This window comes from Nicotiana sylvestris, chromosome 11 (assembly GCF_000393655.2).
Source record: "Nicotiana sylvestris chromosome 11, ASM39365v2, whole genome shotgun sequence".
In the NCBI taxonomy this organism is placed as follows: Eukaryota; Viridiplantae; Streptophyta; class Magnoliopsida; order Solanales; family Solanaceae; genus Nicotiana; species Nicotiana sylvestris.
In genome coordinates this window covers 14279427-14351515 of record NC_091067.1, presented here as the reverse complement: position 1 = coordinate 14351515, position 72089 = coordinate 14279427, and the positions used below count along the sequence as shown (strand labels likewise).

General features: G+C 39.5%; 2 protein-coding genes across 2 annotated transcripts; one reads left to right on the top strand and one right to left on the bottom strand.

Annotated features, from left to right (window-relative positions):
• Window positions 1-42757: 42757 nt before the first annotated feature.
• Window positions 42758-47106, top strand: LOC104242210 (probable protein phosphatase 2C 27). The gene is made up of 4 exons (XM_009797238.2): window positions 42758-43182; window positions 44507-44707; window positions 45634-45845; window positions 46232-47106. Exons 1-4 carry the CDS (start codon window positions 43003-43005, stop codon window positions 46788-46790), a joined length of 1152 nt encoding a protein of 383 aa, XP_009795540.1. The 5' UTR covers window positions 42758-43002; the 3' UTR covers window positions 46791-47106.
• A 1258-nt stretch (window positions 47107-48364) lies between these two features.
• LOC104242211 (110 kDa U5 small nuclear ribonucleoprotein component CLO) lies at window positions 48365-54621 on the bottom strand. The gene is made up of 11 exons (XM_009797239.2): window positions 54433-54621; window positions 52479-53232; window positions 52063-52131; window positions 50771-51964; window positions 50526-50624; window positions 50288-50446; window positions 50080-50165; window positions 49815-50013; window positions 49514-49624; window positions 49208-49414; window positions 48365-48883 (listed from the first exon to the last, which is right to left on the bottom strand). The coding sequence occupies exons 2-11, from the start codon at window positions 53217-53219 to the stop codon at window positions 48785-48787; spliced, it is 2964 nt and encodes a 987-aa protein (XP_009795541.1). The 5' UTR covers window positions 53220-53232; window positions 54433-54621; the 3' UTR covers window positions 48365-48784.
• Window positions 54622-72089: the final 17468 nt, after the last annotated feature.

Here is a 72089-nt window from a genome sequence, read left to right as displayed (position 1 = left end):
TATCCGTCCAAATACCAACCCTTACTCCCATATTCAAATTCAGATCTCCAAGAAGTCAGGCCATGAAAAGATCAAAAATACGAGCCGTAAAAGTCTTTTGTCAACCAAACGTCTTCATTAATAGCCCTACCTCCGTATATTTCATCTCCAGATGTCATGCTGAGAGAACTAGAAACACACTAAGAGAAAAATATTAAATATTTCTAAAAATAAAAATATATACAAAAAAGAGAGGATAAAATTAAAATTCTAATCTAGAAACATAGCTAATTTCTAAGTCCCCTGCAACGACACCAAAAACTTGTTGCGGCCAAATGCACACACACGTATACACGATCGTCAAGTAATAAAGTGACTAAAAGTCGGATGTCGAACCCACAAGGACTTATAATTAACTATTAACTAAATTAGACTATCTTAATTATCTAAACAAGAATTAAACCTGAAAATATTTTATTCTAAACTAATTAAATAAAGAAATATAAATAATGAACTTTGAACAGAGAAAGAGAAGATTTTTATGATATCAATGTAATGAAAACGATAGGGTTATGGGCTATCTAACAATCCTATTGTATTCTTCAATTGAATTGACTGACTAATTTATCTAGCTTATTGGTAGACAGGGTTAATATTTCTCATAAGAATCTGTCAAGTTCTTACTCGCCTATTCAAGCTAACCTAACACCTATATATCTATGGAGTTAGAATCAACAAGAACGCATTTATAATTTCACTAAATCAACCAAGCAAGGCAATTAGGTATATGTCTATTCCAACCACGAATCTATTTTCCGATGCCCGGATTCAAGAAATTGCTCTACTCAATCTTATATGCAATCTAAAATTTCCACTTTCGAGTTCAACTCTAGATTCATAGATAGTATTTAATTGGTGATCAAACAATCAATAATTAGGCGCAAGATTGAATAAATAAACAAATGTGATAAATCAAGAAGGCAAAATAAATATCCGAATAACAATAGTCATGAAAGAACCACAACCCTAGAATGTTAAGTTTAGCTCTACCTAGACATGGTAGCCAAATAACAAATCATACAAAGAAACATAAAAATTACAAAGTTTGGTGGAAGAAAAGATGAAACCCGGCCTCCACATCGGCTCCTTGCTCTCCCTAGGTCAAAAGTTACTTTCAAAAACGTCCACTTCCTCCAAAATTATACGAGTTGGGATCGTGTAGGACTGAAATAACTTTGTCCCGAACGAAGTAGGAAAACCTCCACACCCAGCGTCCAGGCCAGCGCCTAGCGCTGGACCTGGTGCAGAAAATAATAACATTTTTTTTCAATTCATTCTTGCTGCATTTTGATTTGCATTCTATATCTCATTTTTTTGCCTTCCATTTGGGGGGACAAAACCTAATGGGTGTCCCCCCTTTTTTTATTCTTTTAATTTATTATTTTTCTTCCACGTTTTATTCAATTTTGCCCCAAATCTCTTCATCTTCATACCGCTTTAATCCTACAAAGTTAATATATAATATTAAGCATAAAGAAATATAATTAATACTCAAAAGACAATTAAAAGTACTAGACTATGAGGCAATAATGGTTAAATATATGCATTTTTAGCTGACCATCACCTGACTTTGGGCCAATGATGGGAGGAAGGACAGGCTTGATTCTATTGACAATTATTTTGGTAATCAGTTTGTACATTGTGTTGCATAGCCCAATAGGTCTAAAATTCTTAAGGATTGTGGCATTGGGACACTTACGAATCAGGCATGGGTAGATTGTGTGAGCGCGTGATTTTTGCTTCACGGAAACTACTCCAAAAGAAATCGAAAAATAAATAAAACAAGTTACCTTCGGGTACAATTTTGAGAATTTGCGTGACATTTTGATAATTGTTCTGTTCGTAAATGTTCGCCTTACTATAGTTAAAAATACAAAGATACATGTTGCATGCATTTAGGAATAAATGGTACAGTCAGGGATTAATTAACCATAATTTGGTTTTAAAAGCGAAAATCACAAAATATGCATTTTTGTTGTCATGGTAATTTTATTAAATGTTTTAATTCGTGTGATAATTGTTGTTAGGTGTTAATTAATATTTGTGTAGTTTAAATTCTGGTTTTTAGGAATTTTTATTTAATTATAAGGAAAGAAAATACCGGATTTGGGCCAAAAATTCAATTGAAAATCAGGCCCAATCCATTGCATTGATTCAGTCCAATCGCCTGACCCCTCAGATGCACCAAGCGACGCCGTATTAGCATCCCCGTTCTAAGCTATTGATTGTTTCAAATGAACGGCCCAGATCAAGCCATTCACTTACCCAAACGACGCCATATAGGGCCATCTGATCTCAACCGTTAACCCATTTAACCCCGGACCAGCCCGACCTCCTTTTAAGTGGAACGACACCGTTCCCTTTAAGTGAAGGGATCCTGGCCCTCGATTTCACCTGATCCAACGGCCAGGATCCATTTTTCCCCTCCGTATATAAGCCCCTCATCTCACCCCACGCCCCCTATCCAAACCTCACCCCCCTCACCTCCTGTTCATCATCGTCTCTCAGAGACGAACCCGTTCCAAACCCTACCCGCCCCCATACACTCTCACCATAAACCCGGTGGCAACAATGCCAGTGACCACCAAAGTAACACCCCTGATGCACTTAACCACCCTGAACACGGATCCGTTACCCCTTGCCTCGAATCATCCCCCATCGTCTCGAATCTTAGTTTGAAGATTCGAGCCCAACTCTAATCTACACCAACCCACCCCAGTTTCACACCAGTCACTACCCTGGCCTCACTCGTGACCAAACCAAGCTTGGTTTGGTCCGAATCTACCCACAAATCCTCAAGCCCCAAGAACTTTTGGAATCCGGCTAGTTTTAACAGAGGGTTGGGGTCTAATAGACCTTAATCGAAGAGTTCTCGGTTGAGAACACCTCGATTAAAGTCTGTTCGACCTCAAAATGGGCAAATCCAGTCAAAGCTGGGGTCGTTTGTTGTCTTCCACAGTGAGTTTTCCTTTTTCTTTTCTGTTTTTGTTTGAGTGTTGTTTGGATTTGATAACATGTTTAGTCAGTTTGTTTGGTATTTCTGATATTTTCTTTCAATTGTTCTCCATCTTCGTAAGACCTTTTTATTTGGTCGATTGTTCTTCTGTTCATGGTTGAATACGTATGGTGATTATACATGCTTGGTTTGATCAATGTCGTCAAGTTTTCCATTTATGTTGTTCCTCTGTTTTGTGCAAAGTTGTCTGAAGCCATTTGGGACCCAGTTCGTATTGTTTATTTAATCGACTTATCGTTCTATGTTATAATTAGTATAGTCGATTAGATAAACGTCGTCGATTAGTTTTGTAGGATTGAATGTTCAAATATGCTGATTCTGATAACTTCACATGATTGATCGAATCATTGTCATTTAGCTGGTTGATTGACATTATCTGTGAATGGTTTGTAGCTGTAATGCAATAGCTAGAACTCAGTTTAGGGCAGCTTGAATTTGAACTTTTAGAAGTTCGAAATTTCCTGTTGTTGTAGTATGGTAAAGCAGTAATAATGAGGGGTTAACAGGGGTAGTTTGGGGGTTTAGAAAAGACCAGAAATGTTTAGTTTAAGTTGGGCTGAAAGTAGGGTACTAAAATAGGATTAAACTAATACAATAGTGGGGAACAAAACTTGATAGCATGGGGGGTAATTGTATATTATAGACTGCCCATACCTTTGGACAGAAAACACATGCTAGGGGGCTGTCAGGAGGATGGGCATTGGAGATTAGTTTAAGGAGGTATGAGCAAAATTTGAAGAGGCAGCCTGGTGCTTGCCCTTTTGGCTGATAAATAGGCTCATTTAGAACAAAGTAGGGGGTGGAGGACTAAGACTTCGGAATTTAAAAAGAAAAGAACAAGAGTGTTAAGGTTTTTGGATCCTCATTCTAGGTTAAGCTTTACATTAAAGAGCTTCAACTTGTCTTTGCCTTTGAGTGTGTAACAAAAATCAGAAATCACTGCTTCTTGCACCTGTCTGTGTGCTGTTTGTACTGCTGGATTTTCAGCTTGGTAGTATCCAGTTTTCTATCGGCTGAATACTGTTCCATCAGGCTACTCATGGGATTCTGCTTTGGTTTTAAGAATCTGTTGCTACTGGTTATTCTTATTGGTTTCTTTGGGCTGTTGCTGTTTGGGTTTTTCTGAAATTGCTGTTGGGTTTTCTTTTAAGTTGTTGTTGAGTCTTGGTCTGTCTTTGGGCTTTCTCTTTGGCTGTTACTGGTTTGGGGCTGTTCGACTGATTGTGTTGCTGTTTGCTGCTGTTGCGTGTGTGTGCTACTACTGCACTGATCATTCCTCTTCTTCTTTTGCTTTCCCAAATACCAGGTACATCACTGATACACTGATAATTGTAGGCTGAAATTTGAAGCATGAATACAAAGAAGTGAAGAAGTTGAAGTTATTTTGGAATTCGCTTTAGAAATATACTGAACATTAGTTGTATGTATGATAGTTCACTTTCTTTAATAGAATCATGTAATTAACTATGATGTAACTGAACCTTTTATACAGCTCATTTAGTTGAAGAACTCTATGTTTTGCTTACAATTAAAAGGACTACTGTTGCAGTAGCCATGTTCTGTTAGTTCATCGTTGTTGTCAATAAGCATGTTAGGTATCCAATAGTTACTTCCTTAAACAAATGGCAGATTTTTTTTAGTTGGTAAGAATATGGTTTGATTAAGGTAGGTTGTACATTGCATGTTAGCCTTCCCCCTTATGAATGTTAAGCACATACCAAATAAGTTGAATAGGCCCAATTGGAATAAGGGTGGCCCAGGCTGAGTATCATGTTATGCGCATTGGGCCTGGGCCCGTAATATCTAAATGACTGCCCATATACGCGTTCATGTTCAGATTTTGCAAATCATATTCGGAACCCGACTAATAACTAACTTGTAAGCATGTAAATAAAGTTGGACCGTTCTTCTTCTTTTATTATTAGAGACAAACTCAATAGAAAACATAGCCACTATAGGACGACCCCTTAAATAAAACGAGACAAGCCTCGCCAAATAAAAATGCAAGTGGTGGGGCCCTCAATAATTGGTCATAATAAATACTTAGAATTTGGGATTGGCTGTTTAGTGAATTTCACTGCCTTCCCCAAAGATAATAACGCGTTAGACTTTTTAGGCACGATTTAATTAATCTTACCTTCTTAAACCCGGGTGCGCATTTCATGCGACCCAAATCCAAATCCCAAAACATTGAATAAAAATATGTTCCGGATTACGGGTGCATTTCATGTGACGTGATCCAAAGACATGTTTTTAAACGATGTTCACATTCTTTTAAAATATAATAACAAAAGCGATAAAGAGTTAAAACTGACACATAAGCGCATAATTGTATAAAATCAGGTAAACAAGCTGAATATGACAATTGAGCGACCATGCTAGAACCACGGAACTCGGGAATGCCTAATACCTTCTCCCGGGTTAACAAAATTCCTTATCCGGATTTCTGGTTCGCAGACTATAATACAGAGTCATTCTTTTCCTCGATTCGGGATTTAAATTGGTGACTTGGGACACCCTAAATCTCCCAAGTGGCGACTCTGAAATAAATAAACAAATCCCGTTTCAGTTTTTAATTGGAAAAACTCCTTCACCCCTCGTGAGGGCGGAAAAAGGAGGTGTGACAGCTCTGGCGACTCTGCTGGGGATATTTAGCCCAGAACCACTGGTTCAGGGTTAGAAATTCGAGCTTAGATAAATTATTATATTTGGTTTTATCTGATTTTGTTACATGATCTGTGCATAATGTGCTAACTAACTGCTTTTACCGCTTTGATATTTTGTGAACTGTATATAAACTGTGCCGAAACCCATCTCCTCTCTGAGTCTTCTAAATCATGAAGAAGGGTGTACTTCGTACGACTTCTTTTCTGTATAGTGTCAAATCCCAATTTAGAACGAGGTTCGGACAAGTTGCTAAGCCGGTGAAGCTTCTGTATTCCCGGTACGCTGCCCCCCCTCGGCTCGAGCTGTCCGCTCGGGTAAGCCAGGTCTAGAACAAACACCCAGGTTCTGAACCTAGAATAACTCAACTTCATGCCGGATCCCTAGTAGGAACGCTTATCTGCATCATGTGCATTTTTGACTTAGGGGACTCAACACAGGAGTTTGGTCCGTCTAGGAATAGCAACCTGAAACAGAAAAGACCATCCTGATGCATCCTACTCACCGCTTGTGCATTTATTTGCTTTGGACATGCATGATGACCAGTTTTGAATATTGAAAAAATAATATAGCAGTGTATAGGGTTAATCTTCTGTTTTTTTTTAAAAATAAAAAATAAAAAAAAATAACAATGTCTAAATAGTGTCAAAACTCTGACGAAATTTTGAGAAAAATATTTTATTTTTAATATAGTTGTTTTATTCAGAAAAAAAAGAGTCTATCATTTTTAGTTCGTCTGGTTTGCAAAAATAGAAAATGAAAAACAGTTTGTTCTTTTTGTGGGAAAAAGTCTTGATTGTTGTTTCAAAATAGTCTATTTGCCCACGGAAGCGAAACTAGGCTGTGTTTAAAAAAGTAGTTTTTTTATTTTATTTTATTTTTCACTTATTTTGCTTGGAATGTTTCAAGATAGTTTGTTTAATTGGGCGAACTACGCCGGTTTGATTCTCGCCGGATGTGGGATACGTAGGCAGCCCTAATCGGGTCCAACCTCTCCTTTTTCTAAAAATAACCAAAATATGTCAAATGTTAATTTCATCAGGAAATAAATCAAGTCAGGCGGTTTTGCCATAAATAGCCAAGTACTCCCGAAAGGGACGCCGAAAGGCTGAACTTGCACAAACGGCCATTTTTGTGATTTTTGACCGATATACCCACACAGCCTTAAAGTCTTCGTCCCTGAAGTACTGAGAGGCCGTATCTGAAAACCGAGTCCTTCATCTTCAAAATTCAAAAAAAAATCGAATATAGATAGTTCTGTTTTGAGTCTAATAAAAGTTTTCCTTCTTTAATTACCTTAATAAATGTGCAAGATGAGCACAAATTGAAATGAACCATTCTCAGTCTTTAGCGAGCTTCCTCTACAACTGCACATGTGGTGGAATGATCTGGAAGCCGATAGTAAAAAGATAGTGGGAAGAGTTTTGGGAGGTTTTGTCAATCTGCTGAATATCAAGCCAAAGACAGATATCCTCGAGGCTCTAATACCGTTCTGGGACCCAACCCGCAATGTATTCCATTTTATTGACTTTGAACTTTCACCTACACTAGAGGAAGTCGCCGGATATGCGGGATTGAATGGGAAATTAAGAGGACAGTATTTACTTTCACCAAGACCAGTATCTCCGCACGCATTTTTGGATTTGCTAAGCATTAGCCGGAAGGTGCAAAATGATGATTTGTCGAGAGGATGTTGTGCTCTCCAATTCTTATATCAACGGTATGGTACACCTCAGGGTTTTGAAGAACCAAACCTCGGACTAATTCATGCCGGGAACAGAAACAAATGGGAAGCGAGACGTACTTTGGCATTCATAACAGCATTCCTGGGAATCGTGGTCTGTCCCCGCAAAGATAAGAAAATAGAGATAGGCCTTGTAGGGATGACTGATGTTGCAATCAAAAGAACTAACAGTACTGTGGTTCCTTTGATTTTGTCAGAAATCTACCGAGCTTTAACTATATGCCGAGAGGGAGGCAGGTTCTTCCAGGGATGCAATCTGTTACTCCAGTTGTGGATGCAAGAACACCTCTATCACCGAGCAGGATACATGAACCATGGGTTAACCGACAGAAACTATATCAACGGTTTTGAGAAATGAATGACAGGCGTCATATTCCCCGAAGGAGTCGAAGTATGGCTTACACGATTGAGGTCAACAACAGGCGACCAAATTGAATGGGCATTTGGGTGGTTGACTGATACTGAGGTAATATACATGGCGGCCGAGGAATGTCATATTCTTTTGATGGGACTTCGCAACATCCAACCATACGCTCCTCATCGGGTATTGCGCCAGCTAGGAAGATTTCAAGTAATTCCCACTGATGAGGATCTAAGCAAGCACGCCATTGAGCTGAGCCCAGGAGTTGTATTTCCCGAAGGAAAAATTAGAAAATTGTGGCACGAATGTAGATTCTTGGGGCCCAAGACTATGGTTCGAGAACTGGCTAAGGGTGAGGTAGACCCAAAGTACGATGTTTGGTTCGGGAGAAGATTCCAGATTTGTCAGAGACCTGCTAAAAGAGCTCACATCCAACAATTTACGGATAATTCGCAGGAACAGTGGGGCTGGTTAATGAGAGAGGAAGGCTACCGGGCTGAAATCGGGAAGCTGAAGCAACAAGTTGAAAGGCTTATATTTGAGAACAACGTGCAAGTCGCCTCTGAGCAGGGTGAAAAGAACAAATTAGCCAAAGAAAACCAGGCACTGAAAACCCGAATTCGCCAAGTCAGTAAGAGTAACAGCGACCGATAGAAACGTCGCTCCGATGAAAGATTTATAGCAGAGTTGAGAAATCAAGTCAGCAAAAGCCGAGAAGACTTGGAGAGATCCGAGGCGTGCATAGTAAGAATGCGGGTCAGATGGGCAAAAGGAATGATGGCACGGAGAAAGCGCCTACAAAAAGTCATAAGGGATTCTGAAATAAGCATCGGACTGTTGAGAAAAACAAACTCCACTCTTCAGGAGCGAGTCCTTAAACAAGCCCAGGATGCTCGAACAGACAGAAGGCGCTGTTATGATTTAATGGCCAGAATGGAAGAACGAATGGAGAGGTTTCAGGATCGACTCGCCGACAATGCTCGAATACTGGGACTAAAGAACCATCAAAGAGAACAGCTGTTCGTCGAAAGGGACAACATCCGAGGAAGGATTGATGAGATTGGGCACTACATCTGCATGAGATGCCTAGCATGTGAGCAAATACCTCGTGATACCCTTTTTGCCTCCATCATGGGCTACGACCACCAGATCATGAATGAGTTGAAGAGCTTGCAGAGAGGTCTTACACCAAAAACCGCGGAAAGGCCGAACGAGGCCTCGCGAGTACCTAAGTTGAAATCTTTAATGTATCCTTAGTTCGAGTCTTGCTTGTTGGCTTTATGGGGCCATTGTCTTCCCATATGTTGTGTTTCCAAGTCAGGTAAAGAATTTTGGAACCTGTATTTTTGCTATTTTCGTCAGTTGAAATCAGTAGTTTGAAATAGCAAATTTTGGTAATGAATTGAATGATTCCAAAAGAGTTTTGTGTCTTTACTTTGTGGCAGAACTACGCCCGGTCTGATTCACGCGGGGACGTGATACGTAGGCAATCCACATAAGATTTGACCGCCACTAAAAGAAAATAAAAAAAAAAAGAAAAAAAAAGAGAAGGAAGAAAGAAGGAATAATAGAGAGGAAAATGGGGGCTCCCAAAACACTTTAAAGGCACAAAGAAGGCAAACCGGGATGACGCATGCGTTTGAAGCAAAACATGTTAGAAATGGTTAACTGCCTAGGAGCATTGCATCCCCAATGTGCTATTATCAAATCTGTTAAACTTTAACGCTAACAAGTTTGTTGTTTTCCACAAATACCAGACAGTTAGTTGTTAAAGCGTTCTGGCAACACATCCTTATCAAACCAGATCCAAGGGACTTGTACCAATAATCATGACTACTTCAGAAAACAGTGCTGAGGAAGAAAGTCCAGTAAGCCAGTTGCTGAAAGAGGCAATGGAGAAGATAGAAAGGATGGAATTGGAGATGAATGCGATGCAGTTAGCCTTGGCTAAAGTACAAAAGAGCCCTGAACCACCAGGGCATATGCCGGAATACCCTCACTCTGGACTTTCAACAAGCCTCCCGAATCACCGCTATTATCAGGAGAGAAGCCCCCATGATTCCCAAGATCTACCACCCCATCAACCTTTCCCACCACCAAATGTTCCTACCTTTATGGGACCCACACCAGCCACCCTGCAAAGATCAACTAGTGAGTCGTTGTTTCAGGCTCACGATGCTCAGTACTATCCCCCTGAACCCACATTCAATGCACCAGAACCCCATACCTATAATCCACACTTGGAGGTCCCGGCGGAGATTGAAAAGTCGGCTAAGGTGCCAGAGCAGGATGAGGTAATGAGGAAGTTCAAAAGCCTGGAGCAATCCTTCAGGAGCCTGCATGGATTGGGCAACCAGGTCAGCGTGGCCTACAAGGATCTATGCCCTTTCCCGGACGTCCAACTCCCGGCTGGGTTCAAGATGCCTAAGTTTGACTTATATGAAGGGCATGGCGATCCTATGGCACATTTACGAGGTTTTTTTCAGCAAAATGAGAGGCGCAGGCGGCAAAGATGAGCTACTGATAGCTTATTTTGGTCAAAGTTTGAGTGGATCGGCATTGGAATGGTATACTAGGCAAGATCCCCGCAGATGGTACACTTGTGATGATCTAGCGCAAGCTTTCGCGGGTCACTTTCAATACAATCTCGAGATAGTCCCTGACCATCTCACATTATTGAGGACCAGAAAGAAGCCTGGGGAAAGTTTTCGTGAGTTTGTTTCCGCTGGAGAGAACAGGCAGCCAGGGTTGACCCTCCCATGAGAGAGGGAGAAATGATGGACTACTTCCTGCAAACACTGGATCCAACTTACTTTGGTCACTTGGTGACGACGGTTGGAAAATCCTTCAATGAAGTAGTAAAGATAGGGGTCATGACAGAGGATGGGCTGAGGTCTGATAAAATCCTGAATTACTCAGCGCTCAAGGCAACAACCCAGGTTATTCAGAGTGGCACGGGAGGTGCGCTGGGAAGGAAGAAGAAAGAAGAAGTCGCCACGGTTGAGGCAGGCAGTTGGTCCAGGTCCGGCAAACCATACTACAACCAACCCAGACCCCACAGGCCAAATTATCCATACAGCCCGCCACAACACTACTATCCACCTCAGGAACCACACTTCTCCGTACACCAAGCCCAAACATACACTCAGCCTCCGGTTCGCCCGCAATGGCATGCGCCGACTCCCCAAAACACATATGCACCACCACAAAACACATACCCTCCACCACAAAATGCCTATCCTCCACCAAGAGCATACACGAACCCTCCAGGGGCGGGCTTTCGAGGAAATCACGCTGCTAGGAATGACAGGCTACAGAGACAGAGAGCTTTTACTGAGTTGGGAGAGACCTATACCGCCATGTTCCACAAATTGAGGTGGCTAGGTTTGGTGAGTCCTGTCGAGCCTAGAGAGCCAAACCTCCCACCCCAAAATTTGGACTGATCGATAAGCTGCGAGTACTGCTCAGGAATGCTAGGGCATGATACTGAAAAATGTTGGAGGTTGAGGCAGGCCATACAAGATCTTATTGATACCAACAAGATCGAGGTCCAGGCACCGGAGGCACCCAACATCAACCAGAACCCATTGCCAGCGCACCACGAAGCTCACATGATCGAGTTGGTATACAAGGGAGGAGAGCCGATGAAACCCTCACAGACAGTGATGATGATCCAGGCGGCTCCGAAAGAAGAATCGACCGGTGGGGAAGCAGGGGTGCAGTTGAAGAGGGAAGATGTCAAGCCAGTGGTGATACTAGGGAAGAATCCATCCACCACAACAAAGAAACCAGAGCCAGCCAAATTGGTGATATCAGGAACATCATCCACACCCATAGTCGTTGTGAAAGGAGTCTGTAGGGAACTGGTCACCATAAAGCCGGTAGTCCAATTGCCAGTGATTGATAGCAAGGTCGTGCCTTGGAAGTACGAAAAAGCTGTGGTGATGTACAAAGGAAAGCAAGTAGAGGAGGATAGTTGTGAGGCGTAGCGACTGACTCGATCGGGACGGTGTTTTGCTCCAGTGGAGTTGAGAAGGTCCAACCCAGCAGTAGCAAAGAAACCCGTGTCGGAAGAAGAGGCGGAGGAATTCTTGAAAAAGATGAAAGTGCAGGATTATTCTGTTGTTGAACAGTTGAAGAAAACACCGGCCCAGATCTCGTTGTTATCACTATTGATCCATTCGGATGAGCATCGCCGAGCCTTGATGAAGATACTGAATGAAGTTCATGTGCCCAATGAAATTTTAGTAAACCACCTTGAAACAATTGCCAACAAAATTTTCGAGGTAAACAGGGTAACGTTCTCGGATGACGATCTGCCAGTGGAAGGCACGAAACATAATAAAGCTCTCTACTTGACAGTCAAATGTGAAGATTCGGCAGTTACTCGGGCGTTGGTGGATAACGGCTCGAGTGCCAATATTTGTCCATAATCCACCCTGAAGTAGTTAAAGATTGACCATGGTAGAATCCACAAGAACAACATTTGCGTCTGAGGATTTGACGGAAGTGGAACAGACACTGTGGGGGATATTATGCTTGAGTTGACCATCGGCCCGGTCCAGTTTACCATAGAGTTCCAGGTATTGGATGTCGTGGTATCTTATAACCTTCTGTTGGGACGACCGTGGATCCACGCGGCCAAAATGGTTCCATCCACCTTGCATCAAATGGTCAAGTTCGAATGGGACAGACAAGATGTCGTGCTGCATGGGGAAGACACTGCGTGCACCATGAGAGGCGCCATTATGCCCTTCATAGAAACCAATGATGACAAAGGTCTATGGGTTTACCAGATTTACGATGCAGCGTCAGCAAACAAGATTCCCGAGGGTGAAAGCATTCCACACCCCAGAGTAGCTTCCGCAACTGTCATGATGGTTTCAGAGATGCTGGGTAATGGGTTTGTGACAGAAAAAGGCCTGGGGGCTGAGCTTCAGGGGATTGTTCAACCTGTCTCCTTGCCCAAGAATTTAGAGACCTTTGGATTGGGGTTCAAACCTACTGCGGCAGATGTAAAGCAAGCGCGGAAAATGAAGAAGAGAGTTTGGTTTCTTCCCAAACCAGTTCTGCATCTCTCCAGATCCTTTATTAGAGCAAGTTCCAAGGGGTCACCGGTCCCGAAAATTCTCGGACCGTTGATTGGGATGGACGGGGATTTGAATCAGAGCTTCGAAAGGCTGTTCGCTGATGTCCATATGATAGAAGTTGGAGAGGGTTCCAGCAGAGCAGACATACAGTTTGTGGGGCCTGAGGCCAAAACCAACAATTGGACGGTTACTCCTCTTCCTATCCGGGGGGAGTCCTGGTAGTAGGCTTTGATTTTTGCTTTCTTGTTTTCAGATTATTCCGGGGTGTAATCCAAATCTCATTTTATTTTGTAAAAGTGTGAACCCTGTTATCCCGCATTTTTAATAAAATTCTCTTCTCTTGTCTCATTTTAATTTTGTTTTGTTCTTTTTTTTTTCTGAACAGTTCTCTTTTTACTGGTTCTAATGACATGGCATACACAACGGATCTTCGACCTAGTCTAATAAATCAATCTAACTCCAACTTAATTATACAAGAGATCGATTATGATGATGAGTCTGAATATGACGAGGGTGAAGCCTTCGAAGTAATAAACCGAGAACTGTGCCAATTTGAAGAGAAACCCAAGCCTAATCTGAATGATACCGAGGCTGTAAATCTAGGGATGCAGATGATGTCAGAGAAACCAAAATCAGCATCCACATTGAGCCAAACGTCAGGGAGGAATTAATCAAAACCCTCATTGAGTTCAGAGATATTTTTGCATGGTCATATGATGATATGTCGGGATTAAGCACCGATCTAGTGGTTCACAAATTGCCCACTGACCCGGCATACCCTCCGGTCAAACAAAAACTGAGGAAGTTTAAAACAGAGATGAGTGTGAAGATCAAAGAAGAGGTGACTAAGCAGCTGCAGGCGAAGGTTATTCGGGTCACTCGATATCCCGATTGGTTGGCCAATGTGGTACCAGTGCCGAAGAAGGATGGAAAAATCAGGGTATGTGTCGACTACCGCAATCTCAACAAAGCAAGTCCTAAGGATAATTTTCCATTGCCCAACATCCATATCCTGATCGATAATTGCGTTGGGCGCGAGATCGGATCCTTTGTGGACTGTTATGCAGGATATCATCAGATCTTAATGGACGAAGAAGATGCGGAAAAGACGACTTTCATTACACCATTGGGGAACTTACTGCTACCAGGTAATGCCATTCGGATTGAAGAATGCTGGGGCAACGTACATGCGAGCAATGACTATTGTGATTCACAATATGATACACAAAGAAATTGAAGTGTACGTAGATGATGTGATCATAAAGTCTTGGCGTCAGGAAGACCATGTAGCGGACTTAAGGAAGTTTCTTTCAAAGACTTCGAAGGTATGATATTAAGCTCAACCCAGCCAAATGCGCCTTCGGGGTTCCATCAGGAAAGCTGTTAGGATTCATCGTCAGTCGACGGGGTATTTAGTTGGACCCATCCAAGATCAAATCCATCCAAGATTTGCCACCGCCAAAGAACAAAACAGAGGTAATGAGTCTATTGGGAAGACTAAATTATATCAGCAGGCTCATCGCTCAACTCACGGCGACTTGTGAACCCATATTTCGGCTGTTGAAGAAAGATGATGCAGTAGACTGGACGGCGGAATGTCAAGAGGCTTTCGACCAGATCAAAGGGTATCTGTCCAATCCACCTGTGTTGGTTCCACCTGAGCCGTGGAGACCATTAATTCTTTATCTGACGGTCCTGGAGAATTCGTTTAGCTGTGTGTTGGGGCAACACGACATTACATGAAGGAAGGAGCAGGCCATTTATTATCTTAGCAAGAAGCTTACAGTATATGAGGTCAAGTACACTCAGCTCGAGAGGATATGTTGCGCCCTAACTTGGGTGGCTCAGAAGTTGAAACACTACCTGTCCTCGTATACTACTTATCTCATATCCCGTTTGGATCCATTAAAGTACATTTTCCAAAAACCTATGCCTACAGGGAGGTTAGCAAAATGGCAAATTTTGCTCACAGAGTTTGATATCGTCTATGTGACGAGGACGGCCATGAAAGCCCAAGCGCTAGCCGATCACTTGGATGAGAATCCCGTTGATGAAGAATACGAGCCTTTGAGGACGTATTTCCCAGACGAGGAAGTAATGCATACAGGTGAGCTGGAATTACCCGAGGAACCAAGCTGGAAGCTTTTCTTTGATGGAGCCGCAAACGCTAAAGGGGTTGGAATAGGAGCAGTACTTATTTCTGAAACAGGACGTCACTATCCTGTTATAGCTCAGCTACGCTTCTATTGTACCAACTATGAGCACGTGATTTTTTCTTCACGGAAACTACTCCAAAAGAAATCGGAAAAGAAATAAAACAAGTTACCTTCGGGTACAATTTTGAGGATTTGTGTGACGTTTTGATAATTGTTTTGTCCGTAAATGCTCGCCTTGCTATAGTTAAAAAATACAAAAAAAACATATGTTGCATGCATTTAGGAAAAAATGGTACATTTAGGAATTAATTAACCATTATTTGGTTTTAAAAGCGAAAATCACAAAAATACGCATTTCTATTCTATCTGTTGTCATGGTAATTTTATTAAAAGTTTTAATTCGTGGATAATTGTTGTTAGGTGTTAATTAATATTTGTGTAGTTTAATTTTGGGTTATAGGAATATTTGGGTTAATTATAAGAAGGAAAGACCAGATTTGGGCCAAAATTTAACTAAAAAATCAGGCCCAAACCAGTTTGCAACGACCCAGTCCAAACCAGGCCTTCCAGGCACACCCCAAACGACGCCGTATTAGCATCCCCATTCTGAGCCATTGATTGATTCAAATGAACGGCCCAGATCAAGCCATTCACTTACCCAAACGACGCTGTATAGGGCCATCTAATCTCAACCGTTAACCCAATCCCATCCAACAGCCTCAGGCCATCCCCATATGCCCGACCCATTTAACCCCGGACCAGCCCGACCTCCTTTTAAGTGGAAGGACACCGTTCCCTTTAAGTGAAGGGATCCTGGCCCTCGATTTCACCTGATCCAACGGCCAGGATCCATTTTCCCCCTCCGTATATAAGCCCTTAATCACACCCCACGCCCTCTATACAAACCACACCCCCACCTCCTGTTCATCATCGTCTCTCAAGAGACGAACCCGTTCCAAACCCTAGCCGCCCCCATACACTCTCACCGTAAACCCGGTGGCAACAATGCCGGTGACCACCAAAGTAACACCCCTGATGCACCTAACCACCCTGAACACGTATCTGTTACCCCCTTGCCTCAAATCATCCCCCATCGTCTCGAATCTTAATTTGAAGATTCGAGCCCAACCCTGACCTACACCAACCCACCCCAGTTTCACACCAATCACCACCCTGGCCTCACTCGTGACCAATCCAAGCTTGGTTTGGTCCGAATCTACCCACAAATCCTCAAGCCCCAAATCGGACTGTTCAAACCCTAGAACACAAGAACTTTTGGGAATCCGGCTAGTTTTAACGGAGGGTTGGGGTCTAATAGACCTTAATCGAAGTGTTCTCGATTGAGAACACCTCGATTAAATTCTGTTCGACCTCAAATGGGCAAATCCAGTTCAGGCCTGGGTCGTTTGTTGTTGAGCCTCCACAGTGAGTTTTCCTTTTTCTTTTCTGTCTTTGTTTGAGTGTTGTTTGGATTTGATAACATGTTTAGTCAGTTTATTTGGTATTTCTGATATTTTCTTTCAATTGTTCTCCATCTTCGTAAGACCTTTTTATTTGGTCGATTGTTCTTCTGTTCATGGTTGAATACGGATGGTGATTATACATGCTTGGTTTGATCAATGTCGTCAAGTGTTCCATTTATGTTGTTCCTCTGTTTTGTGCAAAGTTGTCTGAAGCCATTTGGGACCCTGTTCGTATTTTTTGTTTAATCGACTGATCATTCTATGTTAAAATTAGTATAGTCGATTAGATAAACGTCGTCGATTAGTTTTATAGGATTGAATGTTCAAATATTCTGATTCTGATAACTTCATATGATTGATCGAATCATTGTCGTTTAGCTGGTTGATTGACATTATCCGTGACTGGTTTGTAGCTGCAATGCAATAGCTAGAACTCAGTTTAGGGCAGCTTGAATTTGAACTTTCAGAAATTCGAAATTTCCTGTTGTTGCAATAGGGTAATACAGTAATAATCAGGGGCTAACAGGGGTAGTTTAGGGGTGGGAAAAGATCAGAAATGGTTAGTTTAAGTTGGGCTGACATAGGGTACTGAAATAGGATTAAACTAATACAATAGTGGGAAACAAAACTTGATAGCATGGGGGGTAATTGAATATTGTCAGCTGCCCATACCATTGGGGCACAAAACACATGATAATGGGGAATAAAGAGGTATGGGCAGAGTTGAGGGCTGGGGGGGAAACGAGGAAGCCTGGGGGTTTGCTTGTATTTTGCCTATAAATAGGCTCATTTAAGGTAGAGTAAGGGGTTACACATCAGAGTTTAAGGGGAGAAAAATCAGAAATTAGAGGTTGGACAATTTTAAGTGTTGAGAGTTAAAAGAGTGCTGGATTTCTGAACATAACAAGCAGAAGTCACTGTGTTTCTGCACCTGCTTTCTTTCTCTGTTTGGTCTGGTTTGGTTGGGCACACTGCTGGGTTTCAGTCTAGCTCTCCTGGGTTCTCTACTTGCTAAAAACTGTTTCAGTTGAGCGTCTTGGTTTTCTGTTTGGACTGAAAGTCCACTGGTCCTTCGTTTGGTTTTTCTGAAATTTCTGCTGGGCATTCTCTTAAGTTGCTGTTGAGTTTTGGTTTATTATTGGGCTGTCCCTGTTGCTGCTGTTGCTGTGTTGTTGCATACTGCTCTGCTGATCATTCCCCTTCTTCTTTTGCTTTCCTATACCAGGTACACGACTGATACACTGTCAATGTAAGCTGAAATTTGAAGCATGAATACAAAGAAAATTGGAAGAGTTGAAGTTATTTCGAATTAGCTTTAGAAATGTATTGAAAATAGGTTGTCTGTATGATAGTGTACTTTCTTTACTAGAACCATGAAACTAGCTGTGGTGTAATTGAACTCTTATACATGTCTTTTAATTGGAAAACTCTGTGTGTATGCTTATAATTGAAAGGGATTAATGTTGTAGTAACCATGCTCTATTAATTCATTATTGTTTTTTCAATAAGCATGTTAGGTATCCAATAGTTACTTCCTTAAACAAATAGTTTTTTTATTGGTAGGGATATTGCTTAATCAAACAAGCAGTACTTTACATTTCAGCTCCCTTATAAATGTTAAACATGTACAAAATGGGTTAACTAGGCCAAATTGGAATAAGGATGGCTCAGGTCGAGTTTCACGTTACGCACATTGGGCCTGGGCCAGTAATATCTAAACAACTGCCCACATGCGCGTTCATGTTTCGGATTTTGCAAATCATATTCGGAACCTGACTATTACTAACCTATAAGCATGTAAATAAAGTTGGATTGTTCTTTTTCTTTCATTATTAGAGACAAACTCAATAGAAAACATAGCCACTATAGGACGACCTTTTAAATAAAACGAGACGAGCCTCGCCAAATAAACATGCAAGTTGCGGGGCCCTCAATAATTGGTCATAATAAATACTTAGAAATTGGAATGGACTGTTTAGCGAATTCCGCTATCTTCCCAAAAGATAATAACGCGTCAGACTCTTTAGGCGCGATTTAATTAACCTTACCTTCTTAAACTCGGGTGCGCATTTCATGCGACCCAAATCCAAATCCCAAAACATTGAATAAAAAATGTGTTTCGGATTGCGGATGCATTTCATGTGACGCAATCCAAAGATATGTTTTTAAACGATGTTCACATTCTTTTAAAAATATAATAATAAAAGCGGTAAAGAGTTAAAACTTGCACATGAGCGCATAATTGTATAAAAATCAGATAAACAAGCCGAATATGACAGTTGAGTGACTGTGCTAGAACCACAGAACTCGGGAATGCCTAACACCTTCTCCTGGGTTAACAGAATTCCTTATCCGGATTTCTGATACGTAGACTGTAATATAGAGTCATTCTTTTCCTCGATTCGGGATTAAATTGGTGACTTGGGACACCCTAAATCTCCCAAGTGGCGACTCTGAAATAAATAAACAAATCTCGTTTCGATTGTCCTTTAATTGGAAAAACTCCTTCACCCCTCGCGGGAGCGGAAAAAGGAGGCTTGACACCAACAACATGGCAGAGTATGAAGCATGCATTTTGGGTCTATGACTAGTTGCAGACATGGATGTCCAGGATGTTTTGGTCTTAGGAGACTCAGACCTCCTAGTGCATCAGATTCAGGGTGATTGGGAAACATGGGATTTGAAACTCATACCATATCGACAATGTTTGCACGATCTGAGCAAGCGATTTCGATCAGTGGAATTCAGACATATCCCGAGAGTTCATAATGAGGTTGCCGATGCATTGGCTACCTTAGCATTAATGTTACACCACCCCGACAAAATGTATTTTGACCCCTTGCACATCCAGATTCGTGATCAGCATGCTTATTGCAGCATGGTAGAAGAGGAAGTGGATGACGAGCCATGGTTTTATGACATAAAGGAGTACCTCAAGATGGGGATATATCCGGAGCAGGCCACTGGAGACCAAAAAAGAGCCCTTCGGCGTTTGTCAAATGGTTTCTTCCTCAGTGGAGGAGTGTTGTACAGAAGAACCCCAGACTTGGGATTGCTAAGATGTATAGACGCCAGTCAAGCCACGACAGTTATGGCAGAGGTGCATGCTGGAGTTTGTGGGCCACATATGAGCGGATATGTATTGACAAAGAAGATTCTTCGAGCAGGGTACTATTGGCTCATTATGGAGCATGATTGTATCAATTTCGTGAGGAAATGCTATCAATGTCAGATACACGGAGATCTGATTCATTCTCCGCTGGCAGAATTGCATACAATGTCAGCGCCATGGCCATTTGTTGCATGGGGCATGGATGTCATTGGGCCTATTGAGCCGGTAGCGACCAACGGCCACAGGTTCATTCTGGTGACCATCGACTACTTCACCAAGTGGGTTGAAGTTAAAACTTTCAAGTCGGTAACCAAGAAGGCAGTGGTGGATTTTGTTCATTCCCATATCATCTGCAGATTTGGGGTCCCAAAAGTGATCATCACGGATAATGGTGCAAATCTTAACAACAATTTGATGAGGGAGGTATGCCAATAGTTTAAGATTACACACCGCAATTCCACCCCATATCGTCCCAAGGCGAATGGAGCAGTTGAAGCAGCCAATAAGAACATCAAGAAGATTCTGAGGAAGATGGTAGAAGGATCTAGATAATGGCATGAGAAATTACCCCTTGCCTTGTTGGGTTATCGCACGACAGTCCGGACTTCCGTAGGTGCAACTCCTTATTTGTTGGTATACGGAACCGAAATAGTAATACCAGCAGAGGTCGAAATTCCGTCCCTCCGAATTGTCGCTGAAGCCGGGATTGACGACGATGAATGGGTCAAAGCTCGACTGGAGCAACTGAACTTAATAGATGAGAAAAGATTGGCAGCAGTATGTCATAGCCAGTTGTATCAGAAAAGAATGGCAAGGGCATACAATAAGAAGGTGCGCCCTAGAAAATTTGAAGTAGGGCAACAAGTATTGAAACGGATCCTCCCACATCAGATCGAAGCAAAAGGCAAATTCGCCCCGAATTGGCAAGGGCCTTATGTCGTGACTAGGGTGTTGTCTAACGGTGCTTTATGTCTAACGGATATCGAGGGAAGATGCATCGACATGGCTATCAATTCTGATGCAGTCAAAAGATATTATGCATAATTTCTTTGATCAGGATAGTTATTGGTTCGTTTGTTTGTACTTGGTACTTATTGGATAATGAAATGACGGAGGCAGTTCTTTCTTCTATCCAAACACTTTTAACCTTTGCTTCCCCCCTTTGAGCCTTATTTACTCTTTCATACCCCTTTTTTGGAATCACTAATGAAAAACTAAAAAAAAACAAAAAAAAAAAAGAAAAGAAAAGAAAAGAAAAATGAAAACAAGATAAAGGCCTAGAAAGTTAAGAGGAACCGTGGGAACTACGTTTGACCTGATTCCTCAAAGAGGATACGTAGGCGCCTCACGGCTCGGTCATAGTGCACCATAGTGTGCATAATGTGCATAGTGTGCATAGCTCCCCATAGTGTAAATATAAAAATCCCCAAGCAAGAAAACAGGGGCAGGAGTTATGTTTTGAAGTTTCAAAAAAGGGGTTGATTCCAAGAGTTGTAGCGTTTCCCCCGTCAAAGTTATTTTTGAATTTTTGATATCCTTTCTTTAAACCCACACAAAACCAACATCGATGTCCAAAAAAGACCTCCTGATCAATATCCGAGAGGTGCCAAGTCAGGCAAATGAAAGCCGAGAATAATACACTGAACCCCAGCAAAGAAGAGGATCATAAACTGGAAATGAATTGATAGCCGAAAAGAATCTCCGAAAGAGAGTCATATCGGCAGCACTCCAATCCCCCGCTGGAAAATAAAATAAGAGAGTCTTATCGGTGAAAACCTTCACAGGCACCATAAGGCGACGAAGGATGAGAGAAATAAAACGAGAGAGTCTTATTAGTGAAAACCCCTCGAAGGGCACTATAAGGCGCAAGATAGATTGGCAAAAGGATCCGCATTTGCAAAGAGGTGGGCACCTATTTATCCCCAGCAAGTAAGGCCATCAAGAAGATTGATTGATACAAATAGACTGGGTCGAGTAATCCGTAATGCACGACATGATCGTTGGGACCAGTCATACCGTCCAGATAAGTTCTTTCCTTTTCTTCTCCCCCAGCATTTGTTCAGAAAGATTTTTCTCTTTTCTATCTTTTTCACTTCTTTGTCTAAAAAGACTTTTTCCAGAAATTTGTTTTGAGGAGGACTTTTTAGAGTTTACTACCAGGGGCCAAAATGGCACAAAGCAAAATGCGAAGGGGACAGGCCAAAGACAAAGCAATAAGACAAAAGGTGTTTGTTGCAAAACCAAATGACAAACTGGCCTAGAAAGTTAAGGGGAACATGAAGAAAAGCGGAAGACGACGGTTGAAGGACTTGTGGACCAAGTTCCAAGAAGATACCCAGCAAGAACTTCGATAGATCACGAACCAAGGTCAAAGGTGGTCAGACACCACAGAAAGGGGGAAGGGGGAAGAGAGAATTAATCCGCAGCAAGATAACCCTAATAGTCCTACCCTCAATAACGTTATCCCAAGTGATAACATGTTATGCCCTGCAGGGCTGGGAGAAAATAAACTTTTATGAGAGTAGTTTTGAAGTTGAAGAGGATTCCCACAACATGTTTTGAAACAAAAGAGCGGGGAAGGGATAAATGGGAAACCATCCCCAGCAGAAATACCATCCCAGCAGACGTGTCATCCCCAGCAAGCAACTTTATCCCCAACCAGTTTTTGGGAGCACAGAGCAAGGGAAAGGGAAAGGAAAATCATCCCTCAGCAGGAGTGACACGATCACTCACCATGTTAAAACTAACAAAACTCTCTTTGATTTCTCCAGGAAAATAAAGGTTGATGATGGCAGAAAGACACGCCACAAGGAAGGTCACCAAAACCGGGGCAAAAAATTTTCTGCCGTTGTCAAAAAAATTTCTCGGAGGAACGAGGAAACAAATTCAAATATTTTTATATCTTAGTTGATCAGGCGCCCACCTGTATAACGAGAGGAATACTTTCAGTCTTTTCATTTCATGTTCTAGGCACCCACCAGTATAATGCGAGAATACATTTCTGTTTTTTATTTCATGTCCTAGGTCGCCCACCAGTATAATGAGGGTATGCATTTCTGTTTTTTCATTTCTAGGCTGCCCACCAGTATAATGCGGGCATACTTTTCTGTTTTTCATTTCATGTCCTAGGTCGCCCACCAGCATAATGCGGGAATACATTTCTGTTTTTCATTTCATGTCCTAGGTCGCCCACCAGTATAATGAGGGTATGCATTTCTGTTTTTTTCATTTCTAGGCCGCCCACCAGTATAATGCGGGCATACTTTTCTGTTTTTCATTTCATGTCCTAGGTCGCCCACCAGTATAATGAGGGTATGCATTTCTGTTTTTCATTTCATGTCCTAGGTCACCCACCAGTATAATAAGGGTATGTTTTTCATTTCATGTCCTAGGTCGCCCACCAGTATAATGAGGGTATGCATTTCTGTTTTTCATTTCATGTCCTAGGTCGCCCACCAGTATAATGAGGGTATGCGTTTCTGTTTTTCATTTCATGTCCTAGGTCGCCCACCAGTATAATGAGGGTATGCGTTTCTGTTTTTCATTTCATGTCCTAGGTCGCCCACCAGTATAATGAGGGTATACATTTCTGTTTTTCATTTCATGTCCTAGGTCGCCCACCAGTATAATGAGGGTATACATTTTCTGTTTTTCATTTCATGTCCTAGGTCGCCCACCAGTATAATGAGGGTATACATTTCTTTTTTCATTTTATGTTTCAGGAGCCCACCTGTATAACGAGAGGAATACTTTTCAGTCTTATACTGCAGATCTTGAAATCAGTAACCCACCGGAAGGCAGAGGGTTACCACAGGAATCCCCAGCAGAAAACAATAAAAATCCCCAACATCGGAAAGCAGAAGGTTGCAACAAGAGGTCCTAGCACAAATTCAAGCGCATGAGTCAAAAGGAAGAAAAGACGCGTCTTGAAAGAAGTGGCCTGTGAACATTAAATTATGTCCAGCATAACAAATCTGATGAAGAAAGTCGTACCCTCAGAGGAACCACCGAAAGCTTAATGAAGGAAGCCATATCCCCAGCAGACCGAACAAAATGATGAAAACTGGTATTCAGAAAAGCAAAAGGCCAGTGTCATCCCCAAATTCACGGAAGAAAAGCACCGGAAGAAACACAAGCCGACAAGAAAGCAAGGCAACAAGAACAAGTTGAAGATAGATGAGATCTTATGATCCGTAGTCTAGCCTAGCTTCTTGTTTTTCTTTTAAGCACGGTGTAACAAGGAGATCGGTAAGCAGTGATAACAGCATGCAACAGCAATAACATTGCAGTCTCATGGTAGTCCCAGCTACCGAAACTTCCCGAACTACATTAACCTGATTCCCCTTTAGCCAGGGATATGTAGGAAACCTTTGAAGCAAAGGTTCGGTTAAAATTTTTTTAAAACAAAATGCTTCACACGGAGTCTTCCAACAGCAAAGTCGCTCATGTCTGCTCACTTTATCTTTGAACGAAAGCTCTGCGACACCGTTCCCTTTAAGTGAAGGGATCCTGGCCCTCGATTTCACCTGATCCAACGGCCAGGATCCATTTTCCCCATCCGTATGTAAGCCCCTCATCACACCCCACGCCCCCTATCCAAACCATACCCCCCCTCACCTCCTGTTCATCATCGTCTCTCAGAGACGAACCCGTTCCAAACCCTAGCCGCCCCCATACACTCTCACCTTAAACCCGGTGGCAACGATGCCGGTGACCACCAAAGTAACACCCCTGATGCACCCAACCACCCTGAACACGGATCCATTACCCCCTTGCCTCGAATCATCCCCCATCGTCTCGAATCTTAGTTTGAAGATTCGAGCCCAACCCTGATCTACACCAACCTACCCCAGTTTCGCACCAGTCACTACCCTGGCCTCACTCATGACCAAACCAACTTGGTTTGGTCCGAATCTACCCACAAATCCTCAAGCCCTAAAAATCGGACTGTTCAAACCGTAGAACACAAGAACTTTTGGAATCCGGCCAGTTTTAACAGAGGGTTGGGGTCTAATAGACCTTAATCGAAGTGTTCTTGGTTGAGAACACCTCGATTAAAGTCTGTTCGACCTCAAAATAGGCAAATCAGTCAAAGCTGGGGTCGTTTGTTGTTGAGCTTCCACAGTGAGTTTTCCTTTTTCTTTTCTGTTTTTGTTTGAGTGTTTTTTGGATTTGATAACATGTTTAGTCAGTTTGTTTGGTATTTCTGATATTTTCTTTCAATTGTTCTCCATCTTCGTAAGACCTTTTTATTTGGTCGATTGTTCTTCTGTTCATGGTTGAATACGTATGGTGATTATACATGCTTGGTTTGATCAATGTCGTCAAGTGTTCCATTTATGTTGTTCCTCTGTTTTGTGCAAAGTTGTCTGAAGCCATTTGGGACCCTGTTCGTATTGTTTGTTTAATCGACTGATCGTTCTATGTTATAGTTAGTATAGTCGATTAGATAAACGTCGTCGATTAGTTTTGTAGGATTGAATGTTCAAATATGCTGATTCTGATAACTTCACATGATTGATCGAATCATTGTCGTTTAGCTGGTTGATTGACATTATCTGTGAATGGTTTGTAGCTGCAATGCAATAGCTAGAACTCAATTTAGGGCAGCTTGAATTTGAACTTTCAGAAGTTCAAAATTTCCTGCTGTTGTAGTATGGTAAAGCAGTAATAATCAGGGGTTAACAGGGGTAGTTTGGGGGTTTGGAAAAGACCAGAAATGTTTAGTTTAAGTTGGGCTGACAGTAGGGTACTAAAATAGGATTAAACTAATACAATAGTGGGGAACAAAACTTGATAGTTTAAGGAGGTATGGGCAAAGTTTGAAGAGGCAGCCTGGTGCTTGCCCTTTTGGCTGACAAATAGGCTCATTTAGAACAAAGTAGGGGTGGAGGACTAAGACTTCATAATTTAAAAAGAAAAGAACAAGAGTGTTAAGGTTTTTGGATCCTCATTCTAGGTTAAGCTTTACATCAAAGAGCTTCAACTTGTCTTTGCCTTTGAGTGTGTAACAAAAATCAGAAATCACTGCTTCTTGCACCTGTCTGTGTGTTGTTTGTACTACTGGATTTTCAGCTTGGTAGTATCCAGTTCTCTATCGGCTGAATACTGTTCCATCAGGCTACTCCTGGAATTCTGCTTTGGTTTTAAGAATCTGTTGCTATTGATTATTCTTATTGGTTTCTTTGGGCTGTTGTTGTTTGGGTTTTTCTGAAATTGCTGCTGGGTTTTCTTTTAAGTTGATGTTGAGTCTTGGTCTGTCTTTGGGCTGTCTCTTTGGCTGTTACTGGTTTGGGGCTGTTCGACTGATTGTGTTGTTGTTTGCTGTTGTTGCGTGTGTGTGCTACTACTGCTCTGATCATTCCTCTTCTTCTTTTGCTTTCCCAAATACCAGGTACATCACTGATACACTGATCAATGTAGGCTGAAATTTGAAGCATGAATACAAAGAAATGAAGAAGTTGAAGTTATTTTGGAATTCGCTTTAGAAATATACTGAACATTAGTTGTATGTATGATAGTTCGCTTTCTTTAATAGAATCATGTAATTAACTATGATGTAACTGAACCTTTTATACAGCTCATTTAGTTGAAGAACTCTATGTTTTGCTTACAATTAAAAGGACTAATGTTGCAGTAGCCCTGTTCTGTTAGTTCATCGTTGTTGTCAATAAGCATGTTAGGTATCCAATAGTTACTTCCTTAAACAAATGGCAGATTTTTTTTTAGTTGGTAAGAATATGGTTTGATTAAGGTAGGCTGTACATTGCATGTTAGCCTTCCCCCTTATGAATGTTAAGCACATACCAAATAAGTTGAATAGGCCCAATTGGAATAAGGGTGGCCCAGGCCGAGTATCATGTTATACGCATTGGGCCTGGGCCCGTAATATCTAAATGACTGCCCATATACGCGTTCATGTTCGAATTTTGCAAATTATATTCGGAACCCGACTAATAACTAACTTGTAAGCATGTAAATAAAGTTGGATCATTCTTCTTCTTTCATTATTAGAGACAAACTCAATCGAAAACATAGCCACTATAGGACGACCCCTTAAATAAAACGAGACAAGCCTCGCCAAATAAAAATGCAAGTGGTGGGGCCCTCAATAATTAGTCATAATAAATACTTAGAATTTAGGATAGGCTGTTTAGTGAATTTCACTGCCTTCCCCAAAGATAATAACGCGTTAGACTTTTTAGGCACGATTTAATTAATCTTACCTTCTTAAACCCGGGTGCGCATTTCATGCGACCCAAATCCAAATCCCAAAACATTGAATAAAAATGTGTTCCGGATTGCGGGTGCATTTCATGTGACGTGATCCAAAGACATGTTTTTAAACGATGTTCACATTCTTTTAAAATATAATAATAAAAGCGATAAAGAGTTAAAACTGGCACATAAGCGCATAATTGTATAAAATCAGGTAAACAAGCTGAATATGACAGTTGAGCGACCGTGCTAGAACCACGGAACTCGGGAATACCTAACACCTTCTCCCGGGTTAATAGAATTCCTTATCCGGATTTCTGGTTCGCAGACTGTAATACAGAGTCATTCTTTTCCTTGATTCGGGATTTAAATTGGTGACTTGGGACACCCTAAATCTCCCAAGTGGCGACTCTGAAATAAATAAACAAATCCCGTTTCGGTTGTCCTTTAATTGGAAAAACTCCTTCACCCCTCGCGGGGGCGGAAAAAGGAGGTGTGGCAGATTGTATTAACTTCAAACTTCATTTTCTAGGGTGTTAAAAGTCTGGTTATAGAATTGAGTCACTTTACTATCCAGAATATTCCAATATCTTTGGTAAAAGAGGGGGTGTACACCATCAGGTCTAGGGGCCTTAGTAGGTCTGAAATAGAACATGGCCACCTTCATTTCACGACGCTTTAGGGTAGCACTCAGAGTATCTTGCTCCCTATTGGACAGAGTGTGGACATCATAAACTGTGTTTTTCCAAGGGGTGGGAGAGCCTAGGCGTTTGGTGGTGAACAGCTAGTAGTAGTGGTAAATGGTGTTCTGGATTTCTTGTTGCTCCTTAATCCAGTTCGCTACTTCATCCTATAGGGCTATGATTTTGTTCCTTATCCTTCTATGAAGGGTAAAAGTACGAAATAATCTAGTATTAGCATCACCCTCCATCAACCAGTTGATCCTAGACTTAATTTTCCAAAAGACATCTTCACATTTGAGAATAGAGGAGTATTCCTCCAGAAGTTGGCCATCTAGATTCTGAAGAAAGGTGTTGAAGGGATAGGCATTAGATTTCTGGATACACCCATGTCTGGAAATATTGTGCTTTTTCTTATGGAATACATATTACCAAACATAGTCCTATTCCAGGTCAACACTTGGTACTAAAATTGGGCATTGCCTCTTTCAAGGCTACCACACCCTTCATAAGCTTGTTCGACAATAGTGGTAAAGGATGGGTGATTACACCATATTGGCTCAAACCTAAAAGGTTTGGAAGTGGTATTGAAAGTATTGGTTCACAAGATGATCAGCATAGGGCAATGATCAAAGTATATTCTAGGGAGGTGGCTCATATTACTAGAAGGGTAATCCTGGATCCATTCATCATTGGCAAAACACCTATCTAATATCTCTAGGATTAACTGACTCATATTCTTATACCTCATGTTAGTCCAAGTGTATGTATTCCCCTTAAAACCTAAGTCAATGAGCTTATAGTGATTCAGGCAGTGCCAGAATATGTGAGCTCTTGGAGTAGAGATGAAGTTTTCCCCTACATATCTCTGGCCCTTAAGACTTCATTGAAGTCCCCTCCTACTAGCCATCTCCCCTTGTAACCATCAAAGATAGTTTTAAGCTGATCTCATAGGGCTCTATTGTTAACGTAGGTGTTGTTGGCAAAAATAGTAGTGAAAATCCAAGGGGTGGAAGAGAGAGTTACCTTGACCATGACATTGATGCCCTAGGGAATGGTGCAGACTTCATCAATATTCAGCATGTCATATTTTCACATGATGATAATGCCTCCTGATAGGCCTACAACAGGGTTCTGAATTTGCATTGTGAATCCCATCTCTTGAATGAGGTGTTTGTGCTTAGTCATCCTTGTTTCCAAGAGGATAAGCATGACAGGCTTGTGTAGCTTAACCATATCTGCACAATGTCTCCTAAATTCCCCATTGTTAGCCCCCCTAGTATTCCAGATGATGAAATTCATCAGTAACCTTGGGTTGGTTTGTGGCTTCCTTTTCAGGCATTTGGATTTCCTCTTCATTGTTTGGCTCTACTTCTCCATCCCCTGAGGATTCTGGGGAGTTAACTGGACCATTACTGGCTTTAGGTTCACAGCTGAGTCTCTTGAGTTTGTCTCTAAGGCCGATCTTAGGCTTATTCCACACATTACCATGCTACTTGGGCATAGTACGATAAAAATTTCTCCATCAGGCCCTCTGAACTCTATTGCTTCCTCTTGCTGTAGAAGTATAGCTTTGGTTTTTGGCACTCCCAGTCTTGATATCATTTCCTCTAATTCTATGTTAGTGGCCTCTAGGTGCTCGTGAACATTTTTTGACCCTATCCTTAGAGATGAGGTCCTTGTCCTCAATGGTTTCCATGGGGAGAAGGGGCATTGAGGATCTCCTCCCCTGGAGAGACTAATGGGAAGAAGGGTAGAGTGTGTCTTATCTACTGCATGGTAAGGCTCAGCATGTAGTGTCATTGTCTGCTGGCTCAGCGCATACTGAGCTTGCATGAGAGTTGCCAACCACAGTTGGTGACTATAGTTCAGCAGGGCATGGTTCATGCTGGTTGTGACTAGTTTAGCCAAGTAGTGGGGGTTTTGAATTACCATTGAGATAGGTACTATCCCTATCAAGAAGTTTAAGGGAAAGGCAATACCCTACAGTGCCATCTCCAACCATGAGGTTGGAATGTGATCCATGGGGAGTGGGGCAGATGAAGCCCTTATCTGATTTGGATCCCCCCTTGGTTCAGCATGTTGTTGCTATTTTTGGGTTGTTTTGTTCCCCCTCCATTGTTAGTGTCTAGAATGATAGTGTAGTTTACCTCATAAGATGTGCCTTCATTTCCCTTTAAGCAAGGGTCTTATCCGTTGGGTTTCTATGCATGAAGATTTCTCATCTTTAGAAATCTTTGAGAGGCGACGACGTCAGTCAAATCAGTAGAGGGGGAGCGATGATGGGAAATAGGATTGGTTATAGTGTGAGAGGGAGAGTGAGTAGGCTTAATTAAATCCTTCTTACCTTGCACAGTGTTACTAATATTGTTAGAGAGATCATGTTTACCCCATAAGTGGTCCCTAGAAGTTGATTTGTGTTAGAGCAGGGGGTATCAGATTGGGGATTGCATTTTGGGTATTTTATACCCTATATGGGTGCGTGTTTTCCCCCTTGGGATGCATGGGAGGTGTTAGGTGTGTAAGTGGGGAGGCACGTGCACAACTATAATGCCCTATAAAATATTACCTAGAACTCGAGGTTTCGTGGTTGCTGAGGTAGGCTAAAGTGTTTTAAAATTGTAGAAAACGAGCCATGGTACGGACTTTTTGGGTTGTAAAATACATTGGGGAGTTAGAGGCAAATTGTTGCAGAAAATGACATTTCTGTGGTCCATTATGCGACCGTAGAATCATTTCGCGGACCACAGATCCATTACAGAGTGGAACAGAAAATGGACAAATTTTGAAACACTATTCTGCTGGCCGCAGAATGATTATGCTATCACAAAATGTCATCGCGGAATGGACCAGATGCAACCCAAAAGTTGAAAATCATTTTGTGTCAATTCTGCTGGCCACATAATCATTATGCTATTGCAGAATTGCATCGCAGAATTAACATACTATTTTGTGGCCACTCTGCTGGCCATATATTAATTCATTTGCCCACATAACGATTCTGCTACCACATAATTGACTTCGGGAGATATTTTTGGAAATTTTCTTATCCGACCCAATTTAGATATAAGGCCTTAGGTGGTCATTTTGCAAGGTAAAATCTAATTTTTGGAGAGAAGTGAGACTATTCTATAGAGAGAAGGAGAAGACCTAGCATGCTAATCATCCATTCTTGCCCCAATCTTCAAGAATTAAGGAATTCAATCACAAGATCTTCATCTAATAGGTAATTTTTCACTCTCTAGTCCTAAATTTCGAGATTTAGACTAAAAGTAGGTCATGAGAAGTATTATTCTTAAGTGTGGGAGGTACTTCCTGTGCATGAATGTACTGTTAACTATTTTTGACAGTTTCTTATTGAATTGATTGTGGAGTAAAGGAAATCTTGTAGAAGAACCTTGTAGTCAAATTTGCACACCTAGTGTTTGATAAAATGCTCAAAAGAGCTGAAACCATGAATATCTTCCTAATTTGTATTAAATTTTGTTATGTCTCAAAGTATATTGGGAGTGCTAAGATTTCCGGAAGTAATATAAGAAAATCTCAAGCAAGGTATGTTGGCTAAACTCCCTCCGTTGAATCGAATTCCATGATGTCCTTATATGTTTTAAGTGTGGTTGACCCAAGTTCTTATTTCCTTATGATTTGGGCCATTCCTAATATATTCGATTATTCCAAATAAGCATTATTTTGGAAATTATATGCTAAAACGTGATTCAAATACTCTTACCATATTACGTCATCCTTCGGGAACGTGTTCAAAGCATGAGTTGTGTATTAAAATGTTATGACTTCAGGTCGTGTTTTAAGTGAAGGCTATTATGCCCAATTGTGTAAGAAACCTCAATGTGCTTAAGACTCTTAATTGCTCATCTGTGTACTGAAAGTCATGATTAGAGATGCTTTATTGTTGATAATCTATAAAGACGCTTGAAAGTGTAAGGAGTGAGTTGGGGATATAAAGTGTGGTCACCGTGCCAAGAATAAAATTTATACTTGTAGCCAATAGTGCCAATGAAATAAAATGATGTATAAAAGATTATGAAATGAGCCTTGATTCAACTGTTCCAAACTGACTCCGAAAATAGGATTGTCCAAAAGTTTATGTACTCAAGTCATATCCAAATTGGTTGTTCTAACTAATGTTATGCTTGGTAGGTATTTCCAATATGTTTTAAGTTTTTACATATTCATGAGTTGAAATTGTGTACTGTCCTTTTGGGAAAGATATTTCAAGAATATTCTATATGTTGATGTTTATGATAATAATCCTTGAAAGTAAAGAAATGGAAGTGTGGAATATGAAATACGGTCATTGTGCCATAAAAGAAGAATCATATGTATGGCCAAGAGAGCCAATGAAATAATGATATTGTAAGTGGTTGAAAGTACGAATGAAGTGATATATGGTGTTCCTAAATTTTATAAATGCTCTTAATGTTCTATGACCACCCATGGCAAGTACAAGTAAGTTATAGTATGAACATGAAATATGGTTGTTTGCCAAAATGAGAATTATGAGGTGTTGTATGTCCCAATGGTGTCAATCATATTACGTATGCTTCTAAAATAACAAATGCAAATAACTTCGATGTTAAGTCCCCAAGAATCATGAACTTAGCTAATGACCATAAGTTGACAAGAGGGTATATAATGAGGTGGTAGAGAGATGTCCTATGCTAAATGATGATAAAACTTATGAAAACGAATTTGGGCCATGTGCCACTGAAATTAACTTATTGATTCACCATACATGTGCTAATGTAATGAGCTATGTTTCTCCATGATGAGCATGAACATGAAGTGTTCCAATGATCCGGGAACTTACAACCTTAAAAGTAGCATTAGTCATGTCGCTTTGACTTTATATATGGTTATGTGCATAATGACGTGTTATGAATCCTATGGATGGTCTATGAAACGCATAGGTATATTATATATGTGATCCTATGGACGGTCTATGAAATGCATAGGTGTATAATATGTAAAGACTGTGGACGGTCTATGAAACACATAGGTGTATTGTATAGGCAATCCTATGGACGGGCTATGAAATGCATAGGTGTATAATATATGAGTCTTATGGACGGTCTATGAAATGCATAGGCATATTGTATATTTGACCCTATGGACTTGCTATAAGACGCATAGGTGTATGGTATATGTGACCTCATGGATAGGCTATGAGAGGTATATATGTATGGTATATGTGACCCTATGGACGGGCTATGAGACGCATAGGCGTATGGTATATGTGATCTTATAGACAGTCTATGAAATGCATAGGTGTATTGTGTATGAAATCCTGTGGATGTTCTATGAAACACATAGATGGATTGTGTATGAAATCCTGTGGACAGTCTATGAAACGCATAGGCGGATTATGTATGAAATCCTGTAGACGGTCTATGAAATGCATATGTGGATTGCGTATGAAATCCTATGGATGGCCTATGGAATGCGTAGGTGTATTGTGTATGAAATGTATAGGTGTGCAGTATGAATAAACACTATGGACGGTCTATGCGACGCATAAGTGTATAATATGATATATGAACACTAAGGATAGTCTATGAGATGTATAGGTATAAAATAAGAGAGGGATATGGACGATTTAGTGAGACGCATTGTTAACGCAGACAATAGATGTCACTTTCATTGGCCTTGTTTGTACATGTTGTTTCAATTACATTACATTATGTATTCCACGTTTATTTCATATGGCTCAGTTGATCCTAAAAGAAGTTCAGAATGATGTAAGTATAAGAAGACTAAAAATGTGATTCTATGGGATGTTTCATAGGTTCTTGATGTACTTTATTTGCCTTTTATTTGAATTACGTAATTTCATATGTTGTTTTGTCTGCCTTACATTGGAGTACATTTCCACATATACTCATATCCCTTTTGCGGGGACGCTGCATCTTTAATAGATGCAGGTGGTTCCATAGCAGGTGGCATTGATCAGTGATAGCAGCACATCCTCTTTCCAGCAAATTACGATGAGCCCGCTACAATTCCAGTTGGTATTCGAGTCTAGTTGGTTTTATGTACTAAGGTATCTATTTTCATAGAAGCTCCATATACACTATATCATGTAATTAACATTTTGAGTTTTGTCATGTATTTATGTTCACAGTATTTATAGTTATTTATAAAGTTGTGTACCCATCATGATAAAGATTTTAGGTCACTGAGCCAAATGTATTCAATTTGAAAGTCAAGATCAAATTATGTTTTGATAAATCGTGCATAAGTTATGATGAGAGGTTGATGCAATGTAGGCTTGCTCGACTGGGTTTACTCGGTTGAGCACTGGGCATGCTCCCTGAGTTCGAGGCGTGACAAACTTGGTATCAGGGCCAGGTTTAAGAGTCCTAAGGTGACATGGAGTTGTGTCAGTAGAGTTCCTCTTATCGTGTGTTGACCGCCACACTTATAATAGGAGGCTACAACAACATTTAGGAAATGTTTCTCTTCTTCTATCCTCGATCGTGTGTTAAGTTTTCAAGTCATTCTAGGAATTCCTTTGTCACTGTCAAGGAATATTTGCACGTCGTGCTACGAAATGAGAAAGGCCTAAGGATTAAAGGAATAACGCACATAGCGGGCATAATGTGTAAGGTGCTCAATTGTCCTCGTAATAGATGAAGGAAAAGTGAATGATATGACCAAGGTAAGGAAGGTCATAGAGTTGGCCTCGAGAGTCATTGTTGGCGTTGTTTTCATGTATATGGAGAAATGTGGTGTTAGGATTGATTTTTGAGATTCTCTAATAAGTGGATATGCCGAATTACAAGGGAAACTCTGCCTAAATTTTTGGAAATTTAAAGAGTTAGCCAAATTTTGGAACTGCGAGTGTATGAAGAATAGTTGAGTCGTATTGGATGCTAATGGCGTCTTTTGACCCTCATTCGAGGATGAGTGATCCTAAGCTGAGGAGTATGTAATACCCCGTAGAATATTATCTAGAACCCGGGGTTTTGTGGTTGCCGAGGTAGGCTAATGTGTTTGAAAATTGTAGAAAACGAGCCACGATACAGACTTTTTGGGTTGTACGATACATTGGAGAGTTAGAGGAAAATTGTTGTAGAAAATGGCATTTCTGCAGTCCATTATGCGACAGCAGAACCACTCCGTGGGCCGCAGATCCATCGTGAAGTGGAACAGAAAATGAACAAATTTTGAAACACTATTCTGTTAGCCGCAGAATGATTATTCTTCGCAAAATGTCATCGCGAAATGGACCAGAGGCAACCCAGAAGATAAAAATCATTTGCACGTCTAGTTTTTAATAAAATGCTCAAAAGAGCTGAAACCATGAATATTTTCCAAATTTGTATTCAATTTTGTTATGTCTCAAAGTATATTGGGATTGCTAGTATTTTCGGAAGATTGTAGTAATAGAAGGAAAGCTCAAGCAAGGTATGTTGGCTAAACTCCCTCTGTTGAATCGAATTCCATGATGTCCTTATATGTTTCAAGTGTGGTTGGCCCAAGTTTTTATTTTATTATGATCTGGGCCATTCCTAATATAATCAGTTATTCCAAATAAGCATTGTTTTGGAAATTATATGATAAAACGTGATTCAAATGTTCTTACCATAGTACGTAATCTTTCGGGAACGTGTTCAAAGCATGAGTTATGTATTAAAATGTTATGACTTCAAGTCGTGTTTCAAGTGAAGGCGCAAGAAATCTTAATGTGCTTAAGACTCTTAATTGCTCATATGTTTTCTGAAAGTCATGATTAGGTATGCTTTATTGTTGATAATCTATAAAGATGCTTGAAAGTAGAAGGAGTGAGTTGGGGATATAAAGTATAGCCACCGTGCCAAGAATGAAAGTTATACTTGTGTCCAATAGTGCAAATGAAATGAAATAATGTGTGAAAGATTAAGAAATGAGCTTTAATTCAACTGTTCTAAATTGGCTCCGAAAATAGGATTGTCCAAATATGTACTCAATTCATGTCCAAATGTGGTTGTTCTAACTAATGCTATGGTTGGTAGGTATTTCCAATATGTTTTGAGTTCTTACATATTCATGAGTTGAAATTGTGTATTGCCCTTTTGGGGAAAAGCATTTCAAGAATATTCTATATATTGATGTTTATGATGATAATTCTTGAAAGTAAAGAAAAGGAAGTGTGGAATATGAAATACGACTATTGTGCCATGAAAGAAGAATCATATGTATGGCCAAGAGAGCCAATGAAATAATGATATTGTAAGTGGTTGAAAGTACTAATGAAATGATATATGGTGTTCCAAAATGTTATAAATGCTCTTAATATTCTATGACAACCCATGGCAAATACAAGTAAGTTATAGTATGAACATGAAATATGGTTGTTTGCCAAAATGAGAATTATGAGGTGTTGTATGTACCAATGGTATCAATCATAGTATGTATGCTTCTAAAATAACAAAATGCAAATGACTTCGATGCTAAGTCCCCAAGAATCATAAACTTACCTATGACCGTAAGTTGACAAGAGAGTAAATAATGAGGTGGAAGAGAGATGCCCTATGCTAAATGATGATAAATCTTATGAAAATGAATTTGGGACAAGTGCCATTGAAATTGACTTATTGATTCACCATACATGTGCTAATGTAATGAGCTATCTTTATCCATGATGAGCATGAACATGAAGTGTTCAAACGATCCGGGAACTAACGACCTTAAAAAAGCATTAGTCATGTCGCATTGAGTTTATATATGGTTATGCGCATAATGATATGTTATGAATCCTATGGATGGTCTATGAAACGCATAGGTATATTGTATATGTGATCCTATGGATAGTCTATGAAATGCATAGGTGTATAATATGTGAACATTGTAGATAGTCTATGAAACACACAGGTGTATTATATAGGCGATCCTATGGACGGTCTATGAAACACATATGTGTATAATATGTGAGTCATATGGACGGTCTATGAAATGCATAGGTATATGGTATATGTGACCCTATGGACAGGCTATGAGATGCCTATGTATATGGTATATATGACCCTTTGAATGGGCTATGAGACGTATTGGTATATGGTATATGTGACCCTATGGACGGGCTATGAGACGCATATGTGTATGGTATATGTGATAGTATGGAAGGTTTATGAAACACATAGGTGTATTGTATATGAAATCCTATGGACGATCTATGAAACGCATAGGTGGATTGTGTATGAAATCATGTGGACGGTCTATGAAATGCATAGGTGGATTGTGTATGAAATCCTGTGGATGGTCTATGAAAAGCATAAGTGTATTGTGTATGAAATATTGTGGACGGTCCATGAAATGCATAGGTGTATTGTGTATGAAATCCTGTGGACGGTCTACGAAGCACGTAGGAGTATTGTGTATGAAATCCTATGGACGATCTTCGAAACGCATAGGTGGATTGTGTATGAAATCCTGTGGATGTTATTTGAAACACATAGGTGGATTGTATATGAAATCATATGAACGGTCTATGAAACGCATAGATGTATTGTGAATTAAATTTTGTGACGGTCTATGAAACGCATAGGTGAATTGTGTATGAATTCCTGTGGACGGTTTATGAAACGCATAGGTGGATTATGTATGAAATCCTGTGGAAGGCCTATGAAATGCATAGGTGGATTGTGTATGAAATGTATAGGTGTACGGTATGAATAAATACTATGGACGGTCTATGAGACGTATATGTGTATAATATGATATGGGAACACTAAGGATGGTCTATAAGATGCATAGGTATGGATGGTCTAGTGAGACGCATTGTTAACGTAGACAATAGGTGCCACTTTCATTAGCCTTGTTTGTACATGTTGTTTCAATTACATTATATTATGTATTCCATGTATAGTTCATATGGCTCACTTGATCCTAAAAGAAGTTTAGAATTATGTAAGTATAAGAAGACTAAAAATGTGATTCTGTGGGATGTTTCATAGATTCTTGATGTACTTTATTTGCCTTTTATTTGAGTTATCGTAATTTCATATGTTGTTTTGTCTGCCTTACATATGAGTACTATTCCACATGTACTCATGCCCCTTTTACTAGGGGCTCTTCATCTATAATGGATGCAGTGGTTCCACAGCATGTGGCATTGATTAGTGATACTAGTACACCCTCTTCCTAGCAGATTATGGTGAGTCTGTTACAGTTCTAGTGGGTATTCGAGTCTAGTTGGTTTTATGTACTAAGGTATCTATTATCATAGAATCTCCATGTACATTGTGGGTCATGTAATTAACGTTTTGAGTTTTGTCATGTATTTATGTTCACGGTATTTACAACTATTTATAATTCTATGTACCCATCATGAGAAAGATTTTAGGCCACTGAGCCAAACGTATTCAATTGGAAAGTCAAGATCAAATTATGTTTTGATAAATCATGCATGAGTTATGATGAGAGGTTGATGTAATGTAGGCTTGCTAGACCAGGTTTACTCGGTTGAGTGTCATTCATGCTCCCTGAGTTCGGGGCATGACACCAGCGTGCTCTACACTCAGCACAGGCTGTGAATTGTGCAATCGGTTTAGGCTGCGTGCTAGAGGCCTAGACAATTGTATCATAGGCCCACGTGGCCTAAGATGCTTGTCTCGTTGGGGCTATCTATATGAGGCCCGGGTGGCTTAATTTAGGCCTGCTTCATTTGGCCCATATGTCTTGCAGCCCTAGCGTCGCCATGCTCCACAGCTCTGCCCTCAAAATCATCAATGCTACTAAGAACGGGAACTTACCTGAATTTGGTGGCCGCTTTTCGCTCCCTGATTTCTTCTTTGTTACCTCCGGTCGTACCTGGGCCTTAAAACCTTCCGTTCTCCCTTGTTGTTTTGCTTTCCGTGGAAATTCCACCACTTTCCAGTCATCATCTTTGTTGGTTCTGTGTCCCATCGACGATGTTTTAGTTGTGTCCTTCGCCCTTATCTGCCATTGATTTGGGCATTTCTTGAGTAGGTGACCTAGCAACCCACACCCCTTGCACAGGATGCCCTCCCCTTCATAGTCAATTGGTTGTTTATGTTCCCCAATAAGTATCATCATTTGAAGTGGTACCTCGATGCATACCTGGATGCAGATCCTTGCATACCTGCCACTTAAGGTAGCTTAGGTGCACGTATCGATTTTCAGCAGCCTACCAACCTTTCTCCCCACCCTTTCTAGCATCTCTCTATCATAGAACTCTATGGGTAATTGGGGCAGTCGGATCCAGATGGCGGTACCGTGTATTTTTTATTCTGCCGGAACAAAGTTCGATTCCCAATTTTTGACGGAGAGGAAGTGTCCCATGACGAACCATGGGCCTCCGTACAATGCAATCATCATGTTCTTTTCCTTTTCAAATTTCATTACAAAGAAATCACATCCTAGATCTATTAGTGTTAGATGTTCAGTGGGATTCCATATGTGCTGTAATTTTAGTTTCAATAGGTGATGGGAAATTTTTTTCCAAAAAGATCTTGATGATTAATGAGAAATGCCATGGGCGGTAGAGTCTGTTCTTTTGTTCTTGGCTGAGAATAATGGGCCTAATTGTGTCATCTGGGGTGGATTTTAGAGCTGCCTCTAGTTGGTTGTACTGATAATTGTATATGCTTGACTTTGTCAAGTTCTTGTCCGCTAGTATATCCTTAAAGGTGTTAACCTTTTTTTTGGAGTTGATTCAACTTCCATCAGAGTTGAATTGGTGTCCAATGGGTCGGGAGGTTTTAGTACCAGTGGTGATAGTTGGTCCTGTGCGGGGGTGGGGGTGAGGCTATCTAGGGGGAAGGAAATAATTGTAGAGAGAGAAAGTTTCCCAGTTTTTTTTTGGATGAGATCTTTTCTTCCTTCTCTACCTACTGCTCAATACCTTATGCCCCTTAGAAAACAAAAAAAAATTAGCCTCTTGATCAATTAATTAATTGGCGGCAAGGGCCGATGAAGGGTGGAAAACGAAAGATGTTTTCTGGTCTCCTAGCTAAATAAAATATATATATAATTAATGGAAATTCATATTATCGATCCTTATTTATTTGGAATTTTCTTTCATAAGAGAGTTATGATTTTATTGCCACTTGTGAGAAGAGTAAATTTGAGAAGGAGAGCATAGCAATGCCTTCTTTACAAAATGTGTGTTTGCCAAGTGTAGTTAGTGATGTAAGGTCGACCTAACTAGTTTTCGAGTTTGTACATGAGTTATTTGAAATTGAGCAATTTTATCATCAACTGTATTTTTGTTTATTTTTACCCTGCAATTAGTAAAAGGTTTCAACTATGCCCATTCTATTGACGACGAGCAACTTAAAAGATCCAAAAGTTTAACGAATGACAAAGTTGTTCAATTTCCGATACATGTACATTGGACTATATTTTCTTCTTCTTTTCTTACCAAGAAGATCCAAAATATAAAAATAATTAGAGTAGATCTAATTATTGAATCCTGCAAATTTAAATTATAATAATCTTTGAGATAATCTGATAATGGATAAGAAAAATTAAACAGACAACAAATCTAGGTTAAAATTTCACTGCTAATACGAAAGATGATCCTACCACTCATCAAACACCTTTTATGGTTTTAAAAAAGATACACAAGTATAAAGTGGATTATCAATTATTCGTTCGATTTTTGGTTCCCCGACTTTTTCCAAACCAATTCAGTAGTCCAAGTTATAATGTTTCCTCTCACTTGCTCATTACAACTTTTTTGTACTATTTTTATAGTTGAAGTAAGAATTTGAAGCATATGAATTTTAAATTTGCCATAAAATTCATAGCTCGTTTAGTTATTTGATTTGTAATTAAATATTTCACATATTCAATATGATTTTAATATAAAAATAAAATTTAAATAAAAAATATTGGAATTTGTCTGAATCCGTAAATAATACTCTACCTTTATCCGTGCTTTGTGACTACTTCCTTTTGCATTTATCTTCATTGTTTACTAATGCTTCTAATTTTTAGAGATTATTGCTTTCTGACTAGTCACTTCTCAATTAATTATGTCTTCACTTTAATTAATATTCCTAGATCTAGGTCTTTTTTTAATATTTGTGTAAACTAATAAGACTCTTCAGCTAACTTGTAGTACTTTACTTCTTTAAAAAGATAACACTCTATTATTTCCTAAAAGTTTAATTTTACTTTGATTAGCAATTTTTTATCTCATGATTGACGGGGGTTTTTTTTTTGCGGGGGTGGGGGTGGGGGTAGGGGCTATGTGTGCCTGTTCTATAAGCACTTGAGAATTTGCAGTGCCCTTTCTATTATTGGTATAGTAGCCCTATATTTTCGAGTTTTAAGTCAAAAAATTACAATTAAATAATCTTCCATTCGTCTGATTGCTACAATAATTGAGAGATGGCGAAGGGGCTTATAGGTATTTAGATGATATTCACTTGACATTGGAAACAAATACTTTTGAGACAATATTTTTTACTTATTAAACATTAAAAATAAATAAGAAAATTCCACTTAATTTCTAAGAAATTAGAAAAGAAGAGTCTACCTAACTTTTCTTCTCCTTTTTTTTTCTGGTTTTAAATAAATTAATAACGTGTTTTGCGTGTGGAAAAAAAAATTGTGGCAATTATTTGTATAGGTTCAGATTTTTTAAAATCAATTTTATAATGCAATTGAATTTACCACGCTTTTCTCAGCAGAATACCACGTATCCCATTCCTCTTCGTCCCACTTCTAAATTCTTCTTTTCCATTCTGTTTTTTTTATTATTATATATTTTGATATTTGAGGGAGGATTATTTTATTTTATTTTATTTACTATCTAATTAAATTCCTTTTTTCTTTTGGAGATAAACAAATTGCTGCAAGCTATGACATATTGATCATTGTTTTGGAAGTTCTCTCTCATTTAATAAAAACAAAAATCCACGTGTACCAGTGTTAACAAAAGTCTAATTTTTTAAGTGGAAAATAAGGTACTAATTAAATGTCCCGAACTTTCTGGTAAGTTGGTACGAACCGACAATAAAATAAAAAATATCTAGACCTAAAAAATCTCCACAAAAAAAAGACATAAAGAAAAACTCTTTTGTATCACTGCTATAGCCACGTTTTTCCTCTTGAGAAAAATCTGGAATGCTATGTATTGCTATTGTAAAAAGTATTTGTATATTATTTTATAAACAAATAAATTTATTATAAGTATATTGTAATTAATAGGTTATTTGATAAAAATAATAACTTATGTAATAACCATCAAGTGATGTGGTGCAGTGGATGAGGTTGTTCTTCCCTTAACCAGAAGTCTCGAGTTCGAGCCCTGGATATGGAAAAATCCTTGGTAGGGAGCGCTACACCCCGTATGGGGCTTTACCCGGCGCGAATTCGAATATTTTCGGGCTCCAATACAGGTACCGAATACGTGGTGGGAAATTAAAAGAACTAATTAGGTAATGTACATTAAATTAATCTTATCAGGTTTATCTACTTATGCCTTCATTGGACTTCAATAGCTTTGGCTTAGACACATATACACAAAACTCAATATATCATTAAAAATAATAAATTTTAAACTGATTAAATTAAATAGAATATGATAGAATTCCGAAATTCCATATTCTGCAAAATGTGTATACTTATAATATAAAATAACTTCATAATATTAACATGTTTCTTTTTTACACGTTCTTTAAGAAAATGTTAATAAGAGGGTTTATTTAACTATTATAACCTTATTTAATACTCTTCACTTTAGGTTTTCTATGCTATGTAGTAAATATTTTTACTTTCAAGAACATTTAACACTAAGGGAAAAACAGAAAAAAAAATATATTTTTTTTATTTTAGTTCAAAATAAGCATCTTTTTTACATAACAAAGAATGAACTAACTTTAAATTTTTAAAAAATTTCCTTATTTACGTATCCGAATGTGTCAAGTGAACAATATATAAATTTTAATTAAGAGTAATTTAGTCAAAACACTTATTTTTTTCTATTTTCATAAGGGACATACCAAAGACCAAAAAGTCATTTACTATGCATCGGAAGGAATAATTAAATATACCTTAGTTTTTCTAAAATGATAATTATTTTAGACCAGATATATTTAATAAGCACGACAATTAATATAGACCGGAGGAGCTATAACTTAAATCCAAAATTAATTTTATTATACTATACTAAAAAAAGTCTTAATTAAGTACAACTCTCCCTTCACTTATATTTAAAATAGGTTTTCACTCTTGGGAGTAAATTGCAACCTATTGTTTGAAGAAACCCATAATCACATATTCCCAAGAATCTTCTCCTTCAATCACAAATTCCACACTATATTCTCGCTTCCTCTACTTTGCTTCCTTTCAACTTCCAACAACTTGCTCTACATAAATAAAGTGATAATAAAACAACCCCATTCTTCTTCTTGGTCTAAATATTCTATCTTTTTTTTAGTCTTTTTTTGTTTCTTTTTTCCCCATTTAATTGTGTTAAAACTAACTAACATGTGCATTCAAGACTCAGAACAAGTGAATGAGGCTATGGAGAATTTGGACATTTCAAAGACTGATAACAATTTCAAGAACCAATCTTTGCTTTCTAAAGCTGAATTACAACATACCCAGATTCAGAATTATGAAAAAATTACAACTTCTAGCCATTCTGTGATGAGAAACTCATTCCCAGTAAGGATTTTCTTTTTCTTTTTTAATTGTAATATTTGCTTATACCTATTATTTTTTCCAGTTTTTAGGTAGTATTAATTGTATTCTAATTGGTATTAGTAGTTTTTAGTTTCATAAATGTTGGTTTAATTTGAAGTTTGGTTTATACTCTTTAAAGATATGATTTTTATGGTGTAATATTTGCTTATACCTATTAATTTTTTTCCCCAGTTTTTTTTAGGTAGTGTTGATTATATTCTTTTTTGTGTTATTGGGATTGGCTTTGTTGATTTGCATATGGATGTTGATTTGTAGTAGTAGTAGATTTTATTGTCATAAATGTTAGGTAATTTTGACTTCTGTTATAATGTTTAAAGATTTGATTTTTATGGTGTATTTATTATGCCTTAGACAGTACTATGAAGCTATGGTTATTGGTCTGTTTTCATTTAATATCATGCTGAAATTTTATGTTCAAGTACTGTTTGATCCATAATTTATATTTGAGTTTTTACCATTAAACCCGTTGCGCTTTTGAAATTATGTGGTCAAAATTTAGTATTTGTTGAAATTTTAGTAATTAAATATTGCATTCAGCTGAACTTCGTAAACTAGGCTCCATCCACCTGTGTGTGTGTGTGTGTGTGTTTTTACAACTGTCTTCTGTTAGATGGTCATTTATGAATAAATTGGTGTCTTATGTTTTGTGATTTGGATTTCTTGATATTCTTTCATTTGGAGGAAGTATGAAACTGGCTGGATAAATTAGTAGAATGACTTTTGTAACTTTTACATCTGAGCTACAGTGAACCTAAATTTCATATACATGTTTCTTTTCCCCTTTTTTGTGAACTTGCAAATTGTCTGATGATAATTTTTGCTCATTGTCTTCTGAAAGATCTATTTCAAGATGTGTTTCGTATGGTCAGTGGCGGAACCACCTTATCCATAGGGGGTGTCCCCTTCATCCGAAAACCTATACTATGTAGCTCGGTAATTTTTTTTATATGTATATATTACTATATATTGACTTGACTTCTTCGTGTTTTTACTTCGTTATATTTTGACACTCCTTAGTAAAAGTCCTAGTACTGCCACTGTGGACGGTCCTTCATAGAATTGTTTTGTTTGCTGACATACATAGTGAATGATTTAGAGTTTGCATTAGCATTGATTTTGTGGTTCTGTTTCATAATCATGCTGTACAGTCCTGATGCATATCTTCCTAAAGACCTAAACAGAGAATTTGCACTGAAATTCACTTTTATTGCCACATCTAAGCTAATTGTTCCTTGCATAGGAATTATTTCTTCGCCTTATAATTAATTTCTTTCCTTTTCTGCAGCTGGAAAGTATTTCGGAAGACGCAACTATTGTGGATCGGAAACAGATACTCTTTAATAACTTCCTCCCAACCCTTAGGTCTGGAGATTGGTCCGATATTGGAGGTCGCATTGACATGGAAGACACTCACATCTGTATTGCGGACCTAGCTAAGAATTTTGGCCATAATATACTTGGTGAGGAAGCTATTTCTTTTTATGGAGTAAGTTCTTTAACCTCATTGGACATCACATATATCGTTCTTGACTATACTCAATTTACTTGTAGACCGAATTCTCTCAGAAGTTTAGTATAGCTCTTTCTCAGTAAACATGGGAAGTATGCCGACATGTGTAGGAGCTATCTATTTTATAGGGCAAGCCTAGACGATTTCTGCAGATCTTGAAGTTTAGTATAGCTCTTTCTCACTTTTACTGCTTCCTCCAACCAAAGGGAGAGTCTTCTGTGCAAGACTAAAAAATGAAATAGATGTGCCGTAGCAAAGCTGGATATTTCTGAATTTAGAATGTTTCAATGTGAATTTGGTATCATCTCCATTTTTCTGGAATCATGTGATACAGGCTAAAGAAAGAAGAGTAAAATAGAATAACACTAGAGAGTGGACACAAACTAGAGAAGTGCTCTGATCGTTAGAGTTGTGAGATGTGCACATCTCTTCAGCATATAGGTGCTTCCTTCATGCTTTTGCAAAACAGGAGAACAGCCATAGCTGATTATCAAAGTAAAGTATGAAAAGCGTAGGTGACAACTTATGTTTAGAGCTCTCCAAACTAGTTGTATATCAGATAATGACATTACAAGGAACCACAAAAGAACTGAAGAGACCACCTCTCTCCAAAGTTGAAGCATAATACTACCCTTAAAATTTTGGGAGTCTTGTAAATGTACCTATTGAACAGCAGTAGGTAGAGCAGCACTAATTCAACTACTTCCATCTGAAATGCGTATCTTATTTCCTACTTAGGACCATGCCTATGAAGAGGATTTTTTTTTTCTGTTTTGGTTTGGGGAGGGGGAGCAGAGCGAGAGAGGGAAAGAGGTTAAAAGCCATGTTGTCTATACTTGGGAGTTTCTTCTATTTGATATTATTATATCTTAGATGTCTAATGCGAACAGTTCTAATGACAGGTCTTTGATGGACATGGTGGGAAGGGAGCATCACAATTTGTTCGTGACTACTTGCCGAGGATCATTGTTGAAGATGCTGATTTTCCATTGGAACTTGAGAAAGTGGTCACAAGATCTTTCGTAGAGACAGATGCTGCCTTTGCCAAGTCATGCTCTCTTGATTCAGCCTTGTCCTCAGGCACTACTGCACTCACCGCAATGATATTTGGAAGGTTATTTATTCCTGTGCCTAATCCCTTTCCTCTTGTTTTTTTTTCTTTCCATTCACTATCTTCTTTTTATGTGTTAGATTTATGTCTATTGGGAAATGACAGAGGTTTTTGTTATTTGCTTATTCCCAGCTAAGTAGTGATTTATACCGGAAGAATAATACTTCATTCAGCAAGGGGTATCATTAATTTTATTGAAATATCAAATCGTGGTTAACACTTATTAAGCTGACATTTCAGATGCATCTTTCTTTGACTAGTGTACTGTTTTGGTTGATATAATTGTTTGCCCTTGCGCAATTATCTCATTAAGCTACATTCAGAAATCTATGTTCTAAGATTGGCTGCTAGTATCAATTCTCTATACTGATATGTTGTCTTATGGACAGATCATTGCTTGTCGCCAATGCTGGTGATTGTCGAGCAGTTGTATCCCGACGTGGACTGGCTATAGAAATGTCAAAGGATCACAGACCTTGTTGTATTAGTGAAAGAACTCGTATAGAGTCCGTGGGTGGATTTGTTGATGATGGCTACTTGAATGGACAGCTAGGCGTGAGCCGGGCATTAGGTAACTGGCACATTAAAGGACTGAAGGAGGTTGAAAAGGGTGGGCCATTGAGCGCTGAGCCTGAACTGAAACTGCTGACATTGACAAAGGAAGACGAGTTCCTGATTATTGGTAGTGATGGAATATGGGATGTTTTCAGAAGCCAAAATGCAGTGGATTTTGCTCGTCGGAGACTGCAAGAGCATAACAATGTGAAGTTTTGCTGCAAGGAAATAGTAGACGAGGCCAAAAAGCGCGGTGCAATAGACAACTTAACGGTAGTCATTGTTTGTTTTCACTCTGAGCCTCCACCTCCAGTTGTTTTTCAAAGATCAAGAATAAGGAAAAGTATTTCCGCGGAGGGGCTTGAGAATCTAAGATCTTTGCTTGAAGGCTAGAGCTGCAATTTACTATATCAATTTTGTGCAGCCTGCATCATATCCACTTAAACAACAGCGATAATGACGATTAATTGGTTACTTCTGGACAACTTTGTAAATACATGAGAGGTAAGCTTATTTTCTTCCTTGTAATTCTCCCATTTAGTCCAAGTGCAAGATGAAATAAAGCTTAAGGGAGACAAGCAAATTATGGAGCCAAATTTTTGTACATAAATTAATCTATTCTTCAATTGTATGATTCCCCGACTAAAGGAAACTCAACTGAATCTCACCTTCTGGTTAGACAAAATTGATTGTTGGTTATGTTCCAACCTTTTTGGTGTCATAGCAAAGTTTGTGTAATGCTGCATCTCTTGGTTGTGAATGTGTTAAGAGTTCTAAATCTCTATGCATGCGCCTCCATAAGAGTGTACTTTAGGCTCGATTTGCTTTTTCAAGCTACCCTTTGTTTCAAACAATAGCACTGACGAGCAGAGACAGACCCAAGATTTTAATGCGATGGGGGCACTAGTATTCTGCACAACCAGTACCCCTAATGGTTTTTAGTATTCAGGGTGCCAAGTGATTTGAATTAACCATTTTCAAAGTATACACATACATATACAAGATTTCTGCCGAAGTTTTCGGGTTTGGGTGACTCTTCAAGGTTACACGTAGGTCTGCCTCTGCTGACGAGCAAGAAAACGGGTATGCTAAGGCATCTTTGGCTTAATTTCACAATGTAGTTGCTGCTGAATTGGTGCCTGTAAAGTATCATCACTAAAAAATTTCATCTGCCACAAAGATCTAATATGGAGTTGGCACACATAAAACATCAAAAAAAAACCATTATAGGACCTTATCAATGAGGTACGCCACATTATTCAAACCATTGCCTTTTCAGCTAAGACGGATACATGCTTTGAGCTTCATCTATTTTGAGAGTACAGCCATTTTAGTTCTATAAACTCTAGGGGTAAAGTGAGGATTATCACTTGAAATTTGCGCCTCAAATGATGGTGCACGAGGTGCTTCCAACGAGCATTGTTCTCATCTTTGAATCTCAATTTTGAGGACTTGGATTAATATCGACATTATTGTATATTGCATATTGGAATTGGTAATTTTAGTTACAATATAATCTTTACTGTACGAAATCCATAAATGTGTTAACCCTGAAAAGCTCCAACTTGTCTAAATACATCCAGTCCTACGACTCTTTGTTGACCATTTGAATTTTAACCATGACGGGAAGAAACAAAGAAAAATGTGAGAACTTTAAAGGAAATGAAATAAAATAAGGAGAAAGATTGTTTGGTTTAACCAAGAAAAAATGTTCTTATTGTAAAGTCTCATTCCCTAGCTTTAAGTCTGAATATCATCAAAACCGTCAGCCGACTGCTGCTAAAAAAATTTAGGATAATCAAACCGAGTCCTCTTGAGAAAACTAGTAGTAATTAATTTATAACATTTTCGTGTAGTAAACAAGTTATCTAGCAGTGAATTTTCATATAATCTTCAATCTTTAGCTTACATAGTGGTTACATAGTTAACCAAATATGAGACTCTCATCCTGTAAAACTGGGATCAAATGTTACAAAACTCACCTAAAATAAAAAAGGAACTTCTGGCAAAGCTAAAATGAGTTCAACCTTTGGGTATATAGAATCCAAAGAACGTGCTAAAAGAGGATAAAGTAAGAACTTGAACAAGTGCCCAGTAATTCAATACGCCTGAGCTTACAGAAATCTCATACTCAATGCCAGTCGTGCGAGAACCTACCCTTTGACGGAGAGGAAACCACCACAAATACTCGAATGTTAGAGCAAGGGATTATCCCAACAAATAGATGAGCTCAAAGGGAGAGTTACGCAGGAACTATTCGTGATCCTGGTATGCCAAATTTGTACTAGACTATTACATATTTCAAGAGGCTGGAGGCTGGAGGCTACAACATCTTTCAAGAGGCTGTCGGCTACATGACATACAAAACCACCTCAACTATGTGATATCTACATCATCTGCAGGTGAAGATCAGCATCCTGCTGCGCAAGCTCCACCATCATAGCCTCATCAAAGAATTTGTTGATGCTCACGTCTTCACTCATTCCCTAAAAGAAAAGGGATAGATCCATTATTTAAGACAATACTCTTGGTCAATAGAGCTAAATAGCTACTTTTTGTAAGGGCCTGTAAGTCCAGCTTAGATTACCACATTCCCCTTATGTTTGTGTTTTAAAAAAACCGAAAAAGATGAGAGTTGAAGCCTTAAATGGGAAGCAAGGGATATGTGGAATGGGGCTTGCACCAAGATCATAATAGAAGAGGGGGGAACAAGGGACATCTGGAAGGGGGCAAGCACCACTTCAAATCATGTGCTGTTCAAGAAACCTGAAGAGTAAATAATCTCAAATTAACCCTGCTAGAATGTATACCTTTCTACGCCTTGTCTTCACCATGAACTCACGAGCCAGATGCTGAATTGGGGCAGGCTCTAGTGGTCGCAAAACGATGCTCTTGTCAAGAGGATCTCCAGGAACAATAGCCCAATGATCAAACACTGAAAGACAAAACGCCTGCCCTTGGGTGTGATACCTCAAGTCAGTTTCAAAACCAAAGGACTCGATAACAGGTAAAAATGCCTGGAGAAGGAACAAGTGTGCATATGAGAAAACCTGATGTTATAACATGAAAAGATTATATAAAAAATCCAGGGTGCTATCTATATTTCGAAATCAAACCTTGACGATGTAGGCAGGGGTCCCAGGTTGAGGAACATCAGCAGTAACATGTCCACGCCTGCGAGACAACACGGTGTATATAGCAGAGAGACAATCCATGGGTGTTTGGATCTGAATCAAGACACAGAAAGTTAGCCCCAGTTTCACATAAGAAAACATCTTAAATCTATCTTTTTGTTAAAATTTCATCCCTATTTCTGTAAATAATTGAACCTAACTAAGTCTTAACAACGTACTTATCTCATCATTTGAACATTGTAAAAACACCTAAAAGAACTAACTTCAGACACACGGGTTATACCTCCACATAATACACAGGTTCCATAAGCCTGGGTGTCGCCATAAGGAAAGAAGAGTAGGCTACACGTCGTGCAGTTGGAATAATCTGACCTGTTCCACGATTAAGTGGCTCAAGTGCAATCTTTGCATCAACTATTTTGAATTTAACATTTCTAATGGGCTCATCACACAGGGGTCCTTCCCGAGCTCCCCATTGAAACCTGTTAAAATTTTGTTAGCCCAATATCTCAGGAAGGAAAGAAAGCATAAAAATAAGATCAAGTTACCCCTGAACAATAGAATCTTTAACAGCATTCAACAAGCTCTTGTCCACTTCACTGGAGAGTGTATCATCCAATAAGATGTTAGGTCCCTGCAAATACATTTGAAGTGTTAAAACGGAAAACTTATGTTCAATTAAACAATAGAAGTAATCCATTAGCAAATGTTCAAAATAACCAAGTGGTAAAGCATCTAAGCCGATGCAACCCTGACCTGCTTATCAGGTCCAAATGCCCAAATAGATCGTGCAGCAAGCAGATCCCAGTCATATTTGGTTTGAAAAAAGTCACCAAGTTTCTTTCTAGGCCAATCTATGCTTACAACACTGTTCTCGATGTCCTCAGCAAGTCCTCTCTCTAACGGTTCCGCAATCTACAAGCAATATAAGTGAGCAAGGAGGGAAACAATTTTCTCAGCTTGCACATATCAAAAAATTAACGGACTGTCTCACCATGGTGATTTTATTTTTCTTATTAGGTGTTTCAGCAAAACATTTCATTGAAGACGACTCCACTACAGTTTCGCAGAATGAAACAACTGGATCAGCCACCTGAATATTGCACACACAACGAAAATGCACCTCGAGATCAGTCAAGTTTAACAAATGAATCCTTAATGTCAATAAAGTTTGGATTTGTCCTGAAACAAGTAGAGAACTGACAAAGGTGAATGTATGAAGAGAGAGTTATAAAGCACCTTCACTTCCACCTCGGAGTAGAGCTCCCTAAGGTCCTTCATTATGGAATCTAGGTACAATTCACCAGTACCCAATATTGTGTGTTCACCAGACTCTTCAACCTTTGTGATTGCAAGAGGATAACTCTTGCTGATTTTCCTAAGCCCCTCCACCATTTTGGGCAACTCGCTAGGATTCAAAGGCTCAGTTGCTGTTTTCACCACGGGAAGAGTATTGAACTGAAGGGGCCGGAATATGTACACATCCTCGCCAAATTCCGAGTTACAAAGAGTAGCAGTTTTCATGATTGAAGCATCCACTCCTTCAATCAACACCCAAGCACCAGGAGGAGCCTTACTTATGGGTATCCTGTATCGAGCTTGATATACCCACAGCTTTGTGACCTCTTTTACAGTCATATCCTCCTCATCATCAGGTGAATAGCCCTCTCCCAAAACGCGTACTGTCTGCCCTGTCATTATTTCCCCGCTGTAAACCCTACCAAAAGCATCAAAAACACTACAATCTGATTTGGGATACAGCTTGGTCACATTAACCATCAAAGGGCCAGCGGAGTCACAATCTTCCATTGCTTTGTAAATTGCTGAATCCTTTGGACCCGTGTATATGTGCTCCACTTTCCTAGCTGCAGCAGCTTTAGCAGAAGGAATGTGATGAACCAACATGTCAGTAAAGCCAGTGGCAGTGCCAAAAACAGCACTGCAAGCCAGCCTCAGAAGAGGCCTAACATTTAGACGGTAAGCTGCATTGCTAAGCGTCACACCAAGTTCTGCCAGGGTTGCTTCAACACTCTTCTTGTGCTCTCCAATCACTTGGCTATAGATTTTGTAAAGAGGTTCAAGAACGAACTGCACAAAAGATCTTTCGACCCCACTTGCAGGCGGTTTCTTCTTGAAACTTCTTGTGTCAGGATCAAAGTAGAAGTCCCCCCAAAGCCGCGAAGCAAACTTGTTGGCATCAAATGCAACTCCATGAAGCTTAACATACAGTTTGGCAAATGACTGCAGTGTGAACGACCATCCTGCTGTTGCACTTGCAAAGCAGACATTCCCTAACGCAGGATCGAATACTTGTGCATTTCCAGCTATGGACTTGGCAGCTGTAACTTGATTGTTGACAGCTTCAATTATGTGCTTTAATTTGAAGTAGGCATCCTTTGGAGGCAATTTAAGCTCAGTTATCAGTCTGTCAACCTAAAAGGACAATAAAAATTATTAGAGGAAAATAAACTGTATCTCAACATTGCAAGACACTTACTATTTTCACTAGTTTTATGTAATAGGCAAGATACCTTGTTAATCACAAGAACAATCGGAATACGTTCTTGAATCGCATGCCGAATGGCCCTTTCTGTATTTACCTGTCACCCATGACACAAGCAACAATTGTAAGTGGTCTAGCTATCCAGTGCGCATATACAAGATAAAGTCCAAATAGAACTCAATGATAGGAATACAGCTTTCAAAAAATAAATCGAAAGAAGAAACGACACAACTGCCCCACCCAGCTCGTCTACCTGATTAAGTTAATCCAACTAAACCCCACCCATCCCCCGTATGAGCCCCAAAATTTTGATAATACATCTGCTTAAACTGCAAAGCTTCCCAGAAAACACACAGCTTTAGCAGCTTACATCAAGACAGAGAGATAATTACCCGTCCTGTATGTCTGCAAGTGGATTAATCGTAGAAATAAGAAGGAACTTACCATCACTCCTTCAACAGCATCAACAATCAAAACTGCACCATCAGAAAGTCTCAAAGCAGCTGTCATCTCATCCGAGAAGTTGACATGACCAGGAGCATCCATAATGTTGCAGAGGTAAGACTTTGAATTGCTGTCTTCCAGGACGAGTGACATAGGGACAGACTTAATTGATATCCTCCTTTCTTGCTCATCTATTCTTGTGTCTGTATACCTCATATGCTTCTCACTATTCTGATCAAAAGTAGATATATGGTGGGTTTGCTCCACCAGCATATCCATAAACAAAGTCTTCCCGTGATGCACGTGTCCCACTAAAGCAACATTTCGAACCAATGCTGGGTTCGACATCAGACCTAAGAGAAATTGAGTCGAAACATAGGTGGACGAATCCTTTACCCCAAGTTCAAACTTGAGATTCTTCACCGGTTTAATTATTGGCATTTCAAGAGGCTGTTCATCTTCATCCATCACCAATGTCTCGACCTCTTCACCGTAAACCTCTTCGGCTGTTGGGTAGTATTTCTTGTCTTCAGCAAGGACAACTTGGTTATCCATGTCAACATCCTCTTGAGTGGCCAGCCATCCATTCGATGCACCAGGTTGCTCGCCATCAGATGCAGCCCTCTCATCATCACTTCTCTCAGGGAGATCCTCATCTTCCTCTTCCCTATCACTTTCCTGATCAGACTCAATTTCAGGACCAATATAGTTCCCAAATTCATCATATAAACTTTCATCCATGGCTTTTTACTACCTGATTAGAAGAAAAAATCACCCATCTTATTAATTGTCCAACTAAAGCAAACAAAAAATCAACGCAAAAAACACAATTTTCACCAAAACAAGCTATGCAATGGAGCATTTATGCACAGGTGAAACTTAGCAGAACAAAATTCCAAAAACGTCTTATCAAGCTATTTCATGGTTAATTTTGTTATTCCAAGACGGGTTTAAGTTATTTCTGTGAATTTTAACCTGTGATATAGGTTTGTTATAATTTTTACTAGGTTACCGATTAATTTTGTATATTTTACATTATATGTGATAAAAGGTTAGTTACCATTTTTATTAGGTTACGAATTAATGACTATCATACAGATTTACCTATAATAACCTTATAAATGACCTGATTGTATAAATACTTTTTATACCGTCAATAGAGGCGGATCCAGGATTTAAATCCTATGGGTTCAACTTTTAAAGTTTTTAGCATTGAACCCATTATATTTTTAAAATTATGGGTTCATATGTACTATTTTTGTAATTTTAGTGAATTTTTACCCATAAAATTTTACTCCGCGTCAAAAGTTATGGGTTCAATTGAACCCATCGATACTACAATACGTCCGCCACGGACCGTCAATGCAACTATAGTGCAAACAAACAAAGTAATAGGATATCTACAAAGCTTAAACTATTTCTTAAAAGTCTAAAACTACAAATAGGGAATATTGTCGGCAGCTAAAACATGGGGTTTTAAAGGGATAGATGCAGGGAACGGGACCGACAGAAGAATAGAAACCAGAATCACATGTCTGTTTACTTTTTCTTCTAAGCTCTTATCAACTATCACGCTAACAATAAGGAGAAAATAGTTTCCAAAATTTTTAGCACTAAGTGTGTGACCTAGTGATTAATGAAGTGGATTGAGAACTTGAGTTCTATAGTTTAAATCCCAGGTGCTCGCAAGCTGGCCCGGACACCGCAGTTATCAAAAAAATAGTTTCCAAAATTTTGGTTATTTTAACTCATAAATAATTTTATTTTTTGTTTTTTACAATTTAACTCATAAATTACTAAGAAGCTGTTTTACCGAATATTGCTAGATTTGAACATCACATAGGGAACATTGTTAGCAGCTAAAACATAGGGTTTTAAAGCGATGATATGCCGAGAACGGGACTGAAGGGTAATGAGTAACGTGCAAGTTTTAGGAAGAAGAAGAGAAGTGTACCTTTAACTCGAAGAACTCTGCCGGAGATAAACGGCGGACGACGGCAGCAAAGCAGCTGCAGCAGCGGTGGTTCAAGCAGTTTTCAAGCAGCTGCAAAGTGACCGCTTGTAAATTGGAATTCAGTGCTAAAAAATGGGCCTTAACTGGATCTGGAACCGCCTTGGACCCAAAAGCCCAAAATGAATCGGGTGTGACCCTGAAGGTATCGTTTGGTTATGGAGATTAGGATTATATAATTGGAAAAATGACATTGTATAGCCGCTGTAAAAATAATAGTCCTTCAAATAAATCTACAAAAAATATTTTTTGTATATATACGTTCTGTATGTTATATACAAATTTTATATACTTTTTCGATTATCAGATGTAAATAGTTTCTGGGGCGGGCTAAAAGTAATAATACCCCATTATAATTTAAGGATAAAATTTGGGATTGTATTTATTTTATGTTTGTTCATGAATATTAACTAATCTTTTTATACCAAATTGATAGTGTTAACTATCCCACATTAAATATGAGATAACAATCCAATTATAATCCTAAGAATTAAGATTGTTAATCCCTTGATATCCCACTTTGCAACCAAACAGACCCCATGACTATGAGTTATGATGAAACAATTTATAGCTTGTTTGGCCAAGCTTTTTTTTGGACCAAAGTGCTTTTTGGGGCCAAAAGTACTTTTGGCCAAAAATTAAGATGTTTGGCCAAGCTTTTGGAAGGAAAAAAAGTGCTTTTGAGGAGAACAAAAAGTAGTTTCTCTCCAAAAGCACTTTTATGAGAAGTACTTTTGAGAAAAATATACTTAGAAGTAGTTTCCAAAAGCTTGGCCAAACACTAATTATTGCTCAAAAGTGTTTTTCTAATTAATTAGCCAAACACAAACTACTTCTGACCAAAAGCACTTTTTTTAAAGTACTTTTAAGAAAAATACTTTTCAAAATAAGCTTATTTTAGAAGTTTGGCCAAACGGACTATAATCTTATATTTAAGTTGAGCGATTGTAGTAGAACTAATATATTTTTCAATATTTATTACATTGATATATTTAAGTTGAGTCTTGGTATGGCTACTGGCTAGCGATTTTCATCTTGTTTAAATGTAGAAACTTTTTATTTGACGCATTTTTGTGTTTTATTAAAAATATTGATGGCACTCAAGGGTAAGGCCTCGCGGCACAAAAATGAGGGGAAATTATGAGAGACTACTCAAGTATTATTTTTGTTAGATAAAATAAAATATCAACAACATAAGTATAATATATTAAATTTCTATTTTATGGGTTATCAATTTAATCGTGTGGTATCTGAAAGATACTTGCCTAACTAATTTAGATTTACGTGGGACACATCGACAAAGGGGTAAATTGTTGCGCTACCAAAAAGTTTATAATATATTAAATTTCTATTTTGTGGATTATCAGTTTAATCCTGAGTTATCGAAAGATATTTGTCTAACTAATTTAGATTTACGTCAAAATAATCGACAAAGGGGTAAATTGTTGCATACCAAAAAGTTTTCATTTTAAAGACTTTAACACGAGATCACTTAAGCGTGATAAGTGGTAAAAACTTACCCGCATTGGGTGTTTACATCAAACCAATAGATACAAGACATGTGTCTTGCATATGGACTTCAATCATTTAACCATGGTAAATTATATGCATTCTCATCTAATTAAATTAATTAACTATAAAAAGTTAATATAATTTGGTGTAAACACCCGATATGGATAAATATTTACAGTGGTTAGTTACAAGTTTTGGTGTAAACACCCAATGTGGATAAATATTTACAGTGGTTAGTTACAAGCTTTGGTGTAAATAAATTTTGACTACCAAAAGGCAAGTGACTTTGCATTTTGTGGACGAAAACAAGGTTAAAAAAGAATATGACCGTTTTTTTTCAAGTTTTAAGTTTGATAGTTTTATCAATTACTAAAAAAGTTAAATTTCCTTTTTAGAAAGGGAAGTTTGAAATTGATTTTCAAGTTTTTGGAAATTTTGCAAGATAATTTTTAAGAGTTTTTTAGATTTTCCAAAAACTTGAAATTTGTTTTTCAAAGTTTCGAAAGAAGATAGCTTATTTACATGTTTTTGCCAAAGCAATTCATCTGGATTAAATGTTTGGTTATATTACAAATAATTTCGTTCAATTCTAATATTAAGTCTCGATACGGTGAAATTAGGTGCCCCGATTTCGTGGACTCAGAGGTTCATATCGAGGAACATAAGGCTCGCGTCAAAGAATAGGCTCACTAAGGATTAAGTTCGAGCTCGATGACGGAATACGAGGCTCGAAGATCTAAATGCTCGAGGAACATCGGAGCCAAGTATGACCGACTCCGAGATGGAGCCGTTATGAGTTTGTTACAGAAGGACAAGATTCCTGCCACGTCCCCAAGATCGTGGCGTAAATCCCAAAATAGATTTGTACCTTATTTAGGGTTCCCCTCCTATATAAAGGAGACCCCAATCATTTGTAAAGATCATCTAGTTATTGACAAAGAATATACTCTCTTGCTTTTTCGTTCATTGTTCATCAGAATTGTCCTTTAGCTTCATTATTCTTGCTTTATTATTCTTGGTCCTTCTCGAGATCACTTTAGCTCGAGGTCGATACTGCCTAGTAACACTGGTTTGATTCACTCATTTTTTTCATTTATACGTTATATTTCTTGGTTATTAATTAGTATTGAACTAAATCACATATCTTTAAAATCACAAATCAAACTTAATTGTTACGAATATTTTCGAGGTAAACAGTTTGGCGCCCACCGTGGGGCTAAAGATAATAGTGTTTATTTCAATACTGATTCAGGTAACGCGCGTTATTTTTCACACTTATTCTTGTCAAAGATTCCTTGATTTCAGGATAAAATATGTCAAACTCACAAAATACGCCCGTACACGGTGACGATGGCCTTGGGTTCCACGAAGAAAATGACAACATAATCGCTCCAGGGGTCGACGTACCACCGATAAACCCTGGATAAGTGTCAAATGTGGAACCAGTGGATGTTAGTTCACACACTGCTTTGAATGTGGATCTAGGCGCAGACCCCGGAGCAAGTGTACGTAGGAAAGTCAGATCTGGTGGCCAAAGAACACAGCGTGTAGGAGATGGGGGAATCAGCCTCCAAGTAATATTTGAGATGTTGCAAGCTCAACAGATTGTCATCGCTCAACTTCAAAGTCAGAACAAAACTCCAAGTATAGTTGAGCCAGAAAACACTCGACGTACTGAGCCAGTTCCAGAGAGATCAAACGGCAACGGCTCGGGGACTGACCCCATAATTATGAGGATGCTCGAGGAACTCACCAAGAGGATCGAGTCCGGGGAGAAGAAAATTGAGGATAGTGACAAAAAGGTAGAGACTTATAACTCCCGTGTTGATCAAATACTGGGGGCACCCCCGGTCTTGAAAGGTTTGGATGCCAAAAAGTTCATACAAAAGTCGTTCCCTCCGAGTGCAGCTCCGATGCCCATCCCTGAGAAGTTCTGTATGCCTGATATACCAAAATACAATGGAAAAAGCGATCCTAACGAACATATTACCTCGTATACTTGCGGGATTGAAGGAAACGACTTGAATGATGATGAGATCGAATTAGTTTTGTTGAAAAAGTTTGGGAAAACCTTGTCTAAGGGAGCCATGATTTGGTATCACAACTTGCCCCCGAACTCTATCGATTCATTTGCTATGTTAGCAGATACCTTCGTAAAAGCACACGTCGGGGCCATAAAGGTGGCGACAAGGAAATCAGATGTTTTTAAGATAAGGCAAAGGAACGATGAGATGCTAAGGGAGTTCGTATCTCGATTTCAAATGGTGCAAATGGAATATCACTGGTCTCGAATGATTGGGCAGTACAAGCTTTTATGCAGGGTTTGAACGAGCGGAGTTCGATCGCGTCTCGACAATGGAAGCAGAATCTGATCGAGTATCCAGTTGTAACGTGATCGGACTTACATAATCGTTACCAATTAAAGATCAGGGTCGAGGACGACTAGTTGGGAGCGCTGTCGGGTTTAGTTCATCCTAATAGATTGGCAGCTAAGTCCCCGAGGGATACAGACAGGTAATCGAGATCAAATAAGGAACGATATCAGCCGTATGTCGATCGGAGAAACAGCGGTTTGGGGTGCTCGATCGAAGAAATGACCAAGGTCAAAGTTCTTGTAAACTCATGAGTAAGAATGAATTTGATAAACATACCGACCCCGTGGAAGCACCTCGATTGTCGGAGTATAATTTCAGTGTAGATGCATCAGGGATCGTATCGGCTATTGGAAGAATCAAGGATACCAAGTGGCCCAGGCCTATACAAACCGATCATTCTCAAAGGAATCCAAACTTGATGTATAAGTATCATGGTACACATGGTCATAGGACCGAAGACTGCAGGCAGCTGAGGGAAGAAGTAGCTCGATTGTTCAACGAGGGCCATCTTCGAGAATTTCTCAATGGCCAAGCTAAGAACCACTTCAGGGAAAGAGATACAAACAGGAAAAATGAGCAGGAAGAACCGTAACATGTAACTCATATGATCATTGGCGGTGTCGTTGTTCCACAAGGGCCTATATTCAAACGCACCAAGGTATCGATCACTAGAGAAAAATGGACTCAGAGCTACGTGCCCGAGGGTGTCCTATCATTCAATGACGAGGAAGTAGAAGGCATATCTCAACCGCATAATGACGCCCTGGTAATTTCTATTTTGTTAAATAAGTTTCAAGTTAAACGTATTCTAGTAGATCCAGGTAGCTCAGCAAACATAATCAGATCGAAGGTCGTAAAATAGCTCGGCCTACAAGACCAAATTGTATCAGCATCCCGAGTCCTAAATGATTTTAACATAGCAAGCGAAACAATGAAAGGGGAGATAATCCTACCAGTGAACATGGCCAAAACCATTTAAGATACAAAATTCCATATCATCGAAGGTGACATGAGATAAATGCACTACTCGGGAGGCCGTGGATTCACAACATGAGGGTCGTACCTTCAACCCTTCATCAAATGATGAAATTCCCAATAATGGATGGAATGAAAACGCTTTACGGAGAACAACATGCTGAAAATGAGATGTTTGTAGTCGAGGAGGTGACTCTGGCACCAATGCTTTCAACCTCGAAAAAATCGAGCACCAAAGATAAGCAGACGACCAAATAGAAATCACTGACCCTAGCCTCGACCGAATCAGAAGAACAGGTAATCGAAGAAGAAGAAGAAGAAGAAGAGGATTTCCTTACCCCTCGAACCTTTCTTGTTTCCGAAGAGTCAGATGCAACCAAGTCAACGGTCGAGGAACTAGAACAGGTCATATTGATCAAATACATGCCCGAGAAAAAAGTATACCTAGGAACGGGGCCAACCCCTAAACTCAGGAAAAAAACTCATTCAATTTCTTATCAACAATATGAATTGTTTCGCTTGGTCCCATTTGGATATGACAGGGGTTCCATCGTAAATAACAATACACTGGCTAAGCATCGACCCCGGGTTTAAACCGATGAAGCAAAAGAGAAAGCCCAGTCCGAAGTGAAGCATGCATTCATAAAGGATGAGGTAACCAAACTTCTTAAAATAGGGTATATTCGGGAAGTAAAATACCCAGAGTGGTTAGCCAACGCGGTCGTAGTTCCTAAAAAGAGAAACAAACTTAGAATGTGTGTAGATTAGAAAGATTTAAACAAGGCATGCCCTAAAGACTCATTTCCATTGCCTAACATCGATCGCATGATCGATGCCATAATCGGCCACGAGATCCTAGCCTTTCTCGACGCCTACTCCGGGTATAATCAAATTCAGATAAACCTAGAGGACCAGGAGAAGACCTCGTTTATCACTAAATTTGGAACATACTGTTACAATGTAATGCCCTTCGGGCTAAAAATGTTGGGGCTACATATCAACGCCTATTTAACAAGATGTTCGAAGAACAAATAGGTAAATCTTTGGAAGTTTACATTGACGATATGTTGGTTAAGTCCATGCGCACAGAGGACCATTTAACTCATTTGCAGGAAACATTCAAAATCTTGAAGCAGTACAACATGAAGCTCAACCCAGAAAAATGTGCCTTCGGAGTCGGCTCGGGCAAGTTCCTCGGCTTCATAGTATCTAATCGGGGAATCTAGATCAACCCCGGTAGGATCAAGGCCATCGAAGCTACCACAATCGTGAATAGTGTGAAAGCCGTGCAAAGGCTAACAGGACAAATAGCCGCCTTGGGTCGGTTCATTTCGAGGTCATCAGATCGAAGTCATGGGCTCTTTTCCTTACTCAAAAAGAAAAAGGATTCCGCATGGACCCCAGAATGCCAGCAAGTCTTAGAGGAATTGAAGCGATACTTATCGAGCCCACCTTTGCTTCACACCCTGAAGGTAGATGAAAAGCTTTACTTATATTTGGCAGTGTCCGAGATAGCGGTAAGTGGAGTACTAGTTCGAGAAGAGCAAGGTACAAAATTTCCAGTTTATTATGTAAGTCGAACTCAGGGAGATACTGAAACTAGATACCCTCACTTAGAAAAATTAGCACTTGCATTAATAAGCGTATCTAGAAAGTTAAAGCCATATTTTCAATGTCATCCCATATGTGTATTAACCACTTATCATCTTCGAAATGTTTTGCATAAGCCCAAAATATCAGGTCGATTGGCCAAGTGGGCGGTCGAACTATGCGGGTACGATATCGAATATCAACCCCGAATGGCTATCAAGTCCCAAATCTTGGCTGACTTTGTGGCCGATTTTACGCCGACCCTCGTACCCGAAATAGAAAAAGAACTTCTTCTAGGATTGGGTAACCCTTTTCACAGACGGTGTCTCGAATATAAAAGGGTCTGGGCTCGGCATTGTTTTGAAGCCACCAACAGGTAGTACTATTAGACAGTCTATCGAACTTCTAGGTTGATTAACAATGAGGCCGAGTATGAGGTCGTGATTGTAGGTATCGAGCTAGCTAAGAGCTTGGCGTAGAGGGTCATCGAGGCCAAATGCAACTCTCTATTGGTGATGAACCAAGTAAACAAGAGCTTCGAGGTATAAGAGGATAGAACGCAGAGGTACTTGACAAACTACAAGTGGCATTGCACCACTTCAAGGAATGGACCCTGGATCACGTGCCTCGAGAGCAAAATAGTGAGGGAGATGCACTCGCAAATCTGGGATCGTCGATCGAAAAGACAATATTATCCCGGGGATTGTCTTCCAGTTATCGATATCCGTGGTCGAGGAAGGTCATGCCGAAATAAATTATACGAGCTTGACTTGGTATTGGAAAAATAAGTATATCGATTATTTGAAAAATGGAAAGCTCACATCGTATCACAAAGAATTGAGGGCTCTGCGAACCAAGGCTGCTAGGTTCACACTAGATGGAGATAGAATGTTATACAGAAGAACGTTTGATGGGCCATTGGCGGTATGTTTAAGGCCGAGGGATACCGATTATGTTCTACGAGAAATCCATGAAGGTACTTGTGGGAATCACTCTGGCGTAGAGTCTTCGATTCGCAAAATTATCAGAGCAGGGTATTACTGGGATAGCATGGAAAAATACACTAAGGAGTTTGTTAAAAAGTGTGATAAATGCCAAAAGTTCACACCAATGATTCATCAGCCCGGAGAGCAACTACACTCAATCTTGTCCCTGTGGCCCTTCATGAAATGGGGAATGGACATAGTCAGCCCTCTACCAACGGCCCCAGGTAAAACTAAACTCTTTTGTTTATGACTGACTACTTTTCGAAATGGGTGGAAGCGCAGGCCTTCGAGAAGGTTAGAGAAAAAGAAGTTATTGACTTCATTTGGGACCATATCTTGTGTCGATTCGGGATACCTGCCGAAATCGTATACGACAAAAGCAAGCAATTCATTGGCAGAAAAGTAACGGAGTTCCTCGAAGCACACAAAATAAAGAGGATTCTATCAACGCCATATCATCCGACCAGGAACGGGCATGCCGGGTCAACAAACAAAACCATTATATAAAACTTAAAGAAGAGGTTGGACTATGCAAAAGGAAAATGGAGAGAAGTTCTACCCGAGGTCCTTTGGGCATATCAAACAACATCAAAGTCCAGCACGGAGGATACTCCATTTTCTTTAGTATATAGCTCCGAGGCATTAATCATGGTCGAGGTCGGAGAACCCAGCGCCAGGTTTTAACATGCATCGGAGGAGTCAAATCACGAGACCTTGAATACTAGCCTCGAGCTGTTAGATGAAAAACGAGAAGTCGCACTTGTTCAAATGGCCACACAGAAGCAAATAATCGAGAGATAGTATAATAGAAGGACCAACCTTCGACACTTTGGAATCGGGGACATAGTTCTATGGAAAGTCACCCTCAATACTCGAGATCCGAATGAAGGGAAACTAGGCCCAAATTGGGAAGGTCCATACCGAGTCATTGAAGCTATCAGTAAAGGATCTTACAAACTTGGCATGATGGAGGGTGAACAACTGCCGAACAATTGAAATGTATCATTACTCAAACGATACTACTGCTAAGGTATGGTTTTCTTCTTTTGTCCATTTGAATTTGAAACTAATTCATTGCATGTGTTTGGTCGATGACATCGAGGGTACCATTTCACACGAAAACATTAGGTTTTAAAGTACGTGTTGCACTATTTTTACCCTAGATCGAATTTTGTCCCAAATGGGTTTTACTGGCGAGGTTTTTAACGAGGCAACAATTATGTGCTACCTAAGGAGAACTCAATAGTATCCAAGGTTTATTTTCAATCAACCTCGAATATTGGGGGGCGTCACCCTTGGAGATCATATTTTCAAGGAAAATACTTCATGCCAAAGAGGGCCTCAGTAGGACAACTTTGTAATGGGCCAAAATCAGCCCTCGAATAATTGACAGGCTTCGATAACATCAGCCTTCGAAAAAGCCTCAAGAGGTATTCAATTATCGTAACACAAACAGATTACGAATGAGGTTTCGACCGATTGAACATTTGAAAAATCCAACGGGTGCAAAAACACATACTAAGGCCTAAAGAAATTTTCACTAAGTCTTTTAGCTGAAAAGAGGGAAAAATTATAGCCGTCTTAGATGCCGAATTGGCCCAATTTAAAGAGCCTAAGGGCCGATCTAAAAGAGCCTAAGGGCCAATATAAAAAGTTCATAAGGGCCGGAATATGTAGAGTTCGAGACCTTGCTCTCACTTAACTCGGACTCAAGAGTCCCATCATCCCCGACTCACATCAAGTCGACTTGAGCATCGCTCGAGGGTTAACCAAAAAACCTTAAGAGGTATTCTATTATTATAAGTTTAAAGATCGCTCACTGATCACTAAAAACCTAAGGGTTGTTATATTCAGAATCCGAGCTGATGTCTACTTGGTCATTGAAGTTATCAAAATTTGTAACAAAATGAAGACGGAGTAGAAATCAATGCAAATTGAAGATAAAGTGAAAAGAAAGGGAACTTCTTATATCCATAGAAAGTATTTACAAATGCCCACAAAGGGCCTTATACAAAAAACAAGAACAAAAGGAACCTAATCTACTTCGAGGCCGCATCCTCGGAAACCACATCTTTGGGGGCCATATTCTCGGGAGCTGCATCCTTGGGAGCCGCATCTTTGGGAACCTCCTCCTTGGGGAATCCATCTTCATCTCCCCTGCCCTCGGAACCATTAGCGGAATCTTCATCATCAAAAGAAACAAGGAACCTGGCATCAGTTTCATCGCCCTTGATTGAGCTATCTCTTCAATGAGGTCAAAACCTCGGGCATGGATCTCTTCAAGGGTCTCCCTCCGAGATTGGCACTTAGCCAGATTGTTGCTCCATTTTTTTCGATTATAGGCCTCCCTCAGCTCTGCTTGAACAGCCTTGGCATCTCTTAAATACATGGCGATGGTTATCAGTCGTGGCCTTCGTCCTCTCCACTTCGGCCCTGGCTTCAGCGAGCTTGACCTAGAGTTCTTCAATATTCTTGGCCTGAGCCAAAATTTTCACTTTAATACCCTGGAGCTAGGCCTCAGCCGAGGCTAGTTAGGCTAGAACAACCTCTTTATCAGCAACAAGCCGATCCATGTTCTCCTTCCAACGGGTGCAGTCGGCCTTAACCTGATCAACCTTACCCAAAGCTGCCCGATCAACTCTAATTTATGTTGCAGCTGAAACAGTGAAGTGTTAGCCTCCACAGTAAGGCCAAGAAGACCATACTCTTTCAAAATCACGATTACCTGCTTGTCTAGCTCGGCCTCATTTTTATGGGCTTTGGCCAAATTAGCCCGAATGTCCTTGACCTCTTTCTCTTTTTGGCCGCAAAAGAGCCTTAGGTCCTTTTATTCAACAGAAGACTTCTTGAGCTCGGCCCCACATTGGCTCAGCTCAGCCATGAACTTGGTAATGGCCTACACATAAAATAAAGAGATGTAAGTTAACACAGAAGAAGAATAAGAAGAAGAAGAAGAAAACAAAGAATTTTTTGCAACAACAAAAATTAGTGCTTACCCGAGAGAAGAGACATTGAGCCTCTTCAAAGAGGGTAGATGCATCATTGAGGTCGGCGACATCATCAACCCTAATAAAACAATCATGAAAAGGATCTTCAAGGACCTTGCTCGGATCGGGAGTACGCAGAGCTTTAGTATCTTTTATTTCCTCCTCGGAATAAGATGGTAGAGAAGGGGAATATCCTATTGTCACAGTTCCGAGTGTCACACCTCCTTTTTTGCCCGCGCCGCCGCGAAGGGACGCGGTAGGGAGTTTTTCCAATTAAAGGACAATCGAAACGGGATCTGTTTATTTATTTCAGAGTCGCCACTTGGGAGATTTAGGGTGTCCCAAGTCACCAATTTAATCCCGAATCGAGGAAAAGAATGACTCTGTATTACAGTCCGCGAACCAGAAATCCAGATAAGGAATTCTGTTAACCCGGGAGAAGGTGTTAGGCATTCCCGAGTTCCGTGGTTCTAGCACGGTCGCTCAACTGTCATATTCGGCTTGTTTATATGATTTTAATTCATATTGAACTTAGTGCAAATTATGATTCTTTTACCACTTCTATTATTATTGTTGTTATTTTTACAAAAAGGATTGCAACGTCGTAAAAACGTATCTCGAACCTCATCACAATCAATGTACCCGAGGCTATCGACACGTCTCGACTCCGTTGAGATTTGAATTTGGGTTACATAAATGCACACCCATATTTAAGGAAATAATTTTATTAAGGACGTGCCCTAAGCGACTAACGTAGTGTTATTTTTGGGCGAGGCCATGAAATTTTGCTAAATGGCTCGTCCCGGAATCTAAGCAACTTCACAAACACGTATAGAGGGCCCCACAGCTTGTGCATTTTTTGCTTGGCGAGGCTCGTCTCATTTGTTATTTTTGTTCTAAAGAATTGCAACGTCATGGAAATGCATTTCGAACCACGTCACAATCAATGCACGCGTGATTGGTCGACACATTTCGACTTCGTTGGGATTTGGATTTGGGTTACATAAATGCACACCCGTATTTAAGAAGGTAAGATTAATTAATGTGCGTCCTAAAGAGACTAACGTATTGTTATTTTGGGAAGAGGCTGTGAAAATTCACTAAAACGGCCAACTCCGAAGTCTAACCAATTATTGTATATGTTTATTGAGGGCCCCACGATTTGTAATTTATTTGGCGAGGCGCGCCTCATTTTATTTTAAAGGTCATCCTATAGTGACTATGTTTTCTATTTCGTTTGTCTCTAAAATAAATGAAGAAAAGGTCCTACTTTATTTACATACTTACGGGTTATTATAGTTAAGTTTCGAACATGATTCGTTAAATCTAAAATGAACGTAGTAAGGGCAGTCTGTTTGACAGTTATGGGCCCACGTCTGACGTATAAGGGGTAAAACCGGACCTGGGCCATCCTACTTCAAATTGGGCCTAGTTAATGGTTTCTACACATATTCATAATTTTCCAAACTAAAAATTGGTGTCATTTGGTTAACAAATCTCTGCCAATTTAAAGTGACATTCTACTGGAATGAATGAACCTAAAAAATATGATTTTTTTTTATCATAGACCACTTAGATGCTGAAACTAACCCATGGTATCTAATTAAACCCGTTCTTACGAATTTAGATAAGCAATTTGTTAACTGAAATAGTTTAAACTATTGAGTAATCAACCTACGGCCTGATGTGTATTTGGAACATGCTTTTAAACAAAATAGACTGAAATCGACAGAACATTACTACTACATCATTAGTCTTTTTTAACTAAAAGCATACAGGGGGGCAGAAGTTTTACAACTAAACTACTGTAGAATAGGCATGTCCAGTTATACATAAACAAACACCTACATGACTCTAATGAAAGAAGTGTTCTGATGTGTATACAAGTAAGTAGACAACTGTAAAGAATTTAAAACTTCAACCCTTCACTTTTGTATTCATGCTTCAAATTCTCAGATTACAAAGTTCAGCCATTCGATTGTGTACCTGATATTTGGAAAGCAAAGAAGTAGAGGAAAATCAGTAGAAGCAACAGTAGTGTAAGCAACAACATAGCAGTACAACAACACAGCAACAACCAGTAAACCAGTAAACCAGTAGTAACCAGTAATAGACACCCCGTGGCAGATTTAAAGAAAACCAGGCAGAAAACCAAGCAGTAACCCAATGGAACAGTGCTCAACCAATAGAAAACTAGGAAATACTAAGCTGAAATCCAACAGCACCCAAAAGAACACAGACAGATGCAAGAAACAGTAGTTCTGATTTGTCAGACACTCAAAGAAAAAAAAACATGCTGAAGCTCTTTTGATGTAAAGCTTAGCCTTATCCAGATCAACCAGCTCACTGACTTAGCAAGATAATAGCACAGCCTATATGCCCTCTATTTCTCTAAAGTTTTAGGTTAAATCTCCAGCTTCAACACTCTTGTTTTTCTCTGGCTTCTCAGGATCAAAAAACCAGCCTCTATTTTGTTCTAAATGAGCCTATTTATAGGCAAAGTAGGCAAGCACCAGGCTGCCTTGATACCTTCAGCCCTTAACTCTGCCCATACCCCTTAACTTCCCAAGCCTAAATGTCTTTTCTTGATGCCCACTATATTTTTCCCCATGCTTGTCCTATTATTCTAATCAAGAGTTATGGGTTTATTAGAGTATTCATTTTAAACTCTCATGCTCTTATGTCTTGTTCCCCATTGTCATTAAATTAATAGTATTTTAATTAACCACTTGACAGACCCTTAAGTTAATTCTGATAAAACCCTATCAAATGCCAAAATTACCCTTAACCCCCTGAAGACTACTGTTATGCCCTAACTCTTAATAGCCAGTATATAAACCCTTCTAAATTCAACTAATCACTGACTACTAACTATCAGATTATACAGCTATGACCAATTCAATCTTATCCAAATACACAAAATGATTTCAGGAAGAAGGGATGAGGGAATGAGGTTCATGTGGCCTTAAAATAAGCGAGCCAGTTTGGTTCAAAGGAAGCAATTGGATACATTCAACAACTTCAACTCAATCACATAAGATCAGAAAAGAAGCAGAAATGACAAACACTGGAATGAGTCAAAGAGATAAACTATTGTCATGCTTCCTCCTTCTTTTAATCAAACTAAAAGACGATATTTAAACATTCGATTACACGCTATAACGGATAACAATTAATCGATACACAATTAGACTCAACAGGGCACCTATATGAACCACTTGACGACATTAATCAGATTAAACACGTAGTCCATCACGATAGGTACAACTAACAGACAAACAAAAGAATCGACCAGATAAAAGGTCTTATGAAGACGGACAGAACTAAAAGAAAAAATGACAGAAAAATCAAACAAATTAAACTAACATGTAAACAAACACAAATAGCACACAAACAGAAGGAAAGAAATGAGAAATTACCTCTGAAGCTTAAGAACAAAATGACCCATGCTCAAACTGGACTCGACCTCTTTGAGGTCGAACGGACTTTAATTAAAGTGTCCTCAACTGAGAACACCTCGATTAAGGTCTATTAGACCCCCAATTCTTCTTTTAAACTAGACAGACCCCCATGGTTTTGAGTTCTAGGGTTCATACGGTCCGATCTGGGGCTCGAAGGTCTCTACCTAGATTCGAACGGAATTAATGGTGGTTTAAGCACGAGGGAGCTCAGGTGGGTGGTTGGTGTGGTTTTGGGACTCATTAGGTGATTTAGGGTTTTAGCTCGAATCTTCGATTGAAGATTCGAGAACACTGGAGATGATTCGAAGTTAAGTGATCAGGGATTCGTGTTCAGGGTGGTGTGGAGGTTTAGTGGTGTGGTTATGGCGGTCGGCGGCGTTGTTGCCGCCGGGTTTCAGGTGGGAGGATTTGGTGGCAGCTAGGGTTATCGAGGGGAGAGTTTGGTTGGTCTCTGAGAGGTTAGAGACGGAAGGGGTAATGGCTATGGGGGTAGTGGATTGGGGGACGACATAAGAGATAGGGTTTATATTTTTAGGGGGAAAACAAATCCTGGTCGTTCGATTTGATGAGATCAATGGCCCGGATTGACTACTTAAGTGTAACGACGTTGTTTAGCTTAGGGTGGACCGGGTTGGGGATGGTGATGGGTCGGGTTGGCTGAGACGGGTTGGGATTGTGGGACGAGAGTCGTTGGATTGATCCAGATCGAGTGGTTGTGATCTTTGACGACGAAACGATGCAGTTTCAATATCACACTACGTTGTTTCGCACGTCTTCGAGGCTGGCTAGACTGGATCGGGTGGGGGTGAGATTTGGGCCTGATTTTCGCCCAAATGAAATAGCCCAGTCTGGTTTTCTCTTTGTTTCCATTTGTTTTTCTTTCCTTTTATTATTATTATTTTTCTTTTAATTTCTAAATACCAAAATTCCTAAATTAACTTGTAAAAATAAAAATTGACTTAAAAAGACATTAATTAGACCTTAATAATAATTAACACACAAAGTTAAATATTTAGTTAAAAACAAAATCCACAATTGTACACTAATTGACAAAATAGAACAAATACATATTTTTGTGATTTTCTTTATTTTAAAATCAAAACATGGTTCAGTTAATTCCTAAATGCGCAATTAAATCCTAAATGTGCATGCAACATATATTTTTGTATTTTTAATTAATTAAAAAAAACAATTATGGACAAGACACAAATAATTATCCAGAGAATGCCACGCAAAATTCTCAAAATTGTACACAAGGGACATTTGTTTTTTTTTTTGATTTCTTTTGGAGTTGTATTCGTAAAACAAAAATCACGTGCTCACAGCTGCCCCTCTTTGTCTGAAAACACAAAGAGTTTTCATGCAAAGATAAAGTGAGCGGATACGAGTGATTTTTGCCCGTTGGCATACTCCGTGTGACGCATTTTTTGAAAGATTCAACCGAACCTTTGCTTCAAAGGTTTTCCTACATATCCCTGGCTAAAAGGGAATCAGGTTAATGTAGTTCGGAAAATTTTTGTAGCTGGGACTACCATGGGGCCGTACTTTACTGTTACTGCTGCTGCATGCTGTTACTACAGCTTCACCGATCTCCTTCTTACACTGTGCTAAAAAGAAAATAAGAAACTAGACTAAACTAGGAATCACAAAATCTTATCTATCTTCCACTTGCTCTTGTTGCCTTGCCTTCTTGTCGGCTTGTGTTTCCTCTTTCCTCCGCAAAGTGCTGGGGATGACACCAGCCTTTTGCTTTTTCTCAACACAAGTTTCATCATTTTGTTCTGTCCGCTAGGGACACTGCTTCCTTCATTAACATTTGTTATGCTGAGGATTTTTTGTTGTAACCCTCCGCTTTACTGACTTCTGATTCGATCTTGAAAGGTATTCCTCTGTTCTGCAGGCGAGCTCCTGACTCCAACTTGACTTTTTTTAAAAGATGACACAACCTTCATATTCCAGGTGGGCTCCTGACATCTTCAATTTATAATTTTAACAACCTCCATTCTACAGGCGGGCTCCTGACTTCTTAAATTTATAATTTTAACAACCTACATTCTACACGCTGGCTCCTGACTTCTTCAACTTAAAATTTTAACACCTCCATTCTCCAGGCGGGCTCCTGACTTCAACAACTTAAAATTTTAAAACCTCCATTCTCCATGCGGGCTCCTGACTTCAACAACTTACAATTTTAACACCTCCATTCTCCAGGCAGGCTCCTAACTTCAACAACTTCTTAAAATTTTAACACCTCCATTCTCCAGGTGGGCTCCTGACTTCAACAACTTAAAATTTTAACACCTCCATTCTCCAGGCGGGCTCTTGACTTCAACAACTTACAATTTTAACACCTCCATTCTCCAAGCGGGCTTCTGACTTCAACAACTTAAAATTTTAACACCTCCTATCTCCAGGCGGGTTCCTGACTTCAACAACTTACAATTTTAACACCTTCATTCTCCAGGCGGGCTCATGACTTCAACAACTTAAAATTTTAACACCTCCATTCTCCAAGCGGGCTCCTGACTTCAACAACTTCTTAAAATTTTAACACCTCCATTCTCCAGGCGGGCTCCTAACTTCACCAACATAAAATTTTAACACCTCCATTCTCCAGGCGGGCTCCTGACTTCAACAACTTAAAATTTTAACACCTCCATTCTCCAGGCGGGCTCCTGACTTCAACAACTTCTTAAAACTTTAACACCTCCATTCTCCAGGCGGGCTCCTAACTTCAACAACTTACAATTTTAACACCTCCATTCTCCAGGCGGGCTCCTGACTTCAACAACTTCTTAAAATTTTAACACCTTCATTCTCCAGGTGGGCTCCTGACTTCTTCAACTTAAAATTTTAACACCTCCATTCTCCAGGCGGGCTCCTGACTTCAACAACTTACAATTTTAACACCTCCATTCTCCAGGCGGGCTCCTAACTTCAACAACTTCTTAAAATTTTAACACCTTCATTCTCCAGGGGGGCTCCTGACTTCAACAACTTAAAATTTTAACACCTCCATTCTCTAGGCGGACTCTTGACTTCAACAACTTACAATTTTAACACCTCCATTCTCCAGGCGGGCTCCTGACTTCAACAACTTAAAATTTTAACACCTCCTATCTCCAGGAGGGCTCCTGACTTCAACAACTTACAATTTTAACACCTCCATTCTCCAGGCGGGCTCCTGACTTCAACAACTTAAAATTTTAACACCTCCATTCTCCAGGCGGGTTCCTGACTTCAACAACTTTTTAAAATTTTAACACCTCCATTCTCCAGGCGGGCTCCTGATTTCACCAACTTAAAATTTTAACACATCCATTCTCCAGGCGGGCTCCTGATTTCAACAACTTAAAATTTTAACACCTCCATTCTCCAGGCGGGCTCCTGACTTCAACAACTTAAAATTTTAACACCTCCATTCTCCAGGCGGGCTCCTGACTTCAACAACTTCTTAAAATTTTAACACCTCCATTCTCCAGGCGGGCTTCTGACTTCACCAACTTAAAATTTTAACACCTCCATTCTCCAGGCGGGCTCCTGACTTCAACAACTTAAAATTTTAACACCTCCATTCTCCAGGCGGGCTTCTGACTTCAACAACTTCTTAAAATTTTAACACCTCCATTCTCCAGGCGGGCTCCTGACTTCAACAACTTCTTAAAATTTTAATACCTCCATTCTCCAGGTGGGCTCCTGACTTTACCAACTTAA

Excerpts from the sequence above, each read along its gene's own strand:
- LOC104242210 (XM_009797238.2), top strand. The coding sequence starts at position 43,003 with ATGTGCATTCAAGACTCAGAACAAGTGAATGAGGCTATGGAGAATTTG. Across the intron at positions 43,183-44,506 it reads TGATGAGAAACTCATTCCCA|CTGGAAAGTATTTCGGAAGA; the intron begins GTAAGGATTTTC and ends CCTTTTCTGCAG. Across the intron at positions 44,708-45,633 it reads AAGCTATTTCTTTTTATGGA|GTCTTTGATGGACATGGTGG; the intron begins GTAAGTTCTTTA and ends TTCTAATGACAG.
- LOC104242211 (XM_009797239.2), bottom strand. The coding sequence starts at position 53,219 with ATGGATGAAAGTTTATATGATGAATTTGGGAACTATATTGGTCCTGAA. Across the intron at positions 51,965-52,062 it reads TTGTTCTTGTGATTAACAAG|GTTGACAGACTGATAACTGA; the intron begins GTATCTTGCCTA and ends TTGTCCTTTTAG. Across the intron at positions 49,625-49,814 it reads AACCTGTGTATTATGTGGAG|ATCCAAACACCCATGGATTG; the intron begins GTATAACCCGTG and ends GTCTTGATTCAG.